The sequence below is a fragment of the Lolium perenne genome, chromosome 3 (genome assembly GCF_019359855.2).
Source record: "Lolium perenne isolate Kyuss_39 chromosome 3, Kyuss_2.0, whole genome shotgun sequence".
NCBI classification, from domain to species: domain Eukaryota; kingdom Viridiplantae; phylum Streptophyta; class Magnoliopsida; order Poales; family Poaceae; genus Lolium; species Lolium perenne.
In genome coordinates, this window is record NC_067246.2 from 238,314,100 (window position 1) to 238,386,188 (window position 72,089).

A 72,089-nucleotide genomic window follows, 5' to 3' on the forward strand; every position below is an offset into this window, starting at 1 on the left:
GCTACTCGATCAACGAGTATAGATTCATCAATCTCATCGAGTTCTACTTTTCTTCCAGTCACTTCTTTAGTGAGAAATTCTTTCTCAAGAAAGGTTCCGTTCTTAGCAACAAAGATTTTGCCTTCGGATCTGTGATAGAAAGTGTACCCTATAGTTTCCTTAGGGTATCCTATGAAGACGCATTTTTCCGCTTTGGGTTCTAGCTTGTCCGGTTGTAACTTCTTTACATAGGCTTCGCAACCTCAAACTTTCAGGAACGACAGCTTAGGTTTCTTATTAAACCATAGTTCATACGGTGTCGTTTCTACGGATTTTGATGGTGCTCTATTTAAAGTGAATGCGGCTGTCTCTAATGCATAACTCCAAAATGATAACGGCAAATCAGTAAGAGACATCATAGAATGAACCATATCTAAGAGAGTTCGATTACGACGTTCGGACACACCGTTACGTTGAGGTGTTCCTGGCGGTGTCAATTGTGAAAGTATTCCGCATTTCTTTAAATGCATGCCAAACTCATAACTCAGATATTCACCTCCACGATCAGATCGTAGAAATTTAATCTTCTTGTTACGTTGATTTTCTACTTCACTTTGAAATTCCTTAAACTTCTCGAAAGTTTCGGATTTATGTTTCATGAAATAGATATACCCATATCTACTCAGATCATCTGTGAAGGTTAGAACATAACGATAACCACCGCGCGATGCTACGCTCATTGGTCCGCACACATCGGTATGTATGATTTCCAATAAGTCAGTAGCTCGCTCCATCATACCAGAAAATGGAGTCTTAGTCATTTTGCCCATTAGACATGCTTCGCATCTATCAAGTGACTCAAAGTCAAGTGATTCAAGTAATCCATCAGTATGGAGTTTCTTCATACGTTTCACTCCAATATGACCAAGACGACAGTGCCACATATAAGTAGAATTATCATTCAATTTAATTCGCTTAGCATCAATGTTATGTATATGCGTATCACTACTATCGAGATCTAACAGAAATAAGCCATTCTTTTGTGGTGCTCGACCATAAAAGATATTATTCATAAAAATAGAACAACCATTATTCCCAGACTTGAATGAATAACCGTCTTGCATTAAACAAGATCCAGATATAATGTTCATGCTCAACGCTGGTACATAATAACAATTATTTAGGCTTAAAACTAATCCCGAAGGTAGATGTAGAGGAAGTGTGCCGACTGCGATCACTTTGACCTTGGATCCGTTTCCAACGCGCATCGTCACTTCATCTTTCAGCAGTTGTCGTTTATTCTTTAGTTCCTGTTTCGAGTTACAAATATGAGCAACCGAACCAGTATCAAATACCCAGGTACTAGAACGAGAACCAGTGAAATGAACATCTATAACATTTATATCAAATATACCTTCTTTCTTCTTCTTGACAAGGCCGCTCTTCAGATTAGCCAGATACTTGGAGCAATTACGCTTCCAGTGTCCCTTCTCCTTGCAGTAATAGCACTTAGCATCAGGCTTAGGGCCGTTCTTAGGTTTCACGGGAGGCGTGGCAGCTTTCTTGCCACCCTTCTTGAATTTTCCCTTAGACTTGCCCTGTTTCTTGAAACTGGTGGTCTTGTTGACCATCAACACTTGGTGCTCTTTCTTGATCTCAATCTCAGCAGCTTTTAGCATGCCAAAGAGTTCAGGTAACTCCTTGTTCATGTTCTGCATATTGTAGTTCATCACAAAGTTCTTGTAACTTGGTGGCAGTGATTGAAAGACACGATTAATCCCCAGTCTGTTAGGAATCACTATTCCCAAGTCACTGAGTTTCTTCGTATGCCCGGTCATGGCGAGCATGTGCTCACTAACGGAGCTGCCTTCTTCCATCATGCAGCTGAAGAATTGTTTCAATGCTTCATAGCATTCCACGGCCGCATGAGTCTCAAAAATAGCTTTCAGCTCTTTCATCAACTCATGAGGATCGTGGTGCTCAAAACGTTTTTGAAGATCGGATTCCAGACTGCATAGGATGGCACACTGAACTTGAGAGTACCGTATTTTCCGAGTCTCGTAAACAGCTTTTACTTCATCGATTTCAGTTTCTGCAGGAGGGTCACCTAGCGGTGCATCAAGCACATATTGCAGATTTCCGCCAGAGAGGAAGATCCTCACATGACGGAACCAGTCGGTGAAGTTGCTACCGTTGCTCTTAAGTTTCTCTTTCTCTAGGAACTGATTAAAATTGATTGGGGACGCCATCTCTACAACATATATTTGCAAAAGTTTAGACTAAGTTTATGACAAATTGAGTTCAAATTTTAATTCAACATAATTAAAAATCTAGGTGAACTCCCATTCAAAACAATATCCCTCGCATTGTCTTAGTGATCACACGAACCAAATCCACCACACCTAAACCCGATCATCACGAGAAAGGGTGTGATTTCAATGGCGAACACTCAAAGTGTTCATCATATCAACCATATGATTCATGCTCTACCTTTCGGTATCACGTGTTCCGAGACCATGTCTGTACATGCTAGGCTCGTCAAGGCCACCTTAGTATCCGCATGTGCAAAACTGTCTTGCACCCGTTGTATGTACTTATTGAATCTATCACACCCGATCATCACGAGATGCTTCGAAACGACAAGACTTGGTAACGGTGCTACTAAGGATGAACACTTTATTATCTTGAGATTTTAGTGAGGGATCATCTTATAATGATACCGTCGCGATCTAAGCAAAATAAGATGCATAAAAGGATTAACATCACATGCAGTTCATATGTGATATGATATGGCCCTTTTGTCTTTGCTCCTTTGATCTTCATCTCCAAAGCACGGACATGATCTCCATCATCTTCGGGCATGATCTCCATCATCGTCGGCGTAGCGTCAAGGTCAATGGCGCCGTCTTCATGATTGTCCTCCATGTAGCAACTATTACAACTACTTTGAAATACTACTCAACATGAAATTTAAAGACAACCATAAGGCTCCTGCCGGTTGCCACAATACAATAATGATCATCTCATACATATTCATCATCACATTATGGCCATATCACATCACCAAACCCTGCAAAAACAAGTTAGACGTCTCTAATTTGGTTTGCATATTTTACGTGGTTTAGGGTTTTCGAGAGAGATCTAATCTACCTACGAACATGAACCACAACGTTGATACTAATGTTTTCAATAGAAGAGTAAATTGAATCTTCACTATAGTAGGAGAGACAGACACCCGCAAAGCCTCTTATGCAATACAAGTTGCATGTCGAACGAGGAACAAGTCTCATGAACGCGGTCATGTAAAGTTAGTCCGAGCCGCTTCATCCCACTATGCCACAAAGATGCAAAGTACTCAAACTAAAGATAACAAAAGCATCAACACCCACAAAACCATTGTGTTCTACTCGTGCAACCATCTATGCATAAACCTGGCTCTGATACCACTGTAGGATAACGTTGCATAGAAAACAAAAAAATTCCTACCGTGAACACGCAATCCAAGCCAAGATGCAATCTAGAAGACGGTAGCAACGAGGGGGTATCGAGTCTCACCCTTAAAGAGATTCCAAAGCCTACAAGAGGAGGCTCTTGTTGCTGCGGTAGACGTTCACTTGCCGCTTGCAAAAGCGCGTAGAAGATCTTGATCATGATCGGTTCCGGCGCCACGAACGGGCAGCACCTCCGTACTCGGTCACACGTTCGGTTGTTGATGAAGACGACGTCCACCTCCCGTTCCAGCGGGCAGTGGAAGTAGTAGCTCCTCTTGAATCCGACAGCACGACGGCGTGGTGTCGGTGGCGGTGGAGAACTCCGGCGGAGCTTCGCTAAAGCTACGCGGAAGATATGGAGGAGAGGGGGCGGCTAGGGTTTGGGAGGGGGTGGCCGGCCACTTCAAAGGGGGGCGGCCAGCTTGTGGTCTTGGGGTGGCCGGCCCCCTCCCTTGGCCCCTCATTATATAGGTGGATCCCCAAGAGTTGGTCTCCAAGTCTTCGAATAAGACCCGAACCAAAAACCTTCCATATGGAGGGGAAACCTAGCCAAGCTAGGACTCCCACTAGAGGTGGGAGTTCCACCTCCCATATGGGGGGGTGGCCAGCCCCCTAAGGGGGAGTCCACTTGGGACTCCTCCCCCACTAGGGTTGGCCGGCCATGGAGGTGGAGTCCCATGTGGACTCCACCTTCCTTGGTGGTTTCTTCCGGACTTTTCTAGAACCTTCTAGAACCTTCCATAGAACCTTCCGCGACATTTTAATTCACATAAAATGACATCCTATATATGAATCTTATTCTCCGGACCATTCCGGAACTCCTCGTGATGTCCGGGATCTCATCCGGGACTCCGAACAAATATTCGAACTCCATTCCATATTCAAGTTCTACCATTTCAACATCCAACTTTAAGTGTGTCACCCTACGGTTCGTGAACTATGCGGACATGGTTGAGTACTCACTCCGACCAATAACCAATAGCGGGATCTGGAGATCCATAATGGCTCCCACATATTCAACGATGACTTTAGTGATCGAATGAACCATTCACATACAATACCAATTCCCTTTGTCACGCGATATTTTACTTGTCCGAGGTTTGATCTTCGGTATCACTCTATACCTTGTTCAACCTCGTCTCCTGACAAGTACTCTTTACTCGTACCGTGGTATGTGGTCTCTTATGAACTTATTCATATGCTTGCAAGACATTAGACGATATTCCACCGAGAGGGCCCAGAGTATATCTATCCGTCATCGGGATGGACAAATCCCACTGTTGATCCATATGCCTCAACTCATACTTTCCAGATACTTAATCCCACCTTTATAACCACCCATTTACGCAGTGGTGTTTGGTGTAATCAAAGTACCTTTCCGGTATAAGTGATTTACATGATCTCATGGTCATAAGGACTAGGTAACTATATATCGAAAGCTTATAGCAAATAACTTAATGACGAGATCTTATGCTACGCTTAATTGGGTGTGTCCATTACATCATTCATACAATGATATAACCTTGTTATTAATAACATCCAATGTTCATGATTATGAAACTAATCATCCATTAATCAACAAGCTAGTTTAAGAGGCATACTAGGGACTTTTTGTTGTCTACATATCACACATGTACTAATGTTTCAGTTAATACAATTATAGCATGATATATAAACATTTATCATAAACATAAAGATATAAATAATAACCACTTTATTATTGCCTCTAGGGCATATCTCCTTCAACAACCACATCGATAAAGTGTGAATTGAAACCCTTGAGCGATACTGTGAACTGCGGCAACCAGAAAAGTGCGAGGCCACCACTCTGACCCACACTGCTGACCGCAAAACTGCCAGAGAAACCTAGAGACCACATGAAATTCTGGGCTCTAGTGTCCTTCATCTTCGTCTCTGACAAGAAGAGGAAGGAGGGTCGAAAGGTCCGCACAAGCCAGCGGAGATCGCCAACCACCGAGTCCGACCCCAGACCTCGGCAGTTCCAGCATAAAATACTCATTGCGTCGGGCGGGACTGCTCTGCAGTCGCCGCCAGATCCGCCGATCGAGAAGATGCTGCGGAAGCATCTGGTTTGTGTTTCTTGTTTGAGTCCGCCACTAGCTCTTCTCCACCATCCTCAGTGGCTAGATGGGTGGTGGGCACCAGGGGCAGGGCGCCATCCGCAATGTTTGTACGTTGGCGCCACCACCCGGTGCTATATATGCATGCTGGTCAGCTCATCCTTCCGCTGGCCAGCTGACCAGCATGCATATATAGCACCGGGTGTGGCGGCGCATATCTTGCTTGTCTCATCTCATGAATTATAAACCAAAAGAAGCATAGTGTCATGTCGGACATTCTCTCACTCGCGCTAACACAAATTTAGTCTTGTTGCGCTCTTCTTGTGTTTTCTTGACCTTCATTTTGCTTTCTAAGCAGATATCCTCATCACCTTGTATTCCTTTGGCGGTTTGATTTCATTAATAAATGTTATGCTAAAGGTGTTTTCACCTAAAACTAAAGAATGAATTCCACTTTTCCCTCCTAAGATTAATTTTATGAAAAAATGGTGTCACATAATTGATCTTCGAGGTAAAAAGTGGAACTCTCTCAAAACTGAAAGAAGACATCAGAATTTCGAGTTTGCTATTGGTTAGAAAAAAGAGAGAGAGGATGGATTGCATGCAAAAGGAAAAAAAGACAACAACTAGTAATCATCGCAAATTCTCTCTATCCGAGAACTTCCTCTTAGTGGATTGCTCACATGTGTGTACACATACACGGTGAAAAGTTATCTGTTAAGATTTGTGCATTACTATTTTTTGTTGGATTGTGCCTTACTATTCGACGCCACTTGTAGTACATACTCCCTTTGTCCTGAAGTAAGTGTACTTCTAGCTTGCATTTAGTTATTTTCTTTTCTTTTGACCAAACTTAGACAAAAGAGTAGCAACATATATAATATTTAATGTCACATCCGTATATCACGAAACTATATTTTTAAACAGATCAAGTTGTACTAATTCAATCCAATAAATGTAGTTAAATTTTTCAATAAATTTAGTCAAATTTAAGAAAAATTAACTTAAGACAAATGGTAGAAGCACATTTATTTGAGAACGGAGGAAGTATGTGGTTTTATGTTCATTTTTCCAATTAAGGGCAAGACAGCAATATCAAGCTAAGATCAAGTACATCCAGTCTCTATAACAACATTATTTCAAGAACTAGTCTACTATAGCCAGATTAAGAAACAAATACAAAAGGACATGACCCAAAGGTTAAGCAAAAAAAAAAAGTGCTCATGTGTGTATGCCATCCTTGTAATCGCAAAAGAAAGAAGCGTCTCTTTTCTAGTTCTAACATATTTTGAGTCTAATTTTGCACCCCATGGACCATCTTTGTAATTCATCCTCACTGATTCGGCGCATGCATGCACGCCTAGGCCACAACGATACTGTCGTATATACTTCCACCGAAAGATGGGTTTCCACAGCACAACAGATTCCGAAAGAATCCCAACTGCGCACCCATCAACATCTTACCAGCAAAACGAGAACAGAATATGCAAACCCGTCCCCTTTCGGGCCAATCACACAAGGTCGATATGAAACACACAGCTTGACGAGAACCCCACGCGTGATTATTTTATTTTATTTATTTTATTTCCATATATGTATCATATTAGGATCCTTCTCACAGTCTCAATCTCTGCAGCGTCGTCACTGAAGAATTTGAAATTAGATCGAGAGTAGTCAACTAGTGTTAGACGTCTTGAAGGGCCGTCCAACCGCTGCTGGAACAGACATCATGTCCGTACGGTGCGACCGAACTGAACCGACGAATCTGCTCGCCGATAGGCCACCCAGATAAAGGTCCTGCGGAAAAACGTATAGAACGGAGCAAAGAAAACGTTGGGTCGTGACGGCACCAACTCCAGTCTCCAGCCGATCCATTTGATTAAGACTTTGAATTCAAAAAGCATGCAAATCGATCCGCGGCATGAACGAAGAGCCGCCGGTACCAACTGGCGTATTTTTTAGAGTAGCTTTGCCCATCCTTTAACCTTTTCGGTGAGCTAACCTGTAGTGCATGGAGATCGTGACGAGGCACGTCGACACAAGAAAAAACGTATAGAACGGAGCAAAACAACGTTTGATTAGCATGAGAACCAACAAGGATTATTAGGAGGGTGTGGCTGTACACTTGTACTTGTACCTCCAGCTCATCAGGGATAAAGTACCAGGTTTGCTTTGTACTATGGTGACTTCCTCAATCTTGAGCATCTCGAGTCTTCGGTAGTGTTGTGCGGGTGACGTGGCACACTATATCCATGCATACGTTCACGTTCTCTTAGTTTTTTTTAAAGGATACGTCATGGGGAAGGCCTAAGTTACTACACGTTCGGGGCACAGACGCCCGCGCAACGCAACCCCACTACCCAGAGGGTAGCACACACACGGAACTGGGCTACTCGCGGCATCTTCACTTATCTACTAACGCAAAAGAGCCTCTAAAAATCCCAGCGATTCTCCACATCTCCGCCTCAATGGCGATCGCTGAGAACACCACGTCTTTGGAAGGAGCGGCCCTTTCGAACACAATGTCGTTGTGATGTCGCCAAAGACAACAGCAAACGAGGGCAACTCCTGTCCAGAGGTCGCGATCCCCTCCAGGTCCACTACGCTTCTCCTGCAGCCAAGCCACGAAGCTCGAATCCATCTGCGGCATCCAGAGCAACTTTCCCCACCAGCGCAGGCAGGTTGCCCAGACTTCCCGGGACAGCACACAGCCCATGAGAAGGTGGTCTAGAGTCTCGGTACTCTGGTCACAGAAGGGGCATGCAGCCGGGTGCGGAAGTCCACGCCTACTCAATCTGTCAGCAGTCCAGCATCTATTCCTGCTGGCCAGCCAGAGGAAAAGTTTGCAGTTAGGTGGGGCCCTCGAGCGCCAAATCTGGAGCGCCCCTGGCATATCCACCCTGGCTCCAAACATAGCTCGGTAACCTGAGCGCGCAGAGTAAGCAAAATCTTTCTCCCAGCCCCATCTGAAGTTGTCATCCACGCCCTCAATTAGGGCAACAATATGAAATATGCATTAGGTTTTAGCATGGGTCAGATCCATGGGCAGGGTAGAGGACGGCCAATGGACATGTTCACGAGTACCAGAGTGGGATTGATAATGGTCGATGAGATGAAAGCGATAGTAACCCCTTTAGTGAATGACCTTCTCCTCAAGGAAGGGGTGGCCTCCTCTCGAGTGCCCGGGTTCGTCGGCATCGACCTTCTACTCTTACGCCTTGTCATGCAATGGTGGTGGCCGACCTTCTCAATTGTCCTTCTCATGTGATCAGGTACACGTCGGTGTCGTTCTTCTCCTTGTCATTCTTGGTATTGTGGCGGTGGTTGGCCTTCTCTCAAGGCGAGGCACATAGACCTGGAATCTCTCCTGCCACGACGTCGTCAAGTAGTATTGTGAATTTCAGAGAAGGTGGTGTGTGTGCGTCTAGGGTGATGACACCGCAGTCGTAACATGTAGTGCTTGAGGGCACAACAAAGATGGTTCTAGCAAAGTGCCGTCTAAATTCTCCATCTTACAACAACCAGCTATCGACATAAGCTACAACCAAATATTGCATCTCGTCTAACGAAAATCTTCATGTGATAACTCGATTTTCACACGTAGGTCAATTTTCAATCCATCGGCGAAAGTTTAACTTTAACAACCATTCTAGAGGCAAACGACATGGCCAAGGATTTTAAATTTGAGTTGATGTTATTTGTTTTGTTATGATTGAGCTATGTGCATGGGGGGTTTTGTGTTATAGTAATTTGATCATGTGAAGGGTTTAAGTGTCAATTCTTTAAGCATCACGCAGATGAGACCCACAAAACTAGCCACTCACATTTTATGTCCCTTGAAAAAATCTCATAATTTATATGTCACTTATTTAAAGGGTCTGCTTACGGTCATTTGAATTAGAATTAGCTTAGTTCTCAATTAAGTGATGCCACCTAACATTTGAAAATAACTTTTTTGCTGCAACCATAGTGCAAATGGAAAAAGTTGCAACCATGATGCAACTGATTTATTTTGTCTTGAAGTAATAAATATTCAGTTGCAATCATGGCGCAACTAAAATAATCCAGTTGCAACCGTGGCCAACTGACCAACACGAATCTCCACGTAACATCCAATGGGTAAGAAGTTGATTGACTTCTAAGTTAATCCTCATTCAAACAAGAATTAGCAAAACCTCTCTCAAAAGGAAGAATTAGCAAAACCGTTGCTTAAATGTCTCAGCTGCTTGCAGAAGAGTTTGTTTAGACTCATAACAGATACGTTTCCTGTATGAATGGACCCGCTAGATGCACTACAGCGTATAAGGCTTACATCAGTACATCACATAGACGAAGTACCCAAAAAAAAAGGTCGGCAGTGGATGATTTTGTGTATTAGCCATGCACTATTGCGCTAGCTTATTGTTAATACCAAACAAACTTAAGCAGCGTATCAATGACACCCTTTCCGCGGTTGCTAGAAAGGAAGTTCGGTTAGCAATGCAGAGGTTAGTTAATTTGACAGCAGAAAAGGATCCAACCCAAACACGTCCATAGCCCAATATAATTTGTAGGCAGTGATACAATACACTTGAAGTGACAAAGTGAAAGCACAGACTAACAACAGCACTGAAGGAAACGGACATTAAGAAAACATTATATTCTCGTCAACCTTATTCGTCCCGCAAAAAACACCCACGTCAAACTTGTTTTCCTGCTACGGCGTTCGACGTCAGAGCGAACAAATGAGAGCTCGCCACAATGGCGACCTAATGATGCTGGGGGTCTGGTCCTCCGGGGCTCAGCCGCTTGGACTCGGCCGCCACCGGGCCGGCTTGCTGCTGCCCTGCCTCGCCGGGCACCTTCACCGTTGTGGTCTCGGCCGCACTGCTGTCGCGGCCCGCCAGCTCCGCTCCCGGCCATTCTCTCAAGACCCGAGCCGACTCCGTGTCCACGGCGGCGGAGAGCAGCAGCACGGCGCAGACGAAGAGGCCCAGGCTGGTATGTGCCATGGATTGCTACGGAGATGTGACGGAGCTCTGATCGAAGGCTGTTGTGAGCTGTAACGACAATGTATGCCCTACATATCTCACGACCTTGTTGCAAAGATGGATCGAGGTGCTAGCTAGCGAACTGCAGTGTAATGTGTTCTGGAGCTATGAGGCATGCCTACAGCCAGACTACTTATACACATAGCCGTTATGGCATCCACGTCGAGGCATGCTCATATAGCTTTTCAAATGTCAGCAATGGGGACGTATCGGTTAGACGACAGTTGCATCGACGGCTCGCTTTTATTCAAAAGACACCGAAGGGCCAAAAATTCAGAAAAGAAATTGCCTCCATTGAGCGCCCAGCCAATGGCCAGGCCAATCCCCTCCTGAGTGCATGCATGGTGCTCCATTCCAATTCATAGACGACCACACATGCGCTTCAACCACTCGCATTTCCTCGCACTCGCACGGTCACAACTCGCAACCGGACAAAGATCACACAAACCCGTCTTCTTGATCAATCAGCGACGGCCAATGTGGATGCCCGTTGTACCCGGCCGGCGATACGTGCACCGTGCAAAGGTGCAGAGCAACCGGCCAGCTTGGACGGACGCGCCTCCCCCCATCTACCGGATATCACCTGCCGATCTTTGTCGTTCCCGTCGCTTTTTCGCTATAGGTGATAGGTCTGATACATACGATCGAAAAGTTACTCCAACTTTAAATAGATATATCATCTTCGTAGTGACAGTTATCTCACCGATAATTTGGTACTTTTCTGTCTTCAACCGAAGAATGGAGAAAAGGAGAGTCAAACATTGGATGATACAGTTAGGCTAGACGTCGTGTGATGGGTGTTTTGGTTGCGCCAGTAGGACTGGGAGATATGGGAGAGGTCACGTCACAGAGCATTGCTGATTTGGTTGAGCCAGCCGGGTTGGTTTCTGAATTCTAATCGACAGGTAAAGCAAAAAAAAATAAAAAATCAAAGGTTCCTAGTAGCTACAGGTTTAGTGGATAATTATATTGACGTGTCACTTGTTTATCAGATTTCAAGGTATTGGCGTCTGGCAGTTGTTCAGCCAACTATTTCATGCATGGTCAGGAACTATCTTCTCACATACTAACGGGTTACTCCGCACAGGCAACTTCTTCCACTTCGGGTGCTATCTCATTAGCTGGGTAACGGGACAAAAACGATGTAGTAAAGCACAATCCCTTTTTTGCCCAAGTGGAGAGAATCACGATTGGATCTTGACATCCTGTGATGCGCACTAAATTCATGCAATCATGCAAAGTCGTATAGTAGAGCTAAATGCAAAATCACTATGGCCATCCAGATCAGCTGCCCCGTGCCACAGGTTAACCAAAATCAAGAAACACTACGAGCATTGCTGACACAGACCCACTGTGGTTTACGTTAGCAATCACCGAAGCGTGCCTGGCAGGGCTACCAAGTGTGCTGCAACTAGATAACCAACACACCAGTGTACTAAAAGGTAGAAGTGCTGAAATTTACCAATCGCAACACACTAACATACAAAAAGGTTGAGGCACCAAAATTCACCAACTTTTAATCTACGAATCAAGGTTTAAGATGGAATGGGATGCCTAGTCAGTAGTCACGAACCATAATAACTCCACCGTTATTAATATTGAGAACTTTACCCTTGTATTAATCCAGTACGAAATTAGTTTTTTTTCTTTCAGTTGCATGTGATACATGATTTAACCGCAGATGGCACCAGGAGTTAACAACACTTCACAACTGGACCAAACTTCGTTTATACTCCCTCTTGGGCCGTCGTCCGTTTGAGCCTAAGGCCATTGTCCTAGTGGGATCAATCCAATTACTAATTCCAGCATACTTCCCAGTTCCCACAACTATCAGGTGAATAGCAAGGTATATACGGACACTTCACAACTGCAAGCAAATATGTCTACAGGAGCAAATTGTGTGACTAAGGTGTGGCATTCAGTGTAGTGTTTGAACTTCACCTCAGCATTTATATGCTGGACTTCCTTCCGTTTCATTTACATTACCCATGTTCCTCCTGGATGATGCATCTTCTTCCCCACAGTATTCCCGCATCAATGCTGCCAGAACACAAAGCACTGGGTTACAAATAACCAATGGAAGGTCATGACGGGAAGCTTTATATTGGCAGCATATGGAAATGCTTTACTTAAATTGCTAACAAAAATGAACTGCCCATAAAGAAAGGGTAATTCTCAAGGTACTGCATGCACAAAATTTACCAGGAGCCCTGCATCCTTTTGAATGACTATCAAAAACACTGAATAGATGCACATGCTGTATAGAAGAACAAATAACCTAGTACCTCCATCCCAATGAATAAGGCTTTTAAAAAAAAGTCAAACTATATAATGCTTGACCAAGTTTTTAGAATAAATTATTAACATGTACTCCCTCTGTTCGGATTAAATTGACGCACGCTGTACAGACAAAGTAGCTTATGTACGTGTATCTCATGCGTCGATTAAATACGGACAGAGGTAGTACTATACGAAATCAATATCATTAGATATACCACAAAATGTATTTTCATATGATATCTCTATAATATTATACTCCCGGTGCTGGAAGGTCGGAAGGAGAAGTGTGATAAGCTTTGAATGGAAGCCCCGGTAAACGGTGGCAGTAACAACTGTCCTAAGGTAGCGAAATTCCTTGTCGCATAAGTAGCGACCTGCACGAATGGTGTAACGACTGCCCCGCTGTCTCCGACATGGACCCAGTGAAATTGAATTCTCCGTGAAGATGCGGAGTACCAACGGCTAGACGGTAAGACCCCGTGCACCTTGAATATAGCTTCGCAGTGACAACCTTGATCGAATGTGTAGGATAGGTGGGAGGTGGTGACACACAACGACCAATCCTGAAAGACCACTCTTTCGTCTAAGGATGCCTAACCGCCGCATTGTTAATATTTTTTTTCTAAAAGTTTGGTCAAAGCTTACTTAGTTTGACTTTTTTTAAAGGAGCCTTATTCATTGGAAAGGAGGGAGTATCTTTTAAGCATTCTTTAGGAATACGCCCACCAGTAACCACTTGTGCTGGTAACTTTGTTTCTTAGCAGTAGGAGAGACCACAGTAAAGATAACACTAACAATTAAAACGATGATTTTCCTGCCTACATAAGAAGATGGAGTAATTATCTGACAATGGTGCACGCAATGCAAGGCACATTTAAATGTTGTACAACATGGTCAAGTAAGCAATTTGAAACCCAAAACTCTAATGAATAACATAATGCTATAATGTACTACTGCTAAAATGTTACACTAAACTAATAGATACAAAAGTATTGCATAACATTTGCTAGCCTTGACAACTTATATGTGGGAAAAAAAATCACATATCTAACTTTTGTTTGCTCAATGGAAAAATAATAGACTTCTAGGATCTGCAAGCAACCCAGATCCAAATCTTAAAAGTAGATCAACATTTCTGCTGTTGTCTTTCGCAAGAAGATTGTACTCTCCTACTGTGCATATATATTAAAAAGTAAAACAAGAACAAGATAATAGGATCAGAAATCCAAAGAGTTCAAAAACAAAGAACAACTACAAGAAAATAATAGAGAAAGCTGAACTGAAAAGAGCTCGGACCAGGAGCTATGCAAAGAGCACTAAGATTCACAATTTTGCTGAAAAACAGAAACTCATATAAGATTTCCCCCTTATCTTCATGAAGAAACAACAGCTATGCTAAAGTAGAAACTTCCAAACGAAAGAGTGTTAACCTACCGTGTCGATGGCGCTAATTTCCTCAAATAAGTGCTTCTTGGATCTCAGGCTGTTGGCGAATTTCTGAAGAGCGGACATGTTCTTCTGGTGAAGGAATCACAGGTTTAACATCCATGCTTGTGAATATATACAGTAGTAACATGTGAATTGGTTAGCAGTAGAAAGGATATTTTCTCCTCAAACATTGGGTGGTTTAGCATCAGCAGCATATTGTTGTTAACAATAGCCCGAACTGATAGTTCTTTAGCTTCTGTGTGTTTCCTTTTCAGCAAAATGCACATCTGCACCATAAGACAATAAAATGTGAATATTTCAACTAAAGTAAAAAAGCCAGCTGCTTCAAAGGGTAAAGTTAGTGCTTGTGCACCATCAAGAAGGAAACAGATAACCATTCTAGTCACTTAGTAAGGTCTCATATTATTCATTTATCTTCATGAAATTGCAACATTACTGATGCTGGATTGGAAGATGCATCTGTGCCTTTTGTAAGTTGTAACATCTAGAAAAATGTCACTCTCCATACTTGTCACATGATTAAAAGCACAGCAGTAGTTTTACTAATTACTAAATATTAAAGTTAGAATACTAGTGAAGTACAGCAAGATGTGATAAATTTGAGAAACTTCTGTTTTTTTTTTTTCAAAGTCCAGCTGTAAAGCTCTAAAGCTAGATAAATTTAAAAGGTGGAGCGGGTAAGCCTCATAACAAACTCAAATTGAGAACTTCTGCTGCTAGTTTGCAGTTCGCATTCTAGTAAGAGATTTAGAAAAGGGTAATACAGCATTGGCAGATTTACTCACATCTTCAAGCTCCTTTCTACAAGCCTTGTCTACATTTCCATCATCTTCTAACAGAGCAGGCACCTCTAGGTCTGAAATGTCCCCCATCTCACATGGTGTTGTTGAAGAAACCACATTATCCATACGAGTTTTCGGAGTTCCACTTAGAATCTAAGCAGTGAAATCAAGAAAAGTAAGGATACATGAACAGCTGCATACTACTTCCAGTTCCAAACGTAGGTCGCTTAAGATTTGCTTATATCTGCAATTTTCGTCTTCTAGAGTTGCTACTCTATGGTTTATAGTTATGGAAACTGGTAGCCCCAAGCGTCTTGCTCAATGTAAAAAAGATGAGACTTGATTCTTATACCCCCTCCGATCCATATTAGTTGATGCTAAAATGGATGTATCTACAACTAAAATGTGTCTAGATACATCTATATTAGCATCAAGTAATATGAATCGGAGGGGGTACTATTTACTGGCATATAGCCATATAGGTGTAAAAATATAATAACGTGACGGAAGAATTTCATGATTATATGCTGATATTGTTTTTCCTTCTGATCAAGAAACTAAATAATCACTAATAATCGATTTTATGATTTGACCATGTAGCACGAAAGCCTTTGGAACTGGTACTAATAGAGCAAATATACATATCAATCTCAGAAATATTCAAGGCACTTACTATTTTATTCCCCAGCTCTGGAACAGTTTGCGGTGATTTTCTACACAATAAATTCAAATATGTTACTTTCAATGAGAAGTGTAGTCTTAAGATATAATAAATCTGTTAAATGCAATCCATCGAACAACCTCACAGCTGGAGATCTCATGATGCGCTTAAGCACAGCAGGGGCCTTTGCATCTGGAATTGATTCCTGAGAAGGGAGGTTTACAGCATGAACAGAAGTACACAAAATTAAAGCAGTTTTTTTTACTACAGAACACAGATAAGAGACAACAAAACTATTTGTGTTCTTTTCATTGTAGTTTAGAAATTTATTAGAGAAAAAAATCTCCAAGTCCAAATAAGTTGAAATCCCACAAAAAAAATGAAGTTTAAGCTTCAAGACCGACCATGATTAACTAGCACTCTGACTCTCGAAATATAATCACACATTCATTATACAGTGCAAATTTAAATTATGCATATCTAGCTTAAAGAATGGCACACACTTAAACTTAGGGTGATAATATGATCTACTAGTAGGTATCCTCTGTAGTTGCATGATAGATTTCTTAGCTATGACACAGGATCTAAATAATAGAAATTGAGTTTGGTGTATAAAATGATGATAAAGAAATTTCCACACCATTATATTATTTCACACTTGTTCGCAGGTGAAATTATCTGTTTTTTCTTGCATCATGTAATCAACGAGTACAAACACAATATGCAAATAACCAGTGTAAAAAATAGTATGGAATTGGTTTGTGTGTATCTTCAACAGAGGCTGTGTTGGGTTTATATGTTGATGTCAATGTCAGCTGTACAAGGGTTCGTGACTTGCAGTCCAAGATGGAGAGTCCTAATTCAGCACATTATATGCTTAAACACAGTGCAGGAATAAAAAAAAATGCAAATCTGCAACTGGAGAAAAAATGTATCCCTTTACAATGGAATGAATCACATCCCTCAGAAGAAGGCATTCGGATAAATCAAGGAAGAAAACAAGCTTTAGCATAAAAGAAAATTTGTTTAAGGATATAAAACTGTGCAGAACAAAAATAGAACCTCAGGCATGTTTTGCCTCATGGACGGGCTACGAGATGCAGGTTTTCCTTCAACAAAGGAGTTGGGGATCTTGGATGTTAGTACAGGGGAGCCCCTGCTCCCACTGACTTGTACCGAATCTTTCTCCACAAGCAAGCCAGACATTGGATTTCTAGATATAGTACCTACTTTTAAAACTCTACATTGAGAAAAATAGTGTCAGCCCCCTTCCATGTAATTTTCTAGAACAAAAAAGTAGAGATATTTATACCTTGATCCAGCGAGTTGAGAAGTTGGTCTTTTATTGTCTTTGGAAAGGGTGTCTTGTATTACATCAGAGGGTTTGCTACCTTTTAGGAGTACCTGACTTGTTACATTGTTATATTCCGTTCTATGTGCTGTACTGCTTGGAGCATTCAATGAGGACGAGTTGCCAGCGCTATGTGGCTCAACTCTGAAAAATATGCATCTGTATTTATTAGAATGCACAAGGTCTTACAAAAACAACAAAATAGAACATAGGTCTTACAACAAGATTTGTAGAATATCTTATAAGTAATAAGAGAAGTGGATAAGTCCAGAAATAGATGGATATAACTACAAGCTTATGATGACGGTGTCACAGAGAACTTGAAATACCAGTTGAGAACTGACAAAAGTTGTGCTGAGGATGGTCAAACACAAGTAGACCAAATTTCAAGTGTTATGCCATGTAGGGTTGCAAGGAAGTACATCCAAAGTACAGTTGTTAGTTACAGCTCGAGTACAATTGGAATCCTGGTCCACGAGGATCAAGGATCATGTTCACTACAGTAAGCGACTTCTTAATACTAACTGTTACCTCAAAAACTATACTACTGTATGATTCTTAATTAAAAATACAGTACAGTAACATATGGTATTTATTTGCTAGCAATGATGTTGAAAGTCGAGAACGATACATTGTTGCACACAGAGCATTCTGCCACAGTGGAGACTCCAAGAAAAATGCATGTGATGCATGTGTATTTGTCAATGCATCGATTCCACCAAAGCCACCACACTTATGAAAGATAAGTTAAACTATTACAGGATGTTACACTTTATATGTATAAGGACATTCAAGTATTCAGTAAGCCGTAGCTCCACATTATCTTGATCAAAATTTGTTACAAGAAACAAGATCAATAGCACTGAGCCTTCAGACTGGTTTTCGGTCAGTTCAATGTTAGGTGAGTTTATACAAGGTGGAGCCAAAATATATTTTATGGAACTATGCCACCTAGGTCAACATCATAATATGAAGAAATAAAGCAGAATTGTGCATACCCAAGTAACCATTTGCAGAATAATATTTCAACCCAAGCAGATTGTTATATGATTTGAAGGTTGATAATTTCTTACCCGTTTTTAGTATTCAAGGAGGTGGTCGACAACCCTTGTAATCCAGGCTTGCAGTATGGTTTTGCCGATGTGATTTTAAGTTTTTCAGGTTGTGCATGCTTGTGTTCCCTGCATTTAAAAAAGCGTTAATTACAACATTATTTCATAGCATTTTTATAAGTGCATGCTAGCCTGCCATTCTATCTACTACCTTTTCAAGTCCGTAGTATGTGTATTTGTCTTTTTTATCACGTTATTGGCACCACTTAGTTGATTTAAGGTGGTTTCTGAAGTTACTTGGGGAGGCCTGCTTGCTTTCGTAATTGCAGATTTTGACAGAAGAGAAAAGGTTCCTGCTTCATTCACCAATGCAGGTTTGACATTTCTGATTTCCCTGCATGAAACGTATTAGAATACTTTCAACTGATAAGAAATTGACACACAAGACTGCAACACAACTAAGCCCACAAACAAGTAAAAGCTCCATTGTCACAAATATTCTATATTGTATTCCCTCCCACTACAGAACCAAAATGCCCCTGTTAAAAAATGTAAACCAATATAGGATATCCAGCATAACCATGGGCCATGGTGCATTTTCCTTCTGTAAATAATACATGTGCAATGCACTTAATCCTATATTTATGATTTCTGATTCAAGATATGATGTTTCTTGTGAGATAAACACAAGCACTAGATGGATGTTATATTTTGCTGAGAAAGAAATTTATGTCCAAAACAAACCTCTGCGTTGTTGAAGAGAGATTCTTTGGACCTGAAGTCCCTTTCTCAACATTATTTGTCCCGGATGATGTCTTCCTTACAGGATTCATTAAAGTGCCCCCGAAAGATTGGCTACCATGACTTCCTTCATTGAGAGATCTACTTTCCTCCACAGCCTCATTCTGGTTGTTTTGAGAATCCGATTGACCCATTGGTCTTCTAGAGATGTAGGGATTCTCAGTGCTGGTGTTTCTGGATTGTGAACTAACTTCTTGCTCACTGTTACTATTCTCCCTCGATATATTAAGTTTACTCAGGTCCACCGCAGGATCTTCCTTACTTTTCTCAGGAGCTGATATGGCTTTTAAATGTGTTGGATCTTCAGCAGATACAGCACTGCAAGGGAAACTATGAGAAGAACTGTTAACAACTGGTTTTGTTGGGTGTGCCTCATTAGAGTGGTCTCCAAGCATATCATTTGACACCATGTCTACTTTAAGCTGTTCCACTCTTTCAGGATTGATGCTGAAAAAATGATGCATTTAGTTAGATGACTAGGCAGCATCAATATTTGACTTCAGAATACTGGCATTCGTTACATTCTCCTACCTTGTGAAATGAATAGGCTCCAAAGTGCAAGCATCATGTGTTTGTGTTTGTTCCTTACTCTTACTATCTTCGGGAACATCAGTGCCCTTGTCTGAAGTACCTCTTTGTGGATCTTTATTACCCTCTGAAGAGATGGGGTTGGTTTTTTCTGTAGTTCTACTTGTACCATTCTCCTCAGAGCCCAACTTCGTGTCAAGATTGAACTTGCCCAGACTTTAAGGAAACAAAATAAACAAAATGAAAAAATTAATTGCATGAAGTTTATGTGGAGCATATTTACCAGTCTTCACCAGACAGTGGAACTTACTCATTGAAATCAAAGGAAAAGAAGTCCTTTTCAGTATCTTTCTTCCCTTCAGAAAGATCATTGCCATTTGAACAGCTGTGTTTTGATTTTTTCTTGAGGGGACTAGAGAAATCAAGATCAGACATGCCCATTTTAAATGATGATATTTTGTCAAAGGCTCCATCAATTCCAAAATCATCGCTAGACAAAGAAAGAGGTTGTCAGCACCATAATAAACAGTGCATAGTAAATAATTCACTTGTTTGCATTAAATATCCAGGCCTAATACTCACAAATTGTCGAAGCTAAACTTCTTGCTACTTTTCGGAGCTGACTCAACATCAAAGTCAATTGTGTCTTTTCCTGATTTTGGTACCTTCCAGGACGAAAGAAAATCACTGCCAAAGTCTTCATCTGCCAACAAATATCATGAATACACCAGGTTAAACTGGTACAGTTGTAAGAAGAAATTTTCTAAATCTACGGCACAGATTTAAAGACACATTTCATGTATCATGGATTTAATTTCTTGCAGGTAAGCAGGAGGCAATTACAATGGACATAACTTATACAGTATCAATCAGAAATATTCATTTTACCGGTATCAGATAAGTTTGACTACAGTGCAGCATAAACAAGGGAGCATGGTGCACTGATGACCTACTATCATATAAATAACAAATACATACCAAGGGATGAACTTGCATTTTTAGTATTCGCGTTAGAGGCAGCTCTTTTTCGTGATTCGTCCATAATGCCTGCAAACGTGGACTACACGCAGAAGGAAAACAGAAATATATTAGGAAGCACCGAAGACACAGAGCGGAAGAGAAACCATGCATGCCAACAATATTGATATTCTGAATCACTATATACAGGAAACATCTAAATATATTTGTAAATCTTGTTGATATGATAATTATACTAGCGTCATAATTGGAATAGGTCAATTCATATATATTTCCCACCACTATGCTTAACAGGAAACAAAGCACATGCAAAATATGCAGCATGTGAAGTCCTGGGAAAACAGAAGTCAAAAAAAAAAAAACAAGAAAGGGCCTATTGACTGAATATCAAAAATTTAATTAACCCTAGCTCTCTCTGGGATAATACCTCAGTTCAGGTAACATTACCTAGATTTAAGCAGTAAAAACTAGATGCACATGTTTCCAGGCACAACAAGCAACCTCAGCAAGCACTCAAGCAGAGAACTTAATGGGTAGGAGCAGATCAAAGATCTAGAGAACAGTAAGGATGGAAAACATGGCAATCATGCATAGGCACACACACACTCGGCAGCAACAAATAATCTCAATGAATGATTTACAAATAAATCTAATGGGCCATAAGAGCATATGCTTAAACTAACTATAACTCAACTGAAAACAATCTTGACTTGCAGTCTCATACTAGATGTAACTATAACCAAACTGTTTGAACGTTTCAACTGGTAATAATGATAACAGCTTTGACAGTGAAAACACAGCTTTTCATCAACAGGGGAATTAACATTCCTGGAGACGAGGTTTTGAAGAAGTGAAGCTCTATTTGAGATTTCGACAACAAACAATCAAATGGAGTCTGGAAAAGCAAACATGGTCATAGTTTTGACAGCAGGCTACACAGACATACTACAGAATCGAGAATACCCAAGGCATCATTTTAACCGTGAGATATCTCTACAAAACTGAGAGTAGTATTGATGGCCCCTCCTTCGGAAGAGGATTTGAAGACCTGGAGCACTCAGATGTTACTCTGGCAACTGCAGTAATATATTTTCTACGCAAGGGGAATCAGACATTTACAAAGTGAACTAGGTGTCCAGATACTGACGTTGCATTAACTGGACATGGAGGTCGCAACACTTATGCTAAGAAATTTATATTCCAAACAAGTTTGCTCGCTCAATCAAAACAGCAAACAGCTTCCCCGTAATAGCAACGGAAAGGGGTGTAGGGAAACAGCATTCCTATCCTCCAGTGGCATATTCAGCTGCTCATAAGAGTATCCCAGTCAAATAAGATCGTGAAAGCTACTGGAATGCGTAAGCCAAAACCGAGAAAATTGACAAAATTCTGCCGCAAATTGCTAGGTGCGGCATGGTACACCGTATTTAAAACAACGAAAACATTCGATCATGCAGCGGTGCTCGCGCGCGCGCACACGGAACGGGTAGCGTGGAGACCTTCCTGGATCCTGCGCTAAACTTCCGAAATTCGGCACAAAAAAAAGTACTGAGCACTCCGCTTACGATGAGAAACTGCCCTAGATTGCCAACGGAAGCGCCAACCAGGGGGGATCTAGAAGGTGTACCTACCGGGTGCGCACCGCAGCGAACCCCAAATTTCTGGAGGTCGGCGAGGGTTTAACAAATTGTTGGATGGCGAAATGCTCGTACCTCGGGCCGAATTTGCGGACGGGATTGGTGCAGCAGGGGCGCGAATCGGGTGGAACGGGAACGGCGGTGGCGGCGACGCGCGTGGGAGGCGGCGGAGGGATTGGGCGGCAATGCGTTGGCGGCGGCGGCAAGCTACGGCACGGCGGCGGCACCTCTAGGGCGGGAGATGCTGCGCACTGGGTCGGGTTGGGGTTGGTCAGGACCGACCCAGGGACAGGAGGAGGAAGAGGAAATGAAGGTATCGGTACGGTGCGGGACGGGAAGGTGGCGAGGAAACCGTGGAGGAGAGAGCTGATATTTGAGGAATTTTGAATTTTAAAGGACTGCACGGAGAACGAGAGCAGATATTCACCTGTATTTTTTTGGGGAATTTTTTTTTCTTGACCATGTTTTTTTTCGAAAAATTCTACCGATCTATTAATAATCATCAACACTAGTATAAATAGCCGAGCAAGTAATAAAAAATATAACTAGGTACGCGGACCACCTAGCGACGACTACTGAATACTAACACGAGCCGAAGGCGCGCCGCCATCCTCGCCCTCCATTGTCGAAGCCGGGCAAAATTTGTCGTAGTAGAGCTTATTGTAGTAGACAGACGGGAAATCGTCGTGCTAAGACCCCAAATGATCAGCGCATCAGATCAACAATCATCGCCAATGATGTCAACCGTAGATCGAAAGAGACTGACACGAAACCACACAAACAGATAAGAAAACCGATCGAATCCCATGAGATCCGCCGGACACACAACTCCACGCGCCCTAGGCCCACCACCGGAGCGAGGATAGAACGGGAAGGACCTTATTTTGACTTTAGGATGTAGCCGCTACCTCACCATTCCAAAAAAAAAAAAAAAACTGAAAAACAAACTAAATTAAGAACGGAAACCCCCCACCAGCAGGGAACCGTGGTCCGCCACACCTCAAGGCTCCAAGGCCGCCAAAGGCGGAGCGAACCGGCAAGGAGTAGGAAACCCTAGATGGGTTGTGGCCGCCGCCGCCTCTGTATCTCTTGTCTTGTCTCACGTGACCCTGTCCTTTTGTTTTCTAAGAAAAGGTTAAGAGTTTGTAGTTGGTGTGCACAACACAACTAGTCAAAAAAAATGGTATGCACAACTCGGCGGTGAGTTGTATATACTTCATGTTTAGATGAAATTTGTAAATGTTTGGGTTCTAGAACACAGTGATTTGTATAAAGCTTCAAAGTTTATGTATGTGTCAAGGATTGTAACAAGCCGACTCATGAGCGGCAGGGCTCAGCGAGTACACTCTATGTTGCAGGGTAGCGCTTCTTGTTGTATTTACTTCAACTAACTAGCTTGTTATATCAAATTCAACTGCCAAAGGCTCTTCAAATTCTTCTGATAGTTTTTTTCCTTCTTTTAGACAACTTCTATTATCACCAGTATAACCACGACTCCTCGAGGTATTTATTTAAGTACTTCAGTGTTAAGGTGACAGATATTTTGCCAAAGTTTACAGCCTTCTGACAAGATTCAAGAATCCAAGATACTGAACGTTGTAGTTCGAGGCTGAGCACACAATCAGGCTCAAGGATTATATAGATGCTGAACCATGTCATGGTTTTGAAAGATATTTCCACTTACCTGGAACCATGTCATGATAATAATAGGAAACCCAACGATAGAGGAACCATAAATGAAGCACAGGTTAGCATGCAAACAAAAGAGATGATAGTATCAAAATTAGCCCCTTCAGGACTGAACTTCAGCTCATATCTAGGACAAGGATGGGGTCAATCCCAGGCTCATTGGACCAAGGTTTTCTGTACCCAAATCCTAATTTAATCAACAGCAGTTATACGCCACCAAAAGCAAGCATCACGGTTAGATGTTAACCACCACCACCACACCAGCAAAAGCTGTTTCAGGAACCAAGGCCGGTCTGCCCAACCAATTACGAATCATTTCGCTTGCGCTTTGTCACGGTAAGAAACTTAGCTGCCTGAGATACTACTAATCTTTTGTTATGCACAATAACTCTGTCCTAGCCTGTATAAACACACAACCATTGCCTTGCACGACCTCGCAGTTTGAATGGATAAAGGAACTGTTTCCCCAGATCTGCCGCAGGTCATGGACAGCAGTTGATCATTGGAACTGTGAGTCCATAGCACCGAACCTTGCACCCGCTCCAAGGCCAGCATTGGCTGGTCGTGCCACGACCACATTGTCGTCAGCAAACATCTCCTTGATGAACGAAGGAGTCTTCAGGGGACGTCAGCCAATCATCCGAGGGTACACATCTTCCAGGATTCATCAGCTCTATCACAGCATTGTTGTTAACACAGTCAATTTCCAGTGAAGCAACTTGTAAGTTAAGTGAGTAGAACTTACTATGTTGATTTTCCAAGCAAAGGGAGCAGGTAAAGGTAAAGAACACTGTCTTCAATCCTGGAAGTCACTATATAAAAAAACAAATCACCATCCTGGAAAAGAAATAGGTAAAGAAAAAGCTACATGAGGATAGAAACATACTACGAAGTCACCATCTTGGAAACCCAGTTCACTAGTTGCTAACATAGGGCAGATCACTGTGATGCTACAATATGCATTACAAGATACAAAAACAAATCACCAACCTCCAGCATGGCTATTGCTAAGATGTCCTGAATCCTTTCCTCCTACTAGAATAGTGGCCCCTGTTTCATTTATAGTCTGGTGTATATACTGTTCCTGCATACAAAAATCAGAAGCACCAGCAGCACAATAAATAGGCTCTCCATTCAAAGGTTGGGATGTCAGAAAAAGTTTCAATAGTAGTCCATCCTTTCACCAAGCACACTATAATCAAGAAAAAGTTTCAAGTTACATGGCATTGAACATTTTCCGGCATATGCAAACCTTGCAACCGCCAGAGAGCTTTATCGGCATAGGCCGACCTTTTTTCGAGAAAACGCAAAGGACCTTTGCGTTTCATTTCATTGAAAAGGTAGAAGTTATTTACATCCTCCTAGGAGGCAGAGTATGGTACAAACACATGAACATCAGTGTACATCCCAGGTTTGTGGCAGCACGACCCGTAGGCCCTGAGCCCCTGCCCTAGCCCAAGCCCTAAGCTCATCCTTGATGTTTTGCAGCAAGAGTTGCAGGGAAGGTTGGGCTCCATCGAAGACGCAAGAGTTTCTGTGTTTCCATATCATCCATGGGATCAGGAGAGTGGCGGATGCAAGCCCTTTGCGGAGAGGCGCTGGCGTGTCCTGTTTGGCGTGGTGCCACCAGTCTATGAGGCTGGGCTCGCCGTCAGGTGGTCTCGCCGTCATCCGCAGCCAGGCCAGGACCTCATGCCACGTCTGTCGGGTGAAGGGGCACTCCAGCATCAGGTGGTGCATCGACTCCGTCGCCTGGTCGCAGAGGAGGCAACGTTGGTGGTGAGGGAGGCCATGATGGGCTAGGCGCTCCGCAGTCCAACATCTGTCCATGCTTGCCAGCCAATGGAAGAATTTGACTTTGGGTGGTGCCCATGTCTTCCAAACCAATTTCCAGGAGCAGCAAGTCGTCGATCCGTGGAAGGTGGCTAGGTAGCATGAGTTGGCCGTGTAGATGCCGGAGTCCGTCCACTTCCAGACCAGCTGGTCAGGTTGGTCGTTGAGCGCGGTGTCTTGGATCATGCGCCAAAGCATGAGGTACTGTCCAATCTCATGGACTCCAAGCAGCCCCTGAATGTCTCGTGCCCAGGCATTGCCGAGAAGACCGTCTGCGACTGATCTGGCCTTGCGGCGTCTTTTTGGGACACAATTGTACAGTTGCGGCATGAGCTCTTTGATGGCCCTGCCCTGGATCCACCTGTCCTCCCAGAAAAGCGCTCGTTGGCCGTTACCAATACGCATGGTGGTCGAGGCGAAGAAGAGTGCATGCTCGTCAGCAGAGAACTGCATGTCAAGGCCACTCCATGCCCGACTGTCGTCAGTGCGGGAGAGCCAAAGCCAGTGCAGTCTGAGCGCGAGGCCGGCGCGCTCAATGTCCTGGACACCAAGGCCGCCGAGGGAGAGGGGGCGGCAGACACGCTTCCAGTTAACGTGACAGTGTCCTCCGTTGGCGGCGGCGCGACCAGCCCAGAGAAACCCACGTTTAATCTTCTCGACCATCTGAAGGGCTTTCTTTGGTGGGGCGAATGCAAGTAATTGGTGGATGGGGATGGCGCATAGGACAGATTTCACCATTGCCAGACGCCCGGGTTTGCTCATGAGACCGGCTTTCCAGGTTGGCATAGGCCGACCTTGCAATCGGCAAAAGCATGAATATACAGAACAGAAACATTACTGGGAGTCTTCAAAATTGCATCCCTTGGTTTTGATTTGGAAATTGCTGGTTGCCCATTTTGTGAAAGCGGACCCTTCAGGTAAACTAAGGTTAACAATATTAGGTAATTAGTTCACTCCTGATGAAACAGAAGCTGATGTAAGATCTATTATACATGGGACTATATAACAAATATAGCTCCCCTGCTGCCTGTAGCTGACCATTAGTCTAATCTAATTTACGACCGAGATGATGAAAAATACTAACGTGTGAGCATCAAGACAAATTCTCAAACGAAATACAAAAGTGCATATGATCCACTTATGCATAACAAAAAAAACAGTAAATCAATCCATCTGTTACGATTTTTAAGTTTTCTAGAGTAACCCAATCAAACCATTCCATGTCGAATTCAGCAACATAACAAAGGAGAGGAGATGCAAAGAGAAACAAGATGGAAAACAAAGGAACATGTGTAGGGTTCACGCATAGATGCTAGCAAAAAAATTAATAATTTCTCCAAAGTCCGAAACAAAAGTATAGTATATGATGCCTAGTATAAAATCGAATAACATTCTATCTGCAAACTTCGAAACTAGTCACAACCAAATAAAATTTAGCTCACAATGATGTTTAAAAGTTCAGGTGTTATGACATCTCTCACCTTTGTTTTGAATGGACAATGGTGCAAATGTACATGAGATGGAAAGGACATGAGGGAATGTTCAGTTGAAAAATCAAAACACATACAGGAGCCCAGGCACGGACCTCCATACTGCAGACAACAGCATCACAAACCCATTCCAAGTGGCCAACTAATCCAGAGATGTGCAAATTTTAAGTATCTATGGGTTACCACATTGTAAAAACATTGCAAACAAATAAAATTGAGGTCACACTCACACAACAAACATGTCCTGCCAAAGGAAAGCATGGAGGAGACACTGAAGGTTTAGCTTTACTGGTAATATTCACTTCAACTGAATCAGAAATGAGAGTAATTCATTCTTCAATGAAAACTGGCAAACGTCGGCATCTTCATTATAATTAAGAACATCATCACATGAAATCCCAACCACTCGTAAATCACAACAATTGGTGCTTTAGAACTACACAGTCACCATACATGGAGCTTAGGTTGATGGGCAGCCATCACAACAAAGGGCATGTTTTCCTTAAAATGGACAGTATTCAACTATCAAGATGAATCAATTTCCCTCGTTTGACTAATTTGTAGTAACTACTAACTAGAAAGTTGGCAAGCTCAAAGGCCAAGGAAAATGCATCGATGAGACATGGTATTTGCTAAATTATATAACACTGCACTACTGCATGTTGAAGTATAAAGACTGGCAGCATCGCAGGTTTCACGTACTTTGTTTTTCCAATAACCTGAACTATTCCGCTCGTTATTCACAGCTTTTCAGTCAGAACTATAGATAAAAATAGCAAATTCAATTAAGGAGAATGCTTTTGTCTTTTGGAGTTGTTCTTAATCAATATTAGAGGCTAACAAGGACTGGAACAATTAAGCAGAGCTTCACTGCGGCATTGCAGTGAATCAGTAAATGGAACAAATTAATCCTGACTCTGATTTCTATCAAAATGTACCCTAGTTGATTAATTATGCAATATAATTACTCACAAAGAAATATAAGAGATATAGACATCTTTGATTTTAACTGAGAGATCCATGGCTTTATAGTGAGGTTTCAACATATTGATTAAAAAATAATGATGCAACTGAGGTTTCAATACTTTCTGTATTTTCCATGTAACTACAGCTAGAACATGTCAAGATGGATCTGAGTAACTGTATCTATCATCCACTGAACATACATCTGCCATGGTACAACAAGATAATGAATTAATGCTATAGTCATGGCACAGAGCACAAACTTCTAACAGGAAGAGACATACATACCAGGACAACATGGTGAAGATTATGATGGACACCATGATCTTCACATTTTGATCTTTACAACCTCTGAAGTTGTGGCGATTCCAAAAGCCATGAGCCCATGACAACTAACCATAACATACAATACAGAGCAAAAACAAATTAATGACCTTCAACCTTGTCAGATAAAAAACTAAGTGGCTTTCTAGCAAAATTTGGCACCATAATGCCCCATGTACGCTCATTAGGTGTTATCCCATCAGCCACTGCTCTGTTTAGAAGCATATTAGCATCATCAAGGAATCTCGCCTTGCAGTGCCAACTAATGAGGATATTATACGTAATAATATCGGCACACACATCTTCACTGTGTAACTTCTCTAGGAGATTCAGGGCAGCACGCATCCATCCCATTTTGCATAACCCATTTATGAGTGTGTTGTACGTGACAATGTCAGGAGTAAGGCCTTGGTTTAACATCTCCTTTGAGAGCTCTAGTGCATCACGCACCCTTCTTTTCTTACAGAGCTCACTAACCAAGAGGTTGTACGTAACATTATTTGGCTTAATTCCGTTTTCTGTCATTTCCGTCAGCAACGCCACGCTCCGATCAACATTCCCATCTCTGCACAGGGCTTTTATGAGACCATTGTAAGTAACAACATCAAGTGAGCAGCCATGAAGTACCATATCATTAGCAAGGTTTATGGCATCCTTCAAGCTTCCTTTGCGCAACAGTGCATGAATGAGCGTATTATAAGTTATTCCATTGGCGACAACACCCTGGTCAAGCAAATTTTCAAATAGATACTCAGCCTCTTCGATCTGGTCATTCTTGCAGAGATGGTAAATTATTGTGTTATACGTGCAAATATCAGGCTTGTAACCTTTACACTTCATCTCTTGCATGAGTGTCCTCGCGTCATCCATCCTGCCTTCCTTACATACAGCATATATCATCCCATTGTATCCTTGCGAATTCATACTCAAGCCCTTTGCCGACAGTACCTCCAGCATTGCTCTTATATCATCCCACATGCCTTTCCTGCAAAAGGAATGCAGCAAAATCGTGTAGGTCACCATGTTTGGAGCACAACCCTTCTCCTCCATCTCTCTAAGAACCCTCATGGCCGAACCAACCTCCCCACGCTTGCAGAGCCCATGTATCAATATACTAAAAGTGTGCGCATCTGGTGGGCAGCCTTTTGATCCCATTATCTCATACAGCTCTGTCGCCTCCGTTAGCTTCCCATCGGACAGACAGCCCCCAATCACCGTGTTAAACAGCACAACATTCAACTCAGGCACCCTCCGAAGCATTGTGCGTGCTTCATCCACCTGCTTTGCTCGACACAGACCCTGGAGAAGGAACCCGTACGTCATGGAGTTTGGCATGCAGCCTCTTACCAGCATCCTGTCCACCAGCCTCGCCGCCTCGCGTAGACGCCCCAGCGTGCATAGCCCGTGCACGATGTCATTGAAGGTTTGGGTATCCGCGGAGCACCCCATGAGGAACATCTCGTCGAGGAGCGTGGCGGCCTCGTTGACCCCACCCTGGGCACACAGCGCGTGGATGACCGTCTGGTAGAGCACTGTGTCAGGTATGCAACCGTGCCGCGCCATGCTGCGGAGCATCACGAGCGCCTCGTCGGCACGTCCGAGGCGGCAGAGGGCGCCTGCAGCGATGCCGAAGGTGAAGGTGGTGGGTGGGACGCGGTCCCTGTGGACCATCCGGTGGTAGAGCCCGAGCACGTCGGTGTGGCAGTCGGCCCTGGCGAGCGCCGCGAGGACGGTGTTGTAGGAGCGAAAGGAGGGTGTGACGGCGAAGCGGCGGGGCAACTGGTCGAGCAGGTGGAGGGCGCGGCCGGGGGCCAAGGAGCGCAAGAGCGGGATGAGGAGGGACTCGCGGATTGGGGGGAGGTGGGAGGAGGGGATGGATTCGAGGAGGGAGAGCGCGCGCTCCGGGTCTGCGTCGGCGGCGGCGAGGAGTGGGCGGAGCGGGAGAGAAGAGACGGCGGGGTGGGAGGCGGCGTACCACTGCAGCAGGAGGAGGGAGGTGGACGGCGACAGCGGGAGCGCGAGGAGGCGGGCGAGGCGGCGCGGGGTGAGCGGGCGGCAGGAGAGCGTGGAGCGGAGGCGGGAGAGGTCGAATGGGGCGAGCAGCTCCGGCCACGATGTGGCGGCTGCGGAGTGGAGCTTGGGTGGGGCTTCCACCATACTGCGTGGCGACCTGCGTCAGCGTTGCGCGGCGGGCATTCCCCATTTGCGCGTGGATTTGATCATTTTGCCCATGTTACGTGCGCACTCTTTTTATAACTCGCCTACTGGAAAATACCAGGATCGCCTACTGGCCTTTATTCAATCGCTACATATTATTAGCTGAATAGGCTTGCATGTATCTTTCTGTAAGACAGTGGTGGTAAGACCATCTCCAACAGAGGCTCTAAAATTTAGCGTTGTAAAAGTCGTTTATAGCGCGCTCGATCCGGATGCAGCGCGCGGCATCGACGCGAGCTTCGTCGGAGGCTCTATTTTACAGCGCAATCAAAAAGCCAAAAACTAGTCCTTCACCAGAGGCCGTAAAAATAAAGCTCCACAAATAAGTTTTTCAACATACATGTAACAAACAAGATCAAACAGGATACAAAATAAATCTAAAAAAAAAGTCAACTAAATTTATCAGCCGTCTCCGCACCCATTCTTTCCTTCCAATCCATCCTCCGTTCAGAAAGCCTCACCTCGGTTTCTGCAAGGATGAATCAACTAAACAAGCCACAAACAAGTTTCTGCAAGGACGAATAATTCGATCCGTCACCTTGGTTCGATTGCAGCACCAATCCGTCCAATCGAGCACCAATCCGTCCAATCGAGCACCAATCGAGCACCAAACTGTCAGGATACTGTGAATCAGTCCGACCGCGCGGGGAAAGAAGGCACCCATCGAGCACCGCCGCCTCACGCTCCCTCACCAAGGTCCGATTGCAGCAGGAGAAAAGCACGCGGGAGAGCCGACGGCGGACGACACGGCGCAGGCAGGCAGAACAAAAGAGGGGACTTTGGCCTCGCTTGGCTCTGCGCGGAGGGACGGGCAAGGCCGTGCGCGGCCGGCGAACCTTCTCATCGTCCCAGCGCGGAGAGGACAATTCAGAGCAGTTTTTTCTTCGCGCCGTGGGAAAGATTGCGTTGCCAGATTACAGTTCGACGCTATATATTGACGGGTTTTTTAGCGCAAACCTAGTTTACAGCCTCTGGAGATGCTCTAATGTTTGAATAACTATACTTGTGATCACCCACTCTAGAAGACACTGCTCGAATCATGGCATTGATTGCATGGATTAGCACCACAAAAACTCTCCATTTACTTGCCAAGGGATATACAAAAGTTGCGAAGGAGGGTGCAGAAATTTTTGAGAATTTTGGGTATGTACAAAGGTCTCCCCGATTAGTGCAGAAATTTTTGAGGGAGTTGTAGTAGTTCAGAAACTCGAATGCTTGTTTGGGGATTCCGTGTATGAGAATTTTGGGCAAATAAGCAATGTAACTAGGATTCAAAGAAAATAAATCATTGATTTGAGCTATTAACTTTGTAGCCCATGAGCGATGTGCTCTGTTAAGAGGCCAGGTATAAACTTTATCTGGATGCTGGTAATTTGTCCAGCAACTCAGTTCCACTTTATCTGGATGCTGGTAATTTGTCCAGCAACTCAGTTCATGGAACGCAGTGTTCTAGCCAGTTTTTTCCAGTTTTTTGCACAACTCGCAGTGTTCTAGCCAGTTTTTTGCACAACTCATTCATCATGGTTATTATCATTCCGTGGCAAAGATACAATATATGCTCAGAAATATTGGTACCATGAAACAGCAGACAGTGACTATCGCCAATGTTAGTATGAATGGCATAGTGATTACATGTTTGTCAAACAACAGTAAACCAATGTACTTGATTAACCCCAGCAAAACTCAGCAGTCCTTGAACACCTCCCAGTATCTGGAGAGATGGTGCTTCAAGAGATTGACAGTGTCCTTGGTAGACTTGGGAGGGGCTTTAATAGTGTCATCCTTCAACAGTACCTCGGTGTCACCAGTCATCAAACGGACACAATGAGAAGCGCAGTTAGCCAAAACTTGTAAATTGTACCCTCCTTCAAGGATTAGAACCACTTTCCCATTGCCAGATTCGATTAGCTGAAAAACATTAGTTGGTATCAACAGGTTAAACATCAACATTTGCTGACATCAGAATACTAAACAAAATCATCCAGCTACCTTGTGTAACAGTGTAGCATAACACGGGGCTGTAACCTTGGCAAGACCAACATCGCCTAACGCTGCAACAGAAGAATTAGTTGTGAACAACTATTTAGAAGAGACAACAACAGTAAACAACAATTAACAAGAAAACAAACCTGCGTCGAAGCCACATGATAGCAAAATGATATCTGGATCAAACTCTTTAAGAAGTGGCAGAAGAATTTCTTCCCAGACGTATAACATATCAGCATCACCAAAGTTGGTACGAAGTGGAACATTAACATTATAACCTGCTCCCTTTCCCTTTCCTACATGCTCAACACCTTGTTTCATCGTCTTCGGATAGCGTAAAGCGTTGCTTTTTAAAATAAGGAAACAAGAAATAAGTCACACAGAAAAAAGTAGCAGTTTTGTTTCTATAAACACATAAGGAAGGAAAATAAAACATCAATGTACTCTAAATATCTTACAATATATGGAGTAACCCAATTTCACAACATAAGGAGTAAAGATAGATGTAAATGTAGAAAGAGAACTTACTTGAAACATGAAAAGAAGAGTACTTCGTTGCTGGAATACAGGAGCTCTTGACTACCGTTTCCATGGTGGACATCCCAGTCCACCCCAAGAATCTTCTTCACTTCCTGCCAGTGCATTATTTGGGTTATTTAAATTGCAATATAGCAAACAAACATTAGTTGATAACATTTTCCTAAAATAAACATACATGTTTTCGTAGCAGATTTAGTGCTGCAATGACCAGGTTATTGAAATAGCAAAAGCCTTCCGCCTCATCTCTTCCTGCATGATGCCCTGGCGGACGGACAATAGCAAATGCCTTTTGATATTCCCCGGAGTTCACAAGTTGAGCAGCCTAAGAAACATGAATATTAGGAAATTTTTCGCAAAGTTTACAGCATTCCAGAAATGTGTATATGTTTTCACCTTAGATCAACAAGTTAAATATTTGTTTTTCGGTGGTGAAAGCAAGTATATGACCAAAGTTAGCACAGAAAATACCCAACTATAAGCCATAAGTTAATCCAGAAATACGTTGCAAATGACAAAGATAAAATAGATCAACCAGAAACTGAAAGAAATGAACAGAGATTAATGGACCAGAATTAGATCAACAAGATAAATGTTTGTTTTTCAGTGTTAAAACACCCTAGTAGTAGCTAGAATCACACAAAACAGTATATTACAGAAGTAAGTGCCCGGCTAGTCAGTGGAAAAAACACCCTAGTAGTAGCTAGAATCACCCAGAAAACTATATGACCAAAGTTAGCCCAGAAAAAACCAAATATCAGCCATAAGTTAATCTAGAAAATACATTGCAAACTACAGAATAACGTAGATTAACCAGAAACTGAAAGAAATGAACAGAGGTTATTGGACCAGGATAACCAAATTGGTAGGCTGTTCAAAAAAAATGTTATGCTACCATATACTAATCATAGAAGATCAAGCAAGGTGTCTTACTTTGATTGCCGCACCAGCAGCTAACAGCACTGCATCACGTGTACCTTCTGAGCAAAACATGTCTGGCGTGTTATAGAACATATACTTATCAAGATTTGCTGGGCTTGGAGGCAGACACTCGATAAATTCAGCATAATCAGGACAATGAACGGACAATACATCATCCACACTAGCGAAGCTTGGTTCTACAACTGTAACCCTTCAAAAGAAAAACACTGCTATTAATTGCAATGTCAATATAATAATGTTTATACGCTGCAAAACACTTTCCAGCAGTATAGTAGGGGAAGAGCGATGCGGACAAGAAATAGATTCAATTAATCAGTTTACCTATCCATTAAGTTATCCTCATACAACTTATCCATAATGCAGCTAATCCTTTCTGGAATGTCGTCTACATCAGCAGGTTCGTTATGCTGAATCATCCGTACAGAACCATCTTTACAGTAAAAATCAGGCCTGTGCAGCAACATTCGATCATCATAGACTACCGCAACAGTCTTCCGAACAGTGAACTTCCCAGTTCTGGAATCTACCAAATGATTATCCTGTTCTATTTCCTGATCATTAATATAAATGATTGGTTATTAATCACATAAGAATGTGTGAACTTCACAAAAAAGAATCACACAACAGAATTAATTGTGAAGATAGACTGTTACTTTGGATCCTGTGAAGCTGCTCCACTTCCCAGTTCTGAAATCTACCAAATGTTTATCCTGTTCTATTTCCTGATCATTAATATAAATGATTAGTTATTAATCATGCAAGAACGTCTGAACTTTACAAAAAAGAATCACAAAACAGAATTATTTGTAAAGTCAGAAAGATACCTTGGAGTCTTTGAAGCTGCTACTCTGCTCAAAGTATCTCATGCTTTGACCTCTCATGAAGTCTGAATTCAACATATCAGTTTATTAATTTTATAGACCAAAGCACAGCTTTCATAATAAAGATCAGAAACATAAAAAGTCGGAAACACAAGAATATTATTTAGTACCTGCTGCTAGGTGCACAGGTCGTGGCTGATTCCTAGGGACTCTGATCGGTGTGTCTGTTAGAAATAGAAGAAACATGTATATCAACTAAGAAAAGATAAATATATATTTAGTTAAACATTAAAATAAATCTCACCATGTTTAAAAACGAATAAAAAGTCGGAGAGGATAATGCATTTTTTTGTAAGCAGAAACGACTGAACATAATTGCTTCTGTTGAGTCCGAAACCCTTGCAGTTACCATTTACCACAAGTACAATTAGTTCACCTTGTTGCTGGGCAACAAAGCAATGTGGATAGAACTGTGTTGAGGGCGCTGACTCTGCATCTGACATATACCATTTTATAACCTAGCAAAAAGACATTATGCTGTTATTATGGCCAAAAAAAGCTAAAAGCAATATTAATAACAGGAATTTAAAAAGTGACGTAAAGTTAAATTTGAACAAAACCTTCTTTGTTCTGATTTCAGAAGTTAAATCTTTGGTGTGAGGTGTCCAAACAAGAATAGCATCCTTATCATAGAATTTGTAGATGGTGCTGGGTTTCTCATTTAATGTCTTATAAAATATGGAAACAAATTTCTGATAATCCATCTGCAACTCCTCCTGTTACAGATCATAAGATTAAATACAATCAAGTTGTCGGACAGACGTACAAAGCATACAGTGAATAACGAACGAATTAACAAAACATGCACCAGAGCAATGTGAATACATTACAAATATATATAGCTGCATCCCTCTAGGTTCAATTCAACACTAAACAAATTAACGTAAGCAGTTCTAAATGAGAACTTCATGTTTTTATCAAACTTAACCTAAATACTCAAATTCGGGTGATCATTCCAAAACCAAAATAATAATAGCACCTTCATGGTGTTCATTGCCAACGAAATATATCCAAATTAGAGGACCAAACCTCTAAATTACAGTCACCTATAACTGATATGACATCACCAAACCATGAAAGAAAAATTGAAAGCAAAATAGTGTGAAGAAGCAAGTAACAAAACCTCAATACAACTACTCAATCTAAAAAATATATATACCATTGACACCAAGCTACATTACAAGTATATATATATGCATCCCTCTAGGTTCAATTCAACACTAAACGAATTAACGTAAGCAGTTCTAAATGAGAACTTCATGTTTTGATCAAACTTAACCTAATTACTCAAATTTGGGTGATCATTCCAAAACACAAATAATAATAGCACCTTCATGGTGTTCATTGCCAACGAAATATATCAAAGTTAGAGGACCAAACCTCTAAATTACAGTCACCTATTACTGCTATGACATCACCAAACCATGAAAGAAAGAATGAAAGCAAAATAGTGTGAAGATGCAGTAACAAAACCTCAATACAACTACTCAATCTAAAATATATATATACCATTGACACCAAGCTATATAAGGTTGGAGAGTCGTTTACTAAGAGAGACAATATTTATGTTACTAAACAATAATACATCTAATTGCAAATCCATGCATAGCAGCAACAAATGAATGTTTACAGACAAACAACCAATTAACTACCAACAAATGGATCAAATCAATATTCCCTATAGTTCAACTTATGAGCTCCAAATCATCAATCATGCAAGTACTTGTACCTATGAGTGCTACCGGTGTTAACCATACGAGGTACCACTCTATCAGTTTAAAACTTAAATGTCAGATTTCTCTCAGATAGTACTGACAAACAATACAACTACGTCTTTCCCAGAAAAAGGAACACATGAAACAGAAGAAACATCTGTTTATCGAACAGGAAGCATTAAAAAAGGATCATAGGAAAATATTTCGACCCCATCAAATCTCACAAGAGAAGGGTCACAGCTTACAGTTGCTTTTCCATTTCCTGCCACGGCGGCAACAAGAGCGTTTGGGTCTCCAAGACAACCTCGCCTCTGGAAACGAAGTCAAGGTTAGCACAAGAACATGGCAAGGTATACCAGCAAAGATATGAACTAAACAGTAATACGTCTAATTGCAAATCCATGTATAGCAGCAACGAAATTACTCTTTAGAGAAACAAGCCACAAACTAACTACCAACAGGTGCGTCAAATCAATAGTGCAAACAAATTTATCATGGTATATGCAGGACCTATGGTATCATGGTATATTTCATACCTCAGTGGAGACAACGGCTGAGGCGTCCAGATCCACGCCCACAGCGGCCAGATCGCCTGTGTCTACACGATGAACGCGCCTCTGGAAACGAATTCACCATTAGAACAGGTAAAATGGTAAGCTAACCGAATATAGTATTGAAAGTAAAACGCATGACTCAGGAGAAACATATTTACGTATCATTAAAAAAGGATCAGAGGAAATATTCCATACCTCAGCAGAGACAACGGCGGCGGCGTCCAGATCCACGCCCGCAGCGGCCAGATCGCCTTGGCCTACACGACGAACGCGCCTCTGAGAACGAATTCACCATTAGAAGCGGGGACATCGTAAGCTAAGCGAATGCAGAGTATTGAAATCGATCCTACCGCGCCATGACTCGAGGAGGTGCGGAACGGGTCTGCTTCGTTGACCCCTCTCGTAACCGCGGGACGATCCGCCATCTGGGAGGAGCGGCGCCGGCGCCGGCGCTGGGGGAGGGTGTGGAGCTGCGGCGGCGGCGTTGAGGGAGGGTGGAGCGGCGGCGGCGGATGTGGGGGAGGGGGTGGAGCGGCGGCGGCGGCGGATGGAGGACCGAATCGGAGAGGGACTGGAAAGGGCAGGGTGTGTTAGGGTTTGGAAAGATTTTATAGGGCGGACGCTGACCGTCGGTCGCCTGAAAAGGGAGAGAAATCGGTCGATCCGACGTCCAGAATAAACTGTAATGTAACTTTTATGTTTTACCCCCTAGTTTTTGGAAACTCATCCCGCAGTCCTTCTCTTCTCCAGTTAAACTGAAAAGTTATATCCCTTTGGGTCTACATCCTCAATATTTACAACAAAAATGCTACCCGACGACGGATCTGAGTCATAACGAGTATTACAACAAAATCTTCACCCCGCTTACAAAAAAAAAATACTATTACAACAAAATATTCACAAAAAAAATTCAAAATGTAAATGTTATAAAAAATGGATAATTAACAACTATTTTTCTACATGTTGGTTTACAACAAAAATTGACAACAATTACAATAAAAAATCAAAAGCTATAACAACAAAAAACATGTGTTCGTGACTATGAAAAATTGGTTAAACAATAACACATTTTCTATATATTTTAATTACAATAAAAATCACCAAGTATTTTACAAAAATTATAGGCGATTACAACAAAAAAAATTATGGCAAACGCTCAGGTAAACATTACAACATCTCTTACATGCTTTCTTTATAAATTTTATACGCAATAGTTACAAAACTAACAAATGTATACAACATCTCTACGAAAAAAAAGTGTTCATGACTAAAACAATTACACCAAAAATCACAAATAATTATAACAAAAAAGTTATCCGTGTACAACATGTCAAGAAACACACATTTTCGTAACATATCACTTAGAAAAATCTTACAAATTATGTCGCGTGAGTTTACAACAATTTTTTATCTAATTGTTACAAATCTGAAAACAACGCTGCACATTTCTAAAAAAAAAGCAACACTCTAGTTTGGGCCGAAAAACCAGGCATATGGGCCATGCGGGAGGGAGCGGCAACGGATCGGAAGCATTTTCCATTTTATAGCGAGACCGGAGTTGGGCTGGGCTCTGGCATGTGGGTATATGGGTTTCTTGGGAAGTTACGAATCGTGGGCTAGTTTTTTCTTTTTTTTGGGACGCGTTTGATGGCCTTCACTGCCTTGGGGGATGAAATTGGTCTGGTTGGGTTTTCTTTTCATATGAAATTGGTCTGATTGTTTGCTGCATGCATTTTTTAGTTGCGCCGCATTATACTAGATTTAAATGTGCGCCTTGGCGCACGATCCCGTGAAATTTGAACTGATATATAGACTATAGGTAAATGGGAATATATTTTGTAGGATTTAGAAAACAAAGTTAATAAGATGAACACACGAAATCATAACAGAACAACAATTTTTATGCACAATCAGGGAAAAAACAAAATATAATACACTACCTAATAGTGTGGTTTTTTGGAGAGTAAGGTAAGAATAACAAAAAGTAAGCTCGCTGCAGTTCGGTCATTAGTGGCCACACCGCACATAAAATCTAAACCTAATTCTAATTCAATGGTTATGTTATGTTGATTTTATGTTATGTTGATTTTATTCTATTTGAAGTGATATGAGTAGATAATATTATAGGATATAAACATGCATGTGGAGATTTCAACGGTTTTTACTCCTTGAGCCAATCCAAGTGGTCTTTTGTACGATGATACAACTGGCTAAAACAATGAACGGAGTGGAGAAGAAGGACCATGGTCATTGTGGCTTGGAGAGTGAGAGAATAGAAACCCAGTTTAGCTGGCATGCGAGCGAGCATTTTCGGTGGAGATCGGGTACGACCGCGCTGACAGTCGGTGGAGCGGTGTGCGTAACCGCCGATGGTGGTGGCGGAGATGGAGCACATGCGTGACGGCTGTCCGTCCGATGGTGGTGGCGGAGATTGAGTGCTGTCACATCAGCGGTCTATCTAGCGTTGCTGGTGGAGATATAGTAACGCCGCCTTGGTGCATGATCCCGTGTAATCCTCATTGATTTACAATTTGTATAGCAACGATAAAGTTCAGGTAGTTGAATGATATACATTGCTTAGGTTTCAAAAAACAAAGTTAATAGGATGAAATTAGGATAAAACACATGGAATCATAAAGGAAGCAGCACATTCTTATAAACAATCATAGAAATAGAGAAATATATATTACAATAACTAACACTCCAGTTTTATTAGGAGCATTAGAAGTAAGGAAGGAGTAGCAAAAGCAGCATATACATAAGCTTGTTGCATCATTCATGGTTTGGGGTAACTTATTGTTTGCAAAAAAATAGCTCATCTATTCAATCTGATTAGTAATCGTAAACATATGCCTCTTAATCTATATTATAAACATGTATTTTATTTTTTTCTTCTTTTATCAACTTTTTATTTGGAGCCACTTAAATAGGTTTCATGGCCCGACGATGAAATCGTTAGAGGTGGACATAAAGCTCAAGGCTCGAGGCTCGAGGCTCGGCTCGGGCTCGACTCGGCTCGAAGGTTGAACAAGCCAAGCCTAAACCTTCTGATCGAGGCTCGAGGCTCGATAAGCCCGTTCGACGAAGCTTGCAAGCCGGCTCGAAAGCTCGATGTAATAAAAAAGATTCGCGGTAGCCTTTGGTAAAATATATGTCAAATCCCGATTTTAATCAACAATTGAGGATAAATAGATCCATAGCATAGTTTAAGGAGTCTAGCAGGGTACCGATAACCACATTTATATGATGCAATTTTGCACTTTACAGAAATAATCAGCGAATACCAGCAAACTTACGAAGAACTTTGCAACATGGACACAAAACAAATCACTAGTCATCTGGAAGAATAATTAACCACAATCAAATCATCACAGTGCAAAATCCTAAAATCTTGCTGGCTATTTGCATCAGTCTACAGGTGATCCATTTTTTGCATGAAAACAGACTAGTACATATCGTGAATTTGTTCAATTCAATGAGGAAAATAACAGGAGCAGTAACAGATTTGTATGCATGTATTTTCGAATGACAAATTGACAAGGCGTTCACCACGGACGACAATGACTTGGTGTTTCTCTCCCCTTCCACGCATTCTGCTGCCCGGCAAAGCACCAGCTCAGGCGCCACACCGGCCATGGTCACCACGAGCCTGTAGTCTAGGAAGATGAACGGCCGCGCCGCTACCATGGACGGCATCCTGAGGCTTAATTCGAGCACCATCAAGGCTGCCACCACCATGGGTGGACGAGATGGTCGCGGCGACTGGCGTTGGTGGTTGGCTGGTCGCGTCAGCCACTAGTAGAAACAAGGGCTTTGGTTTTTTATCTCAGATGGCTTTTGCACCGGATTTGGCACGAACCGGTGCTAAAAGGGGTCATTAGCACCGGTTCGTGGGGCGCAGCCGACCGAGGGACCTTTTGCACCGGTTTGTGTTACGAACCGGTGCAAATGAGCTATCTTTTGCACCGGTTCGTAACACAAACCGGTGCAAAAGGTTCGTCGCCAGGCACATGTCAGCCGAGGAACCTTTAGCACCGGTTCGTGTTACGAACCGGTGCAAAAGATAGCTCATTTGCACCGGTTCGTAACACGAACCGGTGCTAAAGGTCCCCAGCCCTATTTCAGCTCAGCTACCCGGCCAAGCAGCCCACTCACTTCATTTTTGCTAGGAGAAGGTGTGTGTTGAGTGCTAACTAGCTTCTCTTTGGCATGCACATAAGGTGCTCGATGAAATGTCTGAGAGAGTGATGCCGCTTGATTTTACACACAACAAAAATGAGATGAGGTGCCGGAGCGACACTTAAGCTTTCTCCTCTTTCTTTCCTCCTCGATCAAGGTTAAGCAACAACTTTACCCTTTCATTTGTACGGTGCTAATTTCCACTATTTATAAATATTATGATATTTTGTAATAGTTTATTGATAAACTTAATTAATTATTTGATGTAGATGAACCGGCGGCAATGGATGTACGCTGACCGACGTCTACCCGAGTTCAGATCGGGCCTGGAAGAATTTATCCGTGTGGCTCAGGAAAACCCACAGGCGGATGGTTTTATGTGTTGTCCATGTGTTGATTGCCATAACTTGAAGTAATACCCTGAATGGCAAGTCATTCACTCCCACCTGCTTTGGAAAGGTTTCATGCCCAGCTATAATTGTTGGACCAAGCATGGAGAAAGAGGGGTTATGATGGAAGACGACGAAGAAGAAGAAGAGGATGATGATATGTACCCTAACTACGGTGATACTGCAACAGGGCATGATGAAGATGAAGATGCAGGAGGAGGTGATCAAGATGAAGAGGCATCAGATGAGCCCGTTGATGATGATCTTCGTCGGCCATCGCTGATGCACACAGAGATGCGGAAACAGAAAACGAGAAGCGAAAGTTAAAGGGCATGTTAGATGATCACAAAAAGAAGTTATACCCAAATTGCGAAGATGGCAACACAAAGCTCGGTGCCACCCTGGAGTTGCTGCAATGGAAGGCAGAGGCTGGTATATGTGACAAGCCATTTGAGAAGTTACTGAAAATAATGAAGAGGAGGTTTCCAAAGAATAACGAATTGTCTCACAGTACGTACGAAGCAAAGAAGGTTCCCTGCCCTCTAGGATTAGAGGTGTTGAAGATACATGCATGCATTAATGACTGCATCCTCTACCGCGCTGAGTATGAAAATTTGGAAAAATGTCCGGTATGCACTGCACTTCGGTATAAGATCAGGCGCGACGTCGTGGCGGAAACCCGCGCAGCGTCGTGGCGGGAACTCGATCCCGCGCGAAACAGAGAAAAAAGGCGGGAAGAAAGCAAAAATTTCAGCCGAAATTCGACCCTTTTGCACCGGTTCCAGCCACCGGTGCAAAAGACCCCTTGTACTTAACTGCCCGCGCCCCCTCCTTCTTCCCCATTCGCGCGAGGAGCTTTTGGAGGCCGGCAGGCTGCCAAAATTTCGCACGCCCTGCAGCCGTCGCCCGCCCGCGCCATCGCCCGTCGTCGCCCGCGCGCCGTCCGCAAGCGCGCCACCGCCGCTCGCCGCGTCGCGCCCTGCTCCTCTTCCTCCTCCGCGCCACGCCTGCTCCTCTTCCTCCTCCGCGCCGTCGCCGCGCGCCGCCGCCCGCGCCGGCGCCGCCACTGCTCCTCTTCCTCCTCCGTGCCGTCCGCCCGCACGCCGCCGCCGCCGCGCCGCCTCGCTCCTCTTCCTCCTCGCGCCGCCGCCGCCGGCCCACTACTCCACGCGCACGCCTCTCGCGCCGCCGCTCGCGGCCGTCGCCTCCTCCTGCCGCGCCGCCCTCCGCCGGGCGCCGCCAAGGTGAGACCGCCCGGCCCTCCTTTTTTTCTTTTTTGTTTTAGTTCAATTAGAAAATTTTGTTAGTTAATTTTAGGTTTTAGTTAGTTTTAGTTAGTTCATTTTAAGTTTAAATTTGTTAGGTTTTAGTTACAAAACTAGGTAGATTTTACTTAGAAATTTGTTAGGTTTTAGTTACAAATTAAATTAGTTAGATTTTAGTTAGATTTTTGTTAGGTTTTGTTAGAATATTTGTTAGGTTTTGTTAGATTTTAATTAGTTAGGTTTAAATTTGTTAGTTTTAGTTAGAAAATTTAGTTAGAGATTTTAGTTTGAAAATTTAATTATTTAGTTAGAAAAAAATAGTAAGTACTTTATTAGTATGTGTTAGAAAAAATTAGTAAGTACTTTATTAGTATGTGTTAGACAAAATTTAGTTAGTTTCATTCATATTCATAAGTACTTTATTATTATATTTGTTAGTTTGCATACGATGCCGCGCCCTCCGCGTCCTGGAGCTAGGACAATTTTAGAGGAGATGCAGCAGACGGGGGAAGTTCGGGACTGGGCTCCGCCGGGGTGGCACTGGGAGGTGTTATCTTCCGGGGCGCGCACCTTGGTGCGGAATCCGGGTCCCGTCGTCGGCCCGGATATTCTCTGGTGGAGGTCTTATGGGCCACGTTCGTTTCAGAGGGAGCCGGCCCCGCCGGAGGAGGTAGCTCAGCGCATTGCAGCGGAGGACAAGCACGTTCGCCGTTACATGTATGCGTTAGACAACATGTATAGGACCGGATGGAGCGTTATGCAGGGATCTCATGTTAGCTATGCTCCCGTGATTGTTCTGTGGCTTTGGGGGTTCACCCGGCGCGGCTTAGGACCCGATCGGCGCGGTTGAGAGGTTGTAGTATTGATTGATGTATTAGGGTTAAATAAACATGAACCCGATCTATGTATGCATGTAATTGCACTATCTGCTTTCAGCACTATATTATCGATCCTTGGTTAAGAATTATATATGTATTGAGCATTATCCTTAATTAGTACCTATATATATGTATAACTCTACTATTTTGATCATGTATTGAGCATTATTCTTAATTACTTGTAAGTCTTTGCAGAAACTTGTAAGTCTTTGCAGAAACTAGCTTCGTTGTGTTTATAGCATTAGAATAACTTGTAAGTCTTTGCAGAAACTATGGAAAGAGACCTAGAACAAGAATACCTCGTCGAGGAGATTATCCGTGATGATGACGATATCACCTCTATTTACCTAAACCAATCCGGCGAGGGAGACGAGCGAACCGGAGGAGACGGCTCCGATGAGGAAGATGAGCAAGACCACCGTGGAGACGGCTCCGATGAGGGAGAAGGTGACGACTGCGAGGGAGGAGCTCACGACGCCGAGGTGTATATATATTAATTAACCAAGCCTACAGATTTGTGAATATACATATATTAACGTTGTTTCTTCTTTTAGACCTCCCAATCAACACACTCTACTGGCAGAACTAAACGAGGCGCGGCCAGAAAGATGGAAGAGCATGAAAGGTGCATCATCACGGAAATCGCTATAGACGGCGAACCGATTTCTCCCAAGCATCACGCAAAAAAGTTTGTAAGTCAATGCGGAGTTATTGTTAGGGACACCATCCCGATCACCACTCAAGAATGGAAGAAACCTGCAAAGGCGGACGAAGGAGTTACTTACGTCGATACGAGATCCAAAAATCTGATGTTTAGGAAACTCATGGTAATTTTCACATTTCCGGAGCCAGCTGACTCTGATAGTGAGAATAACAGGCCAGACCCTGAGGATCCCTGATGTCTACGCACACTCCTTTTCCTGTAGACAGTGTTGGGCCTCCAAGAGCAGAGGTTTGTAGAACAGCAGCAAGTTTTCCCTTAAGTGGATAACCCAAGGTTTATCGAACTCAGGGAGGAAGAGGTCAAAGATATCCCTCTCAAGCAACCCTGCGATCACAATGCAAGAAGTCTCTTGTGTCTCCAACACACCTAATACACTTGTCAGATGAATAGGTGCACTAGTTCGGCGAAGAGATAGTGAAATACAGGTGGTATGAATGAATATGAGCAGTAGTAACGGCGCCAGAAAATAGCTTGCTGTCTATAACTGGCGTGCAGTTGATGGTGGGAATATTGCAGGAAGTACAGATGCAGTAGAACAGTAAACAAGCGATGATTGCAGTATTTGGAAACAAGGCCTAGGGATCATACTTTCACTAGTGGACACTCTCAACATTGATCGCATAATAAAATCACTCTACACTCTATTGTTGGATGATGAACACCATTAATTGTGTAGGGCTACAAGAGCACCTCAATGCCGGAGTTAACAAGCTCCACAACATTCGATATTCATATTTAAATAACCTTAGAGTGCATGATAGACCAACGCAATTAAACCAAGTACTAACATAGCATGCACACTATCACCATCACACTATGAAAGGAGGAATAGATCACATCAATACTATCATAGTAATAGTTAACTTCATAATCTACAAGAGATCACAATCATAAACTACGCCAAGTACTACATGATGCACACACTGTCACCATTACATCATGGAGGAGGAATAGAGTACTTTAATAACATCACTAGAGTAGCACATAGATTAATAGTGATACAAAGCTCATATGAATCTCAATCATGTAAGGCAGCTCATGAGATCATTGTATTGAAGTACATAGGAGAGAGATTAACCACATAGCTACCGGTACAGCCCTTAGCCTCGAGGGAGAACTACTCCCTCCTCATGGGAGACAGCAGCGGTGATGAAGATGGCGGTGGTGTCGATGGAGATGCCTTCCGGGGGCACTTCCCCGTCCCGGCAGCATGCCGGAACAGAGACTCCTGTCCCCCCGATCTTGGCTTCGCGATGGCGGCGGCTCTGGAAGGTTTCTCGTCCCGTGGCTTATTTGTATCAATGTTTTAGGTCAGGGGGCTTCTTATAGGCGAAGAGGCGGAGTCGGAAGGCTGACGGAGCCGCCACACAACAGGGGGCGCGCCCCCCCTTTGGGCCGCGCCGCCCTACTGTCTGGTGGGCCTGTGGCTCTCCTCTGGTCCCTCTCGGGTGTTCTGGAAGCTTCGTGGAATTATAAGGTTTTGGGCGTTGATTTCGTCCAATTCCGAGAATATTTCCTTACTAGGATTTACGAAACCAAAAACACCGAAAACGAGGCGGCACTTCGGCGTCTCATCAATAGGTTAGTTCCGGAAAACACATAAAATCATCATAAAGTGTGAACAAAACATGTAGGTATTGTCATAAAACAAGCATGGAACATCAGAAATTATAGATACGTTGGAGACGTATCAGCATCCCCAAGTTTAGTTCCTACTCGTCCTCGAGTAGGTAAACGATAAAAGAATAATTTCTGAAGTGACATGCTACCAACATAATCTTGATCAATACTATTGTAAGCACATGTAATGAATGCAGCGATTCGAAGCAATGGTAAATACAATGAGTAAACAGCTGAATCATATAGCAAAGACTTTTCATGAATAGTACTTTCAAGACAAGCATCAATAAGTCTTGCATAAGAGTTAACTCATAAAGCAATAAATTCATAGTAAAGGCATTGAACCAACACAAAGGAAGATTAAGTTTCAGTGGTTGCTTTCAACTTGTAACATGTATATCTCATGGATAGTTGTCAACATAAAGTAATATGATGAATGCAAATATGCAAGTATGTCAGAATCAATGTACAGTTAACACAAGTGTTTGCTTCTAAGATAGAGGGAAGTGGGTAAACTGACTCAACATAAAAGTAGAAGAATGGCCCTTCGCAGAGGGAAGCATGGATTGCTATATTTGTGCTAGAGCTTTTATTTTGAAAACATAGAAAGAGCATAAAAGTAAAGTTTTGAGAGGTGTTTGTTGTTGTCAACGAATGGTAGTGGGCACTCTAACCCCCTTGCCAGACAGACTTTCAAAGAGCGGCTCCCATAAAAGATTTTTATTTTTGGGTGGCACTCCTTCCAACCTTTGCTTTCACAAACCATGGCTAACCGAATCCTCGGGTGCCTGCCAACAATCTCATACCATGAAGGAGTGCCCTTTTATTTTAGTTTTATTTAGATGACACTCCTCCCCACCTTTGCTTTCTCAAGCCATGGCTAACCGAACCCTCGGGTGTCGTCCAACAATCACATACCATGGAGGAGTGTCTATTTGTAAAATTATGAAAGTTAATTAATTTGGGGTTGGGAACCCCATTGCAAGGTTATTTGAAGCAAACACAAGTATAAACCGGTATAGCAAAACTTACATAAGAACATATTGCAAGCATTATAAGACTCTACACCGTCCTCCTTGTTGCTTAAACCCTTACCAGAAAATATCTAGACTTTAGAGAGACCAATCATGCAAACCAAATTTTAGCAAGCTCTATGTATTTCTTCACTAATAGGTGCAAAGTATATGATGCAAGAGCTTAAACATGAGCACAACAATTGCCAAGTATCACATTATTCAAGACATTATACCAATTACCACATGTAGCATTTCCCGTTTCCAACCATATAACAATTAACGAAGCAGTTTCAACCTTCGCCATGAATATTATGAGTAAAGGCAAGAACATATATGTTCATATGCAACAGCGGAGCGTGTCTCTCTCTCACACAATGAATGCTAGGATCCATTTTATTCAAACAAAAACAAAAACAAAAGCAAAAAGACGCTCCAAGTAAAGCACATAAGATGTGACGGAATAAAAATATAGTTTCACTAGAGGAACCTGATAATGTTGTCGATGAAGAAGGGGATGCCTTGGGCATCCCCAAGCTTAGATGCTTGAGTCTTCTTGAAATATGCATGGATGAACCACGGGGGTATCCCCAAGCTTAGAGCTTTCACTCTCCTTGATCATATTGTATCATCCTCCTATCTTGACTCTTGAAAACTTCCTCCACACCAACCTCGAAACAAACTCATTAGAGGGTTAGTGCATAATCAAAAACTCACATGTTCAGAGGTGACACAATCATTCTTAACACTTCTGGACATTTCCCAAAGCTACTGGAAGTTAATGGAACAAAGAAATCCATCCAACACAGCAAAAGAGGCAATGCGAAATAAAAGGCAGAATCTGTCAAAACAAAACAGTCAGTAAAGACAAATTTTTTAGAGGCACCAGACTTGCTCAGATGAAAATGCTCAAATTGAATGAAAGTTGCGTACATATCTGAGGATCACACACGTAAATTGGCAGATTTTTCTGAGTTACCTACAGAGAACACTGCCCAAATTCGTGACGGACAGAAATCTGTTTCTGCGCAGTAATCCAAATCTAGTATCAACCTTACTATCAAAGACTTTACTTGGCACAACAATGCAATAAAATAAAGATAAGGAGAGGTTGCTAAAGTAGTAACAACTTCCAAGACACAACAAAACAGTAGCAAAATAAAAACATGGGTTATCTCCCAAGAAGTGCTTTCTTTATAGCCATTAAGATGGGCTCAACAATTTTAATGATGCACTCGCAAGAAATAAGCGTTGAAGCAAAAGAGAGCATCAAGAAGCAAATTCAAAACACATTTAAGCCTAACCCACTTCCTATGCATAGGAATCTTGTACACAAATAAATTCATGAAGCATAATGTAACAAGCATAGAAAGATAAAACAAGTGTAACTTCAAAAATTTCAGCATATAGAGAGGTGTTTTAGTAACATGAAAATTTCTACAACCATATTTTCCTCTCTCATAATAATATCCAGTAGCATCATGAGCAAACTCAATAATATAATTATCACATAAAGCATTCTTATCATGAGTCTCATGCATAAAATTATTGCTACTCCCAACATAAGCATAGTCATTCTTATTAATTGTAGTGGGAGCAAATTCAACAAAGTAGCTATCATCAAATATAGGAGGCATATTGTAATCATAATTAGATTTATCCTCCATAGTAGGCGGCACCAAAAGACTACTATCATTATAATCATCATAAATAGGAGGCAAAGTATCATCAAAGAAAATTTTCTCCTCCATGCTTGGGGGACTAAAAATATCATGCTCATCAAAGCCAGCTTCCCCAAGCTTAGAATTTTCCATAGCATTAGCAACAGTGGTGTTCAAAGCATTCATACTAGTAACATTGCCATTAGCATGCAAATAAGGTTCCATAGGTTTTTCAATTTTTGCAACACACCATTTATGTCCTAACTCAGGAAATAGATTAAAAAGCTCACAGTTGTTTTCCATTATGCCTTACTAGTGTTTAACAAGAAACAAAAAGATGCAATTGCAGGATCTAAAGGAAATAGCTTCGAGCACTCACCCAGAAAATAGCTTAGTAGCCAGGATCCGGAGTGTGAGTACCTTTTACCTTTCCTCCCCGGCAACGGTGCCAGAAAATAGCTTGATGTCTACGCACACTCCTTTTCCTGTAGACAGTGTTGGGCCTCCAAGAGCAGAGGTTTGTAGAACAGCAACAAGTTTTCCCTTAAGTGGGTCACCCAAGGTTTATCGAACTCAGGGAGGAAGAGGTCAAAGATATCCCTCTCAAGCAACCCTGCGATCACAATGCAAGAAGTCTCTTGTGTCCCCAACACACCTAATACACTTGTCAGATGTATAGGTGCACTAGTTCGGCGAAGAGATAGTGAAATACAGGTGGTATGAATGAATATTAGCAGTAGTAACGGTGCCAGAAAATAGCTTGTTGTCTATAACTGGCGTGCAGTTGATGGTGGGAATATTGCAGGAAGTACAGATGCAGTAGAACAGTAAAAAAGCGATGATTGCAGTATTTGGAAACAAGGCCTAGGGATCATACTTTCACTAGTGGACACTCTCAACATTGATCACATAATAAAACCACTCTACACTCTATTGTTGGATGATGAACACCATTAATTGTGTAGGGCTACAAGAGCACCTCAATGCCGGAGTTAACAAGCTCCACAACATTCGATATTCATATTTAAATAACCTTAGAGTGCATGATAGACCAACGCAATTAAACCAAGTACTAACATAGCATGCACACTGTCACCATCACACTATGAAAGGAGGAATAGATCACATCAATACTATCATAGTAATAGTTAACTTCATAATCTACAAGAGATCACAATCATAAACTACGCCAAGTACTACATGATGCACACACTGTCACCATTACATCATGGAGGAGGAATAGAGTACTTTAATAACATCACTAGAGTAGCACATAGATTAATAGTGATACAAAGCTCATATGAATCTCAATCATGTAAGGCAGCTCATGAGATAATTGTATTGAAGTACATAGGAGAGAGATTAACCACATAGCTACCGGTACAGCCCTTAGCCTCGAGGGAGAACTACTCCCTCCTCATGGGAGACAACAGCGGTGATGAAGATGGCGGTGGTGTCGATGGAGATGCCTTCCGGGGGCACTTCCCCGTCCCGGCAGCATGCCGGAACAGAGACTCCTGTCCCCCCGATCTTGGCTTCGCGATGGCGGCGGCTCTGGAAGGTTTCTCGTCCCGTGGCTTATTTGTATCAATGTTTTAGGTCAGGGGGCTTCTTATAGGCGAAGAGGCGGAGTCGGAAGGCTGACGGAGCCGCCACACAACAGGGGGCGCGCCCCCCCTTTGGGCCGCGCCGCCCTACTGTCTGGTGGGCCTGTGGCTCTCCTCTGGTCCCTCTCGGGTGTTCTGGAAGCTTCGTGGAATTATAAGGTTTTGGGCGTTGATTTCGTCCAATTCCGAGAATATTTCCTTACTAGGATTTCTGAAACCAAAAACAGCAGAAAACAGGAACTGGCACTTCGGCGTCTCATCAATAGGTTAGTTCCGGAAAACACATAAAATCATCATAAAGTGTGAACAAAACATGTAGGTATTGTCATAAAACAAGCATGGAACATCAGAAATTATAGATACGTTGGAGACGTATCAGCATCCCCAAGTTTAGTTCCTACTCGTCCTCGAGTAGGTAAACGATAAAAGAATAATTTCTGAAGTGACATGCTACCAACATAATCTTGATCAATACTATTGTAAGCACATGTAATGAATGCAGTGATTCGAAGCAATGGTAAATACAATGAGTAAACAGCTGAATCATATAGCAAAGACTTTTCATGAATAGTACTTTCAAGACAAGCATCAATAAGTCTTGCATAAGAGTTAACTCATAAAGCAATAAATTCATAGTAAAGGCATTGAACCAACACAAAGGAAGATTAAGTTTCAGTGGTTGCTTTCAACTTGTAACATGTATATCTCATGGATAGTTGTCAACATAAAGTAATATGATGAATGCAAATATGCAAGTATGTCAGAATCAATGTACAGTTAACACAAGTGTTTGCTTCTAAGATAGAGAGAAGTGGGTAAACTGACTCAACATAAAAGTAGAAGAATGGCCCTTCGTAGAGGGAAGCATGGATTGCTATATTTATGCTAGAGCTTTTATTTTGAAAACATAGAAAGAGCATAAAAGTAAAGTTTTGAGAGGTGTTTGTTGTTGTCAACGAATGGTAGTGGGCACTCTAACCCCCTTGCCAGACAGACTTTCAAAGAGCGGCTCCCATGAAAGATTTTTATTTTTGGGTGGCACTCCTTCCAACCTTTGCTTTCACAAACCATGGCTAACCGAATCCTCGGGTGCCTGCTGATGGCGTGTAACTCACACGTTCGTTGGGAACCCCAAGAGGAAGGTATGATGAGCACAGCAGCAAGTTTTCCCTCAGAAAGAAACCAAGATTTATCGAACCAGGAGGAGCCAAGAAGCACGTTGAAGGTTGATGGCGGCGGGATGTAGTGCGGCGCAACACCAGGGATTCCGGCGCCAACGTGGAACCTGCACAACACAACCAAAGTACTTTGCCCCAACGAAACAGTGAGGTTGTCAATCTCACCGGCTTGCTGTAACAAAGGATTAACCGTATTGTGTGGAAGATGATTGTTTGCGAAAACAAGAGAACAAGTATTGCAGTAGATTGTATTTCAGTAAAGAGAATTGGACCGGGGTCCACAGTTCACTAGAGGTGTCTCTCCCATAAGATAAACAGCATGTTGGGTGAACAAATTACAGTTGGGCAATTGACAAATAAAGAGAGCATGACCATGCACATACATATTATGATGAGTATAGTGAGATTTAATTGGGCATTACGACAAAGTACATAGACCGCCATCCAGCATGCATCTATGCCTAAAAAGTCCACCTTCAGGTTATCATCCGAACCCCCTCCAGTATTAAGTTGCTAACAACAGACAATTGCATTAAGTATTGCGCGTAATGTAATTAGTGACTACATCCTTGAACATAGCACCAATGTTTTATCCCTAGTGGCAACAGCACATCCGTAACCTTAGTGGTTCTTGTCACTCCTCCAGATTCACGGAGACATGAACCCACTATCGAGCATAAATACTCCCTCTTGGAGTTACTAGCATCAACTTGGCCAGAGCATCTACTAATAACGGAGAGCATGCAAGATCATAAACAACACATAGACATAGCTTTGATAATCAACATAACAAGTATTCTCTATTCATCGGATCCCAACAAACGCAACATATAGAATTACAGATAGATGATCTTGATCATGTTAGGCAGCTCACAAGATCCGACAATGATAGCACAATGGGGAGAAGACAACCATCTAGCTACTGCTATGGACCCATAGTCCAGGGGTAGACTACTCACACATCACACCGGAGGCGACCATGGCGGCGTAGAGTCCTCCGGGAGATGATTCCCCTCTCCCGGCAGGGTGCGGAGGCGATCTCTGGATCCCGAGATGGGATCGGCGTTGGCGGCGTCTACGGAAGGTTTTCCGGATCGTGACGCTCGGTCCGGGGGGGTTCGTCACGGAGGCTTTAAGTAGGCGGAAGGGCAAGTCAGGAGGGGGCACAGGGGCCCCACACCATAGGCCGGCGCGGCCAGGGGGGGCGCGCCGCCCTAGGGTTTGGGCACCCTGTGGCCCCACTTCGTTTCGTCTTCGGACTTCTGGAAGCTTCGTGGCAAAATAGGCCCCTGGGCGTTGATTTCGTCCAATTCCGAGAATATTTCCTTACTAGGATTTCTGAAACCAAATACAGCAGAAACAAAGAATCGGCACTTCGGCATCTTGTTAATAGGTTAGTTCCAGAAAATGCACGAATATGACATAAAGTGTGCATAAAACATGTAGATAACATCAATAATGTGGCATGGAACATAAGAAATTATCGATACGTCGGAGACGTATCAGCATCCCCAAGCTTAGTTACGCTCGTCGAGCGGTAAAGCGATAACACAGATAATTTCTGGAGTGACATGCCATCATAATCTTGATCATACTATTTGTAAAGCATATGTAGTAAATGCAGCGATCAAAACAATGTATATGACATGAGTAAACAAGTGAATCATAAAGCAAAGACTTTTCATGAATAGCACTTCAAGACAAGCATCAATAAGTCTTGCATAAGAGTTAACTCATAAAGCAATAATTCAAAGTAAAGGCATTGAAGCAACACAAAAGAAATTTCAGCGGTTGCTTTCAACTTGTAACATGTATATCTCATGGATATTGTCAACATAGAGTAATATAATAAGTGCAATAAGCAAGTATGTAGGAATCAATGCACAGCTCACACAAGTGTTTGCTTCTTGAGGTGGAGAGAAATAGGTGAACTGACTCAACATTGAAAGTAAAAGAATGGTCCTCCATAGAGGAAAAGCATCGATTGCTATATTTGTGCTAGAGCTTTGATTTTGAAAACATGAAACAATTTTGTCAACGGTAGTAATAAAGCATATGCATCATGTAAATTATATCTTATAAGTTGCAAGCCTCATGCATAGTATACTAATAGTGCCCGCACCTTGTCCTAATTAGCTTGGACTACCGGATCATCACAATGCACATGTTTTGACCAAGTGTCACAAAGGGGTACCTCTATGCCGCCTGTACAAAGGTCTAAGGAGAAAGCTCGCATTGGATTTCTCGCTATTGATTATTCTTCAACTTAGACATCCATACCGGGACAACATAGACAACAGATAATGGACTCCTCTTTTATGCATAAGCATATAACAACAATTAATAATTTTCTCATTTGAGATTTGAGGATATATGTCCAAAACTGAAACTTCCACCATGGATCATGGCTTTAGTTAGCGGCCCAATGTTCTTCTCTAACAATATGCATGCTTAACCATAGGGTGGTAGATCGCTCTTACTTCAGACAAGACGAACATGCATAGCAACTCACATGAAATTCAACAATGAATAGTTGATGGCGTCCCCAGTGAACATGGTTATCGCACAACAAGCAACTTAATAAGAGATAAAGTGCATAATTACATATTCAATACCACAATAGTTTTTAAGCTATTTGTCCCATGAGCTATATATTGCAAAGGTGAATGATGGAATTTTAAAGGTAGCACTCAAGCAATATACTTTGGAATGGCGGAAAATACCATGTAGTAGGTAGGTATGGTGGACACAAATGGCATAGTGGTTGGCTCAAGTATTTTGGATGCATGAGAAGTATTCCCTCTCGATACAAGGTTTAGGCTAGCAAGGCTTATTTGAAACAAACACAAGGATGAACCGGTGCAGCAAAACTCACATAAAAGACATATTGAAAACATTATAAGACTCTACACCGTCTTCCTTGTTGTTCAAACTCAATACTAGAAATTATCTAGACCTTAGAGGAACCAAATATGCAAAGCAAATTTTAGCATGATCTATGTATTTCTTCATTAATGGGTGCAAAGCATACGATGCAAGAGCTTAATCATGAGCACAACAATTGCCAAGTATCACATTACCCAAGACATTAATAGCAATTACTAGATGTATCATTTTCCAATTCCAACCATATAACAATTTAACGAAGGAAAAACTTCGCCATGAATACTATGAGTAGAAACCAAGGACATACTTGTCCATATGCTACAGCGGAGCGTGTCTCTCTCCCATAAAGTGAATGCTAGGATCCATTTTATTCAAACAAAACAAAAACAAAAACAAACCGACGCTCCAAGCAAAGCACATAAGATGTGATGGAATAAAAATATAGTTTCAGGGGAGGAACCTGATAATGTTGTCGATGAAGAAGGGGATGCCTTGGGCATCCCCAAGCTTAGATGCTTGAGTCTTCTTAATATATGCAGGGGTGAACCACCGGGGCATCCCCAAGCTTAGAGCTTTCACTCTCCTTGATCATGTTGCATCATACTCCTCTCTTGATCCTTGAAAACTTCCTCCACACCAAACTCGAAACAACTCATTAGAGGGTTAGTGCACAATAAAAATTAACATATTCAGAGGTGACACAATCATTCTTAACACTTCTGGCATTGCATAATGCTACTGGACATTAATGGATCAAAGAAATTCATCCAACATAGCAAAAGAGGCAATGCGAAATAAAAGGCAGAATCTGTCAAAACAGAACAGTTCGTATTGATGAATTTTAAAATGGCACCAGACTTGCTCAAATGAAAATGCTCAAATTGAATGAAAGTTGCGTACATATCTGAGGATCATGCACGTAAATTGGCTTAATTTTCTGAGCTAGCTACAGGGAGGTGGACCCAGATTCGTGACAGCAAAGAAATCTGGAACTGCGCAGTAATCCAAATCTAGTACTTACTTTTCTATCAACGGCTTTACTTGGCACAACAAAACACTAAACTAAGATAAGGAGAGGTTGCTACAGTAGTAAACAACTTCCAAGACACAAAATAAAAACAAAGTACTGTAGGTAAAAACCATGGGTTGTCTCCCATAAGCGCTTTTCTTTAACGCCTTTCAGCTAGGCGCGGAAAGTGTGTATCAAGTATTATCAAGAGACGAAGTGTCAACATCATAATTTGTTCTCATAATAGAATCAAAAGGTAACTTCATTCTCTTTCTAGGGAAGTGTTCCATACCTTTCTTGAGAGGAAATTGATATTTTATATTACCTTCCTTCATATCAATAATAGCACCAACAGTTCGAAGAAAAGGTCTTCCCAATATAATGGGACAAGATGCATTGCATTCAATATCCAAGACAACAAAATCTACGGGAACAAGGTTATTGTTAGCGGTAATGCGAATATTATCAACTTTACCCAAAGGTTTCTTTGTAGAATGATCAGCAAGATTAACATCCAAATAACAATTTTTCAGCGGTGGCAAGTCAAGCATATTATAAATTTTCTTAGGCATAACAGAAATACTTGCACCAAGATCACATAAAGCATTACAATCAAAATCTTTAACCTTCATCTTAATGATGGGCTCCCAACCATCCTCTAGCTTTTTAGGAATAGAGGCTTCGCGCTCTAGTTTCTCTTCTCTAGCTTTTATGAGAGCATTTGTAATATGTTGTGTAAAAGCCAAATTTATAGCACTAGCATTAGGACTTTTAGCAAGTTTTTGCAAGAACTTTATAACTTCAGAGATGTGGCAATCATCAAAATTCAAACCATTATAATCTAAAGCAATGGGATCATCATCCCCAATGTTGGAAAAAATTTCAGCAGCTTTATCACGAGCGATTTAATGATTTTAGCGATTTAGTGCAGTTTTTCGCGCTTTGCATTAGAAGTGGAAACATTGCTAACACCAATTCTTTTATTAGTATTAATAGGAGGTGCAGCAACATGTGTAGCATTAGCATTACTAGTGGTGGTAATAGTCCAAACTTTAGCTACATTCTTCTCTTTAGCTAGTTTTTCATTTTCTTCTCTATCCCACCTAGCACGCAGTTCAGCCATTAATCTTATATTCTCATTAATTCTAACTTGAATGGCATTTGCTGTAGTAACAATTTTATTATGATGATTCTCATTAGGCAAAACTTTTGATTTCAAAAGATCAACATCATGACAAGACTATCGACTTTAGAAGCAAGTATATCAATTTTCCCAAGCTTTTCTTCAACAGATTTGTTAAAAGCAGTTTGCGTACTAATAAATTCTTTAAGCATGGCTTCAAGTCCAGGGGGTGAACTCCTATTATTGTTGTAAGAATTCCCATAAGAATTACCATAGCTGTTGCCATTATTATAAGGATATGGCCTATAGTTGTTACTAGAATTGTTAGGTAAGCATTGTTGTTGAAATTATTATTTTTAATGAAGTTTACATCAACATGTTCTTCTTGTGCAACCAATGAAGCTAATGGAACATTATTAGGATCAATATTAGTCCTATCATTCACAAGCATAGACATAATAGCATCAATCTTATCACTCAAGGAAGAGGTTTCTTCGACAGAATTTACCTTCTTACCTTGTGGAGCTCTTTCCGTGTGCCATTCAGAGTAATTGATCATCATATTATCAAGAAGCTTTGTTGCTTCACCAAGAGTGATGGACATAAAGGTACCTCCAGCAGCTGAATCCAATAAATTCCGTGAAGAAAAATTTAGTCCTGCATAGAAGGTTTGGATGATCATCCAAGTAGTCAGTCCATGGGTTGGGCAATTTTTAACCAGAGATTTCATTCTTTCCCAAGCTTGAGCAACATGTTCAGTATCTAATTGTTTAAAATTCATTATGCTACTCCTCAAAGATATAATTTTAGCAGGGGGATAATATCTACCAATAAAAGCATCCTTGCATTTAGTCCATGAATCAATACTATTCTTAGGCAGAGATAGCAACCAATCTTTAGCTCTTCCTCTCAATGAGAAAGGGAACAATTTTAGTTTAATAATGTCACCATCTACATCTTTATATTTTTGCATTTCACATAATTCAACAAAATTATTAAGATGGGCAGCAGCATCATCAGAACTAACACCAGAAAATTGCTCTCGCATAACAAGATTCAGTAAAGCAGGTTTAATTTCAAAAAATTCTGCTGTAGTAGCAGGTGGAGCAATAGGTGTGCATAAGAAATCATTATTATTTGTGGTTGTGAAGTCACACAACTTAGTATTTTCAGGGTTGGCCATTTTAGCAACAGTAAATAAAGCAAACTAGATAAAGTAAATGCAAGTAACTAATTTTTTTGTGTTTTTGATATAGCAAACAAGATAGCAAATAAAGTAAAACTAGCAACTAATTTTTTTGTATTTTGATTTAGTGCAGCAAACAAAGTAGTAAATAAAACTAAGCAAGACAAAAACAAAGTAAAGAGATTGAGAAGTGGAGACTCCCCTTGCAGCGTGTCTTGATCTCCCCGACAACGGCGCCAGAAATTTAGCTTGATGGCGTGTAACTCACACGTTCGTTGGGAACCCCAAGAGGAAGGTATGATGAGCACAGCAGCAAGTTTTCCCTCAGAAAGAAACCAAGGTTTATCGAACCAGGAGGAGCCAAGAAGCACGTTGAAGGTTGATGGCGGCGGGATGTAGTGCGGCGCAACACCAGGGATTCCGGCGCCAACGTGGAACCTGCACAACACAACCAAAGTACTTTGCCCCAACGAAACAGTGAGGTTGTCAATCTCACCGGCTTGCTGTAACAAAGGATTAGATGTATAGTGTGGATGATGATTGTTTGCAGAAAACAGTAGAACAATATTGCAGTAGATTGTATTTCAGTAAAGAGAATTGGACCGGGGTCCACAGTTCACTAGAGGTGTCTCTCCCATAAGATAAACAGCATGTTGGGTGAACAAATTACAGTTGGGCAATTGACAAATAAAGAGAGCATGACCATGCACATACATATTATGATGAGTATAGTGAGATTTAATTGGGCATTACGACAAAGTACATAGACCGCCATCCAGCATGCATCTATGCCTAAAAAGTCCACCTTCAGGTTATCATCCGAACCCCCTCCAGTATTAAGTTGCTAACAACAGACAATTCCATTAAGTATTGCGCGTAATGTAATTAGTGACTACATCCTTGAACATAGCACCAATGTTTTATCCCTAGTGGCAACAGCACATCCGTAACCTTAGTGGTTCTTGTCACTCCTCCAGATTCACGGAGACATGAACCCACTATCGAGCATAAATACTCCCTCTTGGAGTTACTAGCATCAACTTGGCCAGAGCATCTACTAATAACGGAGAGCATGCAAGATCATAAACAACACATAGACATAGCTTTGATAATCAACATAACAAGTATTCTCTATTCATCGGATCCCAACAAACGCAACATATAGAATTACAGATAGATGATCTTGATCATGTTAGGCAGCTCACAAGATCCGACAATGATAGCACAATGGGGAGAAGACAACCATCTAGCTACTGCTATGGACCCATAGTCCAGGGGTAGACTACTCACACATCACACCGGAGGCGACCATGGCGGCGTAGAGTCCTCCGGGAGATGATTCCCCTCTCCGGCAGGGTGCCGGAGGCGATCTCCTGGATCCCCCGAGATGGGATCGGCGTTGGCGGCGTCTCTGGAAGGTTTTCCGTATCGTGGCTCTCGGTACTGGGGGTTTCGTCACGGAGGCTTTAAGTAGGCGGAAGGGCAAGTCAGGAGGGGGCACAGGGGCCCCACACCATAGGCCGGCACGGCCAGGGGGGGCGCGCCGCCCTAGGGTTTGGGCACCCTGTGGCCCCACTTCATTTCGTCTTCGGACTTCTGGAAGCTTCGTGGCAAAATAGGCCCCTGGGCGTTGATTTCGTCCAATTCCGAGAATATTTCCTTACTAGGATTTCTGAAACCAAAAACAGCAGAACAAAGAATCGGCACTTCGGCATCTTGTTAATAGGTTAGTTCCAGAAAATGCACGAATATGACATAAAGTGTGCATAAAACATGTAGATAACATCAATAATGTGGCATGGAACATAAGAAATTATCGATACGTCGGAGACGTATCACCTGCCAACAATCTCATACCATGAAGGAGTGCCCTTTTATTTTAGTTTTATTTAGATGACACTCCTCCCCACCTTTGCTTTCTCAAGCCATGGCTAACCGAACCCTCGGGTGTCGTCCAACAATCACATACCATGGAGGAGTGTCTATTTGTAAAATTATGAAAGTTAATTAATTTGGGGCTGGGAACCCCATTGCAAGGTTATTTGAAGCAAACACAAGTATGAACCGGTATAGCAAAACTTACATAAGAACATATTGCAAGCATTATAAGACTCTACACCGTCCTCCTTGTTGCTTAAACCCTTACCAGAAAATATCTAGACTTTAGAGAGACCAATCATGCAAACCAAATTTTAGCAAGCTCTATGTATTTCTTCACTAATAGGTGCAAAGTATATGATGCAAGAGCTTAAACATGAGCACAACAATTGCCAAGTATCACATTATTCAAGACATTATACCAATTACCACATGTAGCATTTCCCGTTTCCAACCATATAACAATTAACGAAGCAGTTTCAACCTTCGCCATGAATATTATGAGTAAAGCCAAGAACATATATGTTCATATGCAACAGCGGAGTGTGTCTCTCTCTCACACAATGAATGCTAGGATCCATTTTATTCAAACAAAAACAAAAACAAAAGCAAAAAGACGCTCCAAGTAAAGCACGTAAGATGTGACGGAATAAAAATATAGTTTCACTAGAGGAACCTGATAATGTTGTCGATGAAGAAGGGGATGCCTTGGGCATCCCCAAGCTTAGATGCTTGAGTCTTCTTGAAATATGCATGGATGAACCACGGGGGTATCCCCAAGCTTAGAGCTTTCACTCTCCTTGATCATATTGTATCATCCTCCTATCTTGACTCTTGAAAACTTCCTCCACACCAACCTCGAAACAAACTCATTAGAGGGTTAGTGCATAATCAAAAACTCACATGTTCAGAGGTGACACAATCATTCTTAACACTTCTGGACATTTCCCAAAGCTACTGGAAGTTAATGGAACAAAGAAATCCATCCAACACAGCAAAAGAGGCAATGCGAAATAAAAGGCAGAATCTGTCAAAACAAAACAGTCAGTAAAGACAAATTTTTTAGAGGCACCAGACTTGCTCAGATGAAAATGCTCAAATTGAATGAAAGTTGCGTACATATCTAAGGATCACACACGTAAATTGGCAGATTTTTCTGAGTTACCTACAGAGAACACTGCCCAAATTCGTGACGGACAGAAATCTGTTTCTGCGCAGTAATCCAAATCTAGTATCAACCTTACTATCAAAGACTTTACTTGGCACCACAATGCAATAACATAAAGATAAGGAGAGGTTGCTAAAGTAGTAACAACTTCCAAGACACAACAAAACAGTAGCAAAATAAAAACATGGGTTATCTCCCAAGAAGTGCTTTCTTTATAGCCATTAAGATGGGCTCAACAATTTTAATGATGCACTCGCAAGAAATAAGCGTTGAAGCAAAAGAGAGCATCAAGAAGCAAATTCAAAACACATTTAAGCCTAACCCACTTCCTATGCATAGGAATCTTATACGCAAATAAATTCATGAAGCATAATGTAACAAGCATAGAAAGATAAAACAAGTGTAACTTCAAAAATTTCAGCATATAGGGAGGTGTTTTAGTAACATGAAAATTTCTACAACCATATTTTCCTCTCTCATAATAATATCCAGTAGCATCATGAGCAAACTCAACAATATAATTATCACATAAAGCATTCTTATCATGAGTCTCATGCATAAAATTATTGCTACTCCCAACATAAGCATAGTCATTCTTATTAATTGTAGTGGGAGCAAATTCAACAAAGTAGCTATCATCAAATATAGGAGGCATATTGTAATCATAATTAGATTTATCCTCCATAGTAGGCGGCACCAAAAGACTACTATCATTATAATCATCATAAATAGGAGGCAAAGTATCATCAAAGAAAATTTTCTCCTCCATGCTTGGGGGACTAAAAATATCATGCTCATCAAAGCCAGCTTCCCCAAGCTTAGAATTTTCCATAGCATTAGCAACAGTGGTGTTCAAAACATTCATACTAATAACATTGCCATTAGCATGCAAATAAGGTTCCATAGGTTTTTCAATTTTTGCAACACACCATTTATGTCCTAACTCAGGAAATAGATTAAAAAGCTCACAGTTGTTTTCCATTATGCCTTACTAGTGTTTAACAAGAAACAAAAAGATGCAATTGCAGGATCTAAAGGAAATAGCTTCGAGCACTCACCCAGAAAATAGCTTAGTAGCCGGGATCCGGAGTGTGAGTACCTTTTACCTTTCCTCCCCGGCAACGGTGCCAGAAAATAGCTTGATGTCTATGCACACTCCTTTTCCTGTAGACAGTGTTGGGCCTCCAAGAGCAGAGGTTTGTAGAACAGCAACAAGTTTTCCCTTAAGTGGGTCACCCAAGGTTTATCGAACTCAGGGAGGAAGAGGTCAAAGATATCCCTCTCAAGCAACCCTGCGATCACAATGCAAGAAGTCTCTTGTGTCCCCAACACACCTAATACACTTGTCAGATGTATAGGTGCACTAGTTTGGCGAAGAGATAGTGAAATACAAGTGGTATGAATGAATATTAGCAGTAGTAACGGTGCCAGAAAATAGCTTGTTGTCTATAACTGGCGTGCAGTTGATGGTGGGAATATTGCAGGAAGTACAGATGCAGTAGAACAGTAAAAAAGCGATGATTGCAGTATTTGGAAACAAGGCCTAGGGATCATACTTTCACTAGTGGACACTCTCAACATTGATCACATAATAAAACCACTCTACACTCTATTGTTGGATGATGAACACCATTAATTGTGTAGGGCTACAAGAGCACCTCAATGTCGGAGTTAACAAGCTCCACAACATTCGATATTCATATTTAAATAACCTTAGAGTGCATGATAGACCAACGCAATTAAACCAAGTACTAACATAGCATGCACACTGTCACCATCACACTATGAAAGGAGGAATAGATCACATCAATACTATCATAGTAATAGTTAACTTCATAATCTACAAGAGATCACAATCATAAACTACGCCAAGTACTACATGATGCACACACTGTCACCATTACATCATGGAGGAGGAATAGAGTACTTTAATAACATCACTAGAGTAGCACATAGATTAATAGTGATACAAAGCTCATATGAATCTCAATCATGTAAGGCAGCTCATGAGATCATTGTATTGAAGTACATAGGAGAGAGATTAACCACATGGCTACCGGTACAGCCCTTAGCCTCGAGGGAGAACTACTCCCTCCTCATGGGAGACAACAGCGGTGATGAAGATGGCGGTGGTGTCGATGGAGATGCCTTCCGGGGGCACTTCCCCGTCCCGACAGCGTGCCGGAACAGAGACTCCTGTCCCCCAGATCTTGGCTTCGCGATGGCGGCGGCTCTAGAAGGTTTCTCATCCCGTGGCTTATTCGTATCGATGTTTTAGGTCAGGGGGCTTCTTATAGGCGAAGAGGCGGAGTCGGAAGGCTGACGGAGCCGCCACACAACAGGGGGGCGCGCCCCCCTTTGGGCCGCGCCGCCCTGCTGTCTGGTGGGCCTGTGGCTCTCCTCTGGTCCCTCTCTGGTGTTCTGGAAGCTTCGTGGAATTATAAGGTTCTGGGCGTTGATTTCGTCCAATTCCGAGAATATTTCCTTACTAGGATTTCTGAAACCAAAAACAGCAGAAAACAGGAACTGGCACTTCGGCATCTCGTCAATAGGTTAGTTCCGGAAAACGCATAAAATCATCATAAAGTGTGAACAAAACATGTAGGTATTGTAATAAAACAAGCATGGAACATCAGAAATTATAGATACGTTGGAGACGTATCAATCCTGAGCTGAATAGCATACAACGAAGAGTCAAGAAGTGGGCTCTTAAGAAGATGGCAATGCAGTTCAACGACTACAAGAAGAAATTGGACACCTTCTTTGTCAAGAAAAAGAAGACTCTAGATTTCAACGGCCCCTATGAGAAGATAAAAGACCACTGGGAGGCATTTGTGAAGTACAAGACATCGAAGAGGGAAAAGACAAGGTCAGACACCAACAAGAAAAATGCTGCTAATAAGATGTACTTCCATACCATGGGGCGAGGAGGCTACAAGGCTGGCAGACCTAAGTGGGAGATATGGGAGAATGACCTAATTGCAAAGGGGATCCAGCCAGAGGTACGGAAATGGAACCAACGGTCAAGGGATTGGTTTTACGCGCATGGGGGCACGTTGGACACACAAGGGTTCTGCATATATACACAAAGACATCGGGAAAACCCACTTCCCATCGAAGCCTTTAGAAATGTTGCAAAGGAAGTTGAAGAGGGGAAGTTCCGTCCCGAAAGAGAGAAGGACCAGCTCACACGCGCCCTTGGGAATCCTGAACACCCAGGACGAACACGAACCATACCAGGTGGAAAGCCGTGGTGTATTGGGTTTCCTGCAGAAACGAAGAAATATCCCGATAGAAGCCGTCAGAGGCAAAAGGATGTGGTTCAAGAACGCGTTGCTAAGCTAGAGGAGCAAGTGAGGATGATAATGTCAGGCTCAGTCACAGTCACCCAACCTCAACCTAATCCGCAGATAGAAGAAGTTGCATTCGATGCTATCGGTCAGGGATCTCAGCGGAAAAGCAGCGTGGCTTCCACGGAGCTTCCTGGTGATGATGCAGATGTGGATCCGCAGATGGCTCCTCCCTCCCCTGTGGATCCGCAGATGCCTCCTGATCTCTACCATGTGGACTTTATCACAGAGTCGACACCTTGTGAGCTACATTTCCAAACGATGGGCTACTTAACGCTCAAGGCGGCGATCGGCTATGTCTTACCGCCAGTACATGATCAAAGATACCACTTCAATCCGGTTCCACCTGGATACGCTATTGCCGGGGTGGATCAAGTTATGGATGGATATGGGCCGCTGAGGCTTGACCACCCTGCCGGTGAAGGGGATTTGCTAGAGCTGGGAGAAGCCAAGAACACTACAGTTCTATGGCGAAAGGAATTCATTGTGATTCCGGGTTGGAAGGCGCCAACAAGGTCTCCACCGAGCCAGCATTCTCCACAGATGCAGCCGTCTCCAGTGCGTGAGCCTTCCCCGTCGGCGCGTGAGCCATCTCCGCCGCCGCGTGAGCCTTCCCCGCCGGCGCGTGAGCCATCTCCGCCGCCGCGTGAGCCTTCTCCGCCGCCCAAGTCTAAGAGAAAAATTAGGCGGACCGCTACGACACTGAGTCGTAACAAATCACCGAGACGCAAACAAGAGCCCCTCCCAAGAGTGCCTAAGGTTGCTCCCAAGAGACCTTATGACTATACAGTTGAGGAAAATGCCAAGATCGTAGCTGAACAGCACAAGAAACAAATGTTGAAACTGAAAAGGCCCCAGCTTGAGCCGGAGCCAGCTATATCTCTGGAAAAGAAGTTGAAACTGCTGAAGAACCTTCATCAACTTGAGCCAAGTCTTTCATCGAACTATGACCGGTCTATTCGCAAGTCAAATGTGTTAGCAAGAGAGTGGTGGGAAAAAAGTAAGGTAGAAGGGAAAACAGTTCCCCAACTTGGAGCCCAGAAAAACTCGTGCCCCCCGCTCCAAGTGTATCCCGATGTCCTAGCGTGCCTTGATCCGACGATGGTAAAACTATACAAAGATGAGGCAGATGCGGCCGGTATGAGTATTCCTGAGTACTTAAGCCGCATCGAAATCATGTTCACGGACCCTGTCCAATTAGCATACCATTACACGTACGGGGAACCTCTTGTCAGAGCTGCGGAGTTGCCTAATCTACCAACACAGCTGCAAAGACTACATAATTGGTACTTGGATGCATGTAAGGACGGTCAGAACTGGATCATGGTGGCAATAAGAGATGAGCACTATGGGCGAACTGACGTGATGAACATCGAATTTTGTGAATTATTTCAGTTATTCAACCAAGACTCCCTTGACAAATCTCTGCTGAGTGCATACTGTCTGTAAGTATTATTTATGTAATTAAGTCTCTACCGCGGCTCGTCCATTATTGCATGTATATAACCATACTCTCACTGTATTATGCAGAATGAAGATCCACGAATGCCGCAAGGGGCAAATCTATGATCTTGGGTTCGTTGACCCATATACCGTGAATGGGTATACTGTCGACAACTCTCCCAAGGACACGGAGAATAACTTGGTATATGTCTTAAGGAAAAACTCATACAAAAGGGCAATACTATTTCCTTACAACTTCGCGTGAGTGTTACTGTCTTCACACATTAAATCTTTTTCGCTTACTCCATGTGTTAAGTGTAATTGATGAGTTATGCATATATATATATATGTGTGTGTGTGTCTGCAGGTTTCACTATATCCTGCTAGTCATTGAACCCGACACCGGGATAGTAGAAGTCATGGACTCGAAGAGTAAACCCCTTGAGGCGTGGGGGGACATGGCTTATATCCTCCACAAGGCTTGGAAACGGTTCACCAACAAAGCTTCGGGTTTAAAGAATAAAGAACTTCGAATAAAACATGTACCGGTAAGTACTACTGGCTAGGCCGCGCATCTCTTTGATTCTAGTTTCAATACCATTATTATCATCCTTGATTATATATATATTATTTTGATTGAACTTTGTTCTCGTAAAGTGCTTGAGGCAAGAGGACGGGAATAATTTATGCGGGTTCTACGTTTGCGAGTTCATCCGCCTGAATACCCACCATGTGAGGGACATTTTGGAACAACTTGATGTAAGTAAACAACATTCATGGCTTTATTTTATCACCTTGTGTTTCATTCACATACACACACATATATATATTGACCATCGTACCTTCTTCAAATTATTAGATCGAACGGTTGCGGAACGGTCTTCTAACAACTGAGCATGTACGAGCAATTCAAGAAGAACTGGCGGGATTCTTACTTGAGCAAGTCATAGCTCCAGACGGAGAACACTATGTGGCCGACATCCAATATCAAAGTTGATGTAGACATATATATATATATGCATGAACGTGTGTCACTTTGATCGATATATGTAATATAATGGTTTCCTATATATATATATATGAATTGTCTGCATTAATATTATACCGTGTTTCGAATGGGGCAGAGTCTCTGCCGCGGCAGCGTTTTAGTGCAATTCCCTGCCGCGGCAGAGTCTGCCGCGGCAGGGAAGGGCACTAAAATGCTGCCGCGGCACAACCCTTTTGCACCGGTTCGTATTACGAACCGGTGCAAAAGCTCCCCCGCCGAGCGCCCCACAGCCTGCCACATGGTGACCCCTTTAGCACCGGTTCGTACAAGTGAACCGGTGCGAAAGGGGGGGGCCTTTTGCACCGGATGGTTTGCACCGGTTGGCCATCCGGTGCATATGGCCATTACCAACCGGTGCAAAAGGCCCTGTTTCCACTAGTGAGCCGTCGGTGGAGGAGCCTAGTGCTAGAATTTTGGGCATTTGGCCTTTGGTCCATGGCCCATTATCAAATTCTGAAACTCACATGACCCATTCCAAATATTAGTGACAACACTAGTGGGGGCTAAAGTTTAGTCCCACATTGCTAGTTAGAAGAGAGTTGGAGTGGTATATAAGGTTAGCTGTTCTAGTCCTAATAAGTGAGTGGGAAGAGAGAGAGCCCTCGCGCACTCCTCCTCCTCCGCCGCCCACCTCGTCACGACGCGACGCGACGCGGGTTGCGGGAATCTCGTCAAGCCGAGCTTATCTTTTTGTTGTTTGAGAAATTAATTTTGTAATCAATTACGAGTCATTAACGGACGTTAACACAGCCGTTTTCGTTCCGGTTCTTCTGGATCGTGAACTCGTATGTGGGCTGCGTCCCACGACCTTTCCGAACCGCACTATATAAGCGCGGACGCCAACCCTAGTATGTACTAGATGCATACGCGACTACCTATTTCCAGTTCATTGTGTCACGCCTTCGTCTTCCTCATCCCGTCCATCGGCATGCACCGACTGCCGGGACAGTAGGCCTCCGAAACCCTGCCTCTCGTGAACCTATACGGGTGAGGGGCAATTAGGTTTTTGGGGAGCGCTCTGGCATCACGACGTCGTCATAGAACGACGAGTTCCTCCACACCGACAACTTCTTCCCGGACCTCAGCGACTTCTTCCACAAGCTCAACATGGGCGACAACGACGCTGCTGCGAAGTATGTGATCTTGTCGTTTCTCTTTCAGTTTCTGTTAGAGTTTCTTCTTCTAGTTTCTGTGGTAGATGCGATCGGTTTGTCTTGTTTAGATGTGATATGTTCATCTATCTTACTAGTCTGCACGATTAGTTTATTTGTTGTTTTCATAGTCATGATTTATCAATTACTTGTACGGATTATTTCATATGGATATTTGATTATATATTAAACAATCCAAAAACCTGATTATAGGCAAATCAATTCAAGCAGCGTTGTTGCCGCTACTCGACCTCCCCTATTTGATGGCATGCATTACAAGAGGTGGCGCACAAAGGCAGTTCTATGGTTTAAAAACCTAGGTTGTTTTAGCGCCACAGATGCTAGACCTGAGGGGCCTCTCTCTGCAGAGGAGCAGGAAAAGTTTGAGAAGGTCGACGCCATGTTTAGGGCGGCCTTGTTCAGCATTCTTGGGGACAACATTGTTGACCCGTACATGGCTTTCGACCATGGTAAAGATGCGTGATATGCGCTCGAGGACAAATTTGGGGTCTCGGACGCTGGCACTGAATTGTATGTCATGGAGCAATACTATGACTACAAGATGACTGATGAGCGCTCCGTGGTTGAGCAGGCTCATGAGATTCAGTCTCTTGCCAAAGAACTCGAGCAGTTTAAGTGTACCTTACCGGACAAATTTGTGGTCGGTGGCATTATTGCCAAGCTTCCTCCTTCATGGAGGAACTTTGCTACTTCTCTGAAACATAAGAGACAAGAGTTTTCCGTTTCGGATCTCATTGGCTCGCTTCATGTGGAAGAGAAGGCGAGAGCAAAGGACACATGCGATCGTAGTTTTGAGGGAGGTTCTGATGTAGGGGGAACCCACTAGATCCTCCTAGAGTGTTGCCCGATCTTTCACAGCGAGAACCTGGGGTAGTAAATCCTCCCAACAACGCGATGAACGCCGCCTGGAGAAGAGGGAACGAATCCAGCATGCAACGGATCGATGAACGATACGCCTCAAACCTTGAGCTAGATAATCCTTGATGAACACAAGAACCTTCGCAGCAGATATAATAGATAAACGGCAATGCCGTACCCCCGGAGGGATGATACACGTGAACACACGCAATGGGGAAAACCCTAAACTTTAGTCTAAACTTGTCTATCTAAACCCTAGCCATCCCACCTCCTTATATGAGGGAAAGTGGCCGGCCAGCCTTGCTAGGCTGTGGCGCCCCACTATGGCCCCTGACCTGATTTAGTTTGGACAGGCCCAAAACCAAACACAACACTAATTTAACCCTAATTGGCCCACCACATGACCTGGCTACATTATTATTTCCTAACAAGACTATAATAAAATACTGGTACAACGTTAGACCTAATTATCATATCAATGGATGTCCTAGTGTACCAGGCCTGGATATCCATATCATAATGTCTTCGGCTGAGGCTTTATTATCAATTTTTGAAGGCTCGACCACTAAAACCCCCAATGCAAGATTATCTGGTTTCTTTTTCTACTTCCTGACACAGTCATCTTCTTTATCTTGAAAAGTCAGTTGCTTAGAAGGGAAGTCGATAGCTTCATGTTTTATTCCGAACTTGGCAGCAATCCTCTGAAACTCGCGATCACAGCTATCCGAGCGAGAAAAACTTCCATGGACTGTGATATTTGTTCCATTGTTGTCTGGCATCTTGAGTTTGAGGTACGCATAATGTGGTACAACCATAAACTTGGCGTAAGCTGGTCTTCCGAGTATAGCATGGTACTGCGATTCCCAATTTACTACTTCAAACTCGATCTTTTCTTTCCTGAAATTGTCGGGTTTCCCAAAGACAACATCTAAGAAAGTCTTGCCGAGAGAATATGTTGGTAGAGTAGGAAGGATGCCATGAAAACATGTATCAAATTCTTATAACATCTTCATTGTAATCCCCATGTTCTTGGCTGTGTTTGCGAATATCAGATTTAATCCGCTTCCACCATCCACAAACACTCTGCTCATATTGAATCCTCCTATTTGAGACTCGACTACCAAAGCAGCATGACCTGGCTTTGGGATGGTCATTGGGTGATCCGCTCTGCTGAACAGGATGCTCTGTGACGACCAGTCGACATATTCTGGGATATTTGCCATTGTACTTTCTACGAGGTTGATTTCCTGCGTGAGTTTCTTCATCTCTCTTCTCGAAACACCAGTTTTGTGAATCATACTCATCTGTCCCCGTGGTGGAGGGAAGGACTCATTGGGGTTATGAGGTTGTACTTGCTGAACTTGGTGCTGACGTGGAGGTGGTGGTGGCGGAAGATTCGACTACTGCGGCTGCCGAATAAACTTCTGCATCTCAATAAACTGTCGACAGTCTCTGAGCAGATGACTCGACTTCTTCTTGTCATCCTTCGGGTCGATGTATGCATGTAGATAACAAAGGAGCATTTAGCTGTTCAGCAAAAGGCAATTCTGGGACCCTTGAAGGCTGTCCTTTGTAGTTGCCACGGTTCCCTGAATTATTACAATTGTCCTGACGATCGTCACGTCTGTCGTCATACCGATCATCTCATCGATTAGAATATCCGGCGGCTACCATGTTGGTATCATCGTATCCGCGATCTTTCCTTTTCTTGCGACGATCTCTTCGATTGCCCGAGTCATGCCTCGGGTGATCGTCATCTTCATCATCGCTGCGCGGACGAGGTTTTCTCACATGATCTTCTCCATAAGCCCAACTATTGGCGATCTCCATCAATTTGGTGATAGTCTTTGGCATCTTTCGACCAAGTTCTTCAATATACGATTCCCGTCGGATGCCATCATTGAAGGCATCAATTGCTCTGTCGACGGAAACATCTTCGGCATCGTTCAGTAGTTTGGTAAACCTTCCGATGTACGTTCGCATCAACTCCTTTTGCTTTTGTTGGCAATGACATAATTACTCGATTCCAACGGGCCTCTTGTATGTCGCCTGGAAGTTTTTGATGAAACCATCAACCAGATCCTCCCATGATTTGATGGAACCCTTTGGTAAACCCCTCAGCTAGGCTCGTGTCGAATCCTTTAGGTAAAGCTGCAAGCATTGCATTGTCACTATCTGATTCCCTTTGTGTAAAATCACAGTTTATAGATAATCATCTATCCAGGATCTCGGCTCCTGCCGCCCGTCGTATTTAGCAGCATCAGTGGGAGTAGGTTTGAACCATTTGGGTGGCATTGTCTCTCGAATCTTAAAAATTAAACAATCGGCTCCTCTCATCTCGCCATCGTAATCCTGAGTTTCCTCAGAATCGTCGCTGTCGTATTCTTCTCTTGCAGCTTGTTGATGACCCACAAGTTTAGGGGATCGCAGCAGTCTTCGAGGGTAGTATAACCCAATTTATTGATTCGACACAAGGGGAGACAAAGAACACTTGGAAGCCTTAACAGCGGAGTTGTCAATTCAGCTGCACCTGGAAACAGACTTGCTCGCAAGAGTTTATCAGTAGTAACAGTTTTATAGCAGTAGCAGTAGTGAAATAACAGCAGCTGAGTAACAAAGACAGCAGTAGTGATTATAGTAAACAGCAGGATTAAAATACTGTAGGCACGGGGACGGATGACGGGCGTTGCATGGATGAGAGAAACTCATGTAACAATCATAGCAGGGCATTTGCAGATAATAATAAAACGGTGTCCAAGTACAAAGCAATCAATAGGCATGTGTTCCAATTATAGTCGTACGTGCTCGCAATGAGAAACTTGCACAACATCTTTTGTCCTACCAGCCGGTGGCAGCCGGGCCTCAAGGGAAACTACTGGATATTAAGGTACTCCTTTTAATAGAGTACCGGAGCAAAGCATTAACACTCCGTGAACACATGTGATCCTCACATCACTACCATTCCCTCCGGTTGTCCCGATTTCTGTCACTTCGGGGCCATCGGTTCCGGACAGCGACATGTGTATACAACTTGCAGGTAAGATCAATAAACAATGAATATCATGATGAAACAATAACATGTTCAGATCTGAGATCATGGCAATCGGGCCCTAGTGACAAGCATTAAGCATAACAAGTTGCAACAATATCATCAAAGTACCAACTACGGACACTAGGCACTATGCCGTAACAATCTTATGCTATTACATGACCAATCTCATCC

At 42.6% G+C, this 72,089-nt stretch overlaps 4 protein-coding genes and 1 long non-coding RNA gene across 11 annotated transcripts; all 5 read right to left on the minus strand.

Annotated features, from left to right (window-relative positions):
* Positions 1 to 7,955: 7,955 nt before the first annotated feature.
* LOC139838120 (uncharacterized) lies at positions 7,956 to 8,465 on the minus strand. Its single transcript, XM_071827475.1, has one exon. It carries the CDS (start codon positions 8,463 to 8,465, stop codon positions 7,956 to 7,958), a length of 510 nt encoding a protein of 169 aa, XP_071683576.1.
* A 3,810-nt stretch (positions 8,466 to 12,275) lies between these two features.
* Positions 12,276 to 22,433, minus strand: LOC127343908 (uncharacterized). The gene is made up of 16 exons (XM_071828400.1): positions 22,176 to 22,433; positions 20,464 to 20,545; positions 20,068 to 20,188; positions 19,796 to 19,975; positions 19,489 to 19,701; positions 18,901 to 19,404; positions 18,368 to 18,550; positions 18,178 to 18,285; positions 17,066 to 17,248; positions 16,816 to 16,993; positions 15,894 to 15,958; positions 15,766 to 15,805; positions 15,096 to 15,245; positions 14,464 to 14,576; positions 14,296 to 14,371; positions 12,276 to 12,621 (listed from the first exon to the last, which is right to left on the minus strand). Exons 2-16 carry the CDS (start codon positions 20,525 to 20,527, stop codon positions 12,616 to 12,618), a joined length of 2,184 nt encoding a protein of 727 aa, XP_071684501.1. The 5' UTR covers positions 20,528 to 20,545; positions 22,176 to 22,433; the 3' UTR covers positions 12,276 to 12,615.
* A 1,436-nt stretch (positions 22,434 to 23,869) lies between these two features.
* On the minus strand, positions 23,870 to 30,632 carry LOC127343906 (uncharacterized). Of its 7 annotated transcripts, XM_071828403.1 has the most exons (4): positions 28,364 to 30,632; positions 24,780 to 24,873; positions 24,535 to 24,601; positions 23,870 to 24,462 (listed from the first exon to the last, which is right to left on the minus strand). In XM_071828403.1, the coding sequence occupies exon 1, from the start codon at positions 30,554 to 30,556 to the stop codon at positions 28,502 to 28,504; it is 2,055 nt and encodes a 684-aa protein (XP_071684504.1). In that variant the 5' UTR covers positions 30,557 to 30,632; the 3' UTR covers positions 23,870 to 24,462; positions 24,535 to 24,601; positions 24,780 to 24,873; positions 28,364 to 28,501. The 7 variants fall into 7 exon arrangements, with proteins under 7 accessions (XP_071684504.1, XP_051226069.1, XP_051226067.1 ...); XM_051370109.1 differs by lacking the exon at positions 24,535 to 24,601; XM_051370107.1 differs by having other exon boundaries at positions 23,870 to 24,601.
* Positions 30,633 to 30,938: 306 nt separating this feature from the next.
* Positions 30,939 to 31,792, minus strand: LOC127338606 (uncharacterized). Its single transcript, XR_007874433.2, has 2 exons — positions 31,155 to 31,792; positions 30,939 to 31,085 (listed from the first exon to the last, which is right to left on the minus strand). It is a non-coding gene; the product is annotated as an uncharacterized lncRNA (long non-coding RNA).
* A 305-nt stretch (positions 31,793 to 32,097) lies between these two features.
* On the minus strand, positions 32,098 to 37,817 carry LOC127343905 (histone deacetylase 18). Its single transcript, XM_051370097.2, has 16 exons — positions 37,582 to 37,817; positions 37,427 to 37,507; positions 37,214 to 37,294; positions 36,923 to 36,988; positions 35,523 to 35,678; positions 35,207 to 35,420; positions 35,073 to 35,126; positions 34,906 to 34,967; positions 34,735 to 34,803; positions 34,403 to 34,632; positions 34,073 to 34,271; positions 33,318 to 33,464; positions 33,131 to 33,234; positions 32,746 to 32,948; positions 32,606 to 32,667; positions 32,098 to 32,524 (listed from the first exon to the last, which is right to left on the minus strand). The coding sequence occupies exons 1-16, from the start codon at positions 37,654 to 37,656 to the stop codon at positions 32,300 to 32,302; spliced, it is 2,028 nt and encodes a 675-aa protein (XP_051226057.1). The 5' UTR covers positions 37,657 to 37,817; the 3' UTR covers positions 32,098 to 32,299.
* Positions 37,818 to 72,089: the final 34,272 nt, after the last annotated feature.

Coding starts and splice junctions, on each gene's coding strand:
- LOC139838120 (XM_071827475.1), bottom strand. CDS start 8,465: ATGTTTGGAGCCAGGGTGGATATGCCAGGGGCGCTCCAGATTTGGCGC.
- LOC127343908 (XM_071828400.1), bottom strand. CDS start 20,527: ATGGACGAATCACGAAAAAGAGCTGCCTCTAACGCGAATACTAAAAAT. Junction 15,959..16,815: donor TGAGGCAAAACATGCCTGAG/GTTCTATTTTTG, acceptor CTCCCTTCTCAG/GAATCAATTCCAGATGCAAA. Junction 14,372..14,463: donor CCAATGTTTGAGGAGAAAAT/ATCCTTTCTACT, acceptor CCAGAAGAACAT/GTCCGCTCTTCAGAAATTCG.
- LOC127343906 (XM_051370109.1), bottom strand. CDS start 30,556: ATGGTGGAAGCCCCACCCAAGCTCCACTCCGCAGCCGCCACATCGTGG.
- LOC127343905 (XM_051370097.2), bottom strand. CDS start 37,656: ATGGCGGATCGTCCCGCGGTTACGAGAGGGGTCAACGAAGCAGACCCG. Junction 34,804..34,905: donor GCAGCTTCAAAGACTCCAAG/GTATCTTTCTGA, acceptor ATTAATGATCAG/GAAATAGAACAGGATAAACA. Junction 34,272..34,402: donor GAGGATAACTTAATGGATAG/GTAAACTGATTA, acceptor TTTCTTTTGAAG/GGTTACAGTTGTAGAACCAA.